Genomic DNA, 72089 nt, shown 5'->3' with positions numbered 1-72089 from the left:
TTGCAAATCAATCGCTTTCTTGGTTATATAAACATAAAATATAATTTCATGTTTTCGGTTGCTTTTCATTGATTTTGTAATATAGTTTCGCGTATATGTAAACAAAATGCAAATCATAAATTATTAATTTCGGAATCATCATTTATTTACAATCTGACCGTCGCACAGTCGTACATGTTAATCTCTCATAACAACAAATTCTCGTGCTGGTAAGACGTTTCGCGTTTTCGGAACTAGATTGCAAATCAATCGCTTTCTTGGTTATATAAACATAAAATATAATTTCATGTTTTCGGTTGCTTTTCATTGATTTTGTAATATAGTTTCGCGTATATGTAAACAAAATGCAAATCATAAATTATTAATTTCGGAATCATCATTTATTTACAATCTGACCGTCGCACAGTCGTACATGTTAATCTCTCATAACAACAAATTCTCGTGCTGGTAAGACGTTTCGCGTTTTCGGAACTAGATTGCAAATCAATCGCTTTCTTGGTTATATAAACATAAAATATAATTTCATGTTTTCGGTTGCTTTTCATTGATTTTGTAATATAGTTTCGCGTATATGTAAACAAAATGCAAATCATAAATTATTAATTTCGGAATCATCATTTATTTACAATCTGACCGTCGCACAGTCGTACATGTTAATCTCTCATAACAACAAATTCTCGTGCTGGTAAGACGTTTCGCGTTTTCGGAACTAGATTGCAAATCAATCGCTTTCTTGGTTATATAAACATAAAATATAATTTCATGTTTTCGGTTGCTTTTCATTGATTTTGTAATATAGTTTCGCGTATATGTAAACAAAATGCAAATCATAAATTATTAATTTCGGAATCATCATTTATTTACAATCTGACCGTCGCACAGTCGTACATGTTAATCTCTCATAACAACAAATTCTCGTGCTGGTAAGACGTTTCGCGTTTTCGGAACTAGATTGCAAATCAATCGCTTTCTTGGTTATATAAACATAAAATATAATTTCATGTTTTCGGTTGCTTTTCATTGATTTTGTAATATAGTTTCGCGTATATGTAAACAAAATGCAAATCATAAATTATTAATTTCGGAATCATCATTTATTTACAATCTGACCGTCGCACAGTCGTACATGTTAATCTCTCATAACAACAAATTCTCGTGCTGGTAAGACGTTTCGCGTTTTCGGAACTAGATTGCAAATCAATCGCTTTCTTGGTTATATAAACATAAAATATAATTTCATGTTTTCGGTTGCTTTTCATTGATTTTGTAATATAGTTTCGCGTATATGTAAACAAAATGCAAATCATAAATTATTAATTTCGGAATCATCATTTATTTACAATCTGACCGTCGCACAGTCGTACATGTTAATCTCTCATAACAACAAATTCTCGTGCTGGTAAGACGTTTCGCGTTTTCGGAACTAGATTGCAAATCAATCGCTTTCTTGGTTATATAAACATAAAATATAATTTCATGTTTTCGGTTGCTTTTCATTGATTTTGTAATATAGTTTCGCGTATATGTAAACAAAATGCAAATCATAAATTATTAATTTCGGAATCATCATTTATTTACAATCTGACCGTCGCACAGTCGTACATGTTAATCTCTGATAACAACAAATTCTCGTGCTGGTAAGACGTTTCGCGTTTTCGGAACTAGATTGCAAATCAATCGCTTTCTTGGTTATATAAACATAAAATATAATTTCATGTTTTCGGTTGCTTTTCATTGATTTTGTAATATAGTTTCGCGTATATGTAAACAAAATGCAAATCATAAATTATTAATTTCGGAATCATCATTTATTTACAATCTGACCGTCGCACAGTCGTACATGTTAATCTCTCATAACAACAAATTCTCGTGCTGGTAAGACGTTTCGCGTTTTCGGAACTAGATTGCAAATCAATCGCTTTCTTGGTTATATAAACATAAAATATAATTTCATGTTTTCGGTTGCTTTTCATTGATTTTGTAATATAGTTTCGCGTATATGTAAACAAAATGCAAATCATAAATTATTAATTTTGGAATCATCATTTATTTACAATCTGACCGTCGCACAGTCGTACATGTTAATCTCTCATAACAACAAATTCTCGTGCTGGTAAGACGTTTCGCGTTTTCGGAACTAGATTGCAAATCAATCGCTTTCTTGGTTATATAAACATAAAATATAATTTCATGTTTTCGGTTGCTTTTCATTGATTTTGTAATATAGTTTCGCGTATATGTAAACAAAATGCAAATCATAAATTATTAATTTCGGAATCATCATTTATTTACAATCTGACCGTCGCACAGTCGTACATGTTAATCTCTCATAACAACAAATTCTCGTGCTGGTAAGACGTTTCGCGTTTTCGGAACTAGATTGCAAATCAATCGCTTTCTTGGTTATATAAACATAAAATATAATTTCATGTTTTCGGTTGCTTTTCATTGATTTTGTAATATAGTTTCGCGTATATGTAAACAAAATGCAAATCATAAATTATTAATTTCGGAATCATCATTTATTTACAATCTGACCGTCGCACAGTCGTACATGTTAATCTCTGATAACAACAAATTCTCGTGCTGGTAAGACGTTTCGCGTTTTCGGAACTAGATTGCAAATCAATCGCTTTCTTGGTTATATAAACATAAAATATAATTTCATGTTTTCGGTTGCTTTTCATTGATTTTGTAATATAGTTTCGCGTATATGTAAACAAAATGCAAATCATAAATTATTAATTTCGGAATCATCATTTATTTACAATCTGACCGTCGCACAGTCGTACATGTTAATCTCTGATAACAACAAATTCTCGTGCTGGTAAGACGTTTCGCGTTTTCGGAACTAGATTGCAAATCAATCGCTTTCTTGGTTATATAAACATAAAATATAATTTCATGTTTTCGGTTGCTTTTCATTGATTTTGTAATATAGTTTCGCGTATATGTAAACAAAATGCAAATCATAAATTATTAATTTCGGAATCATCATTTATTTACAATCTGACCGTCGCACAGTCGTACATGTTAATCTCTCATAACAACAAATTCTCGTGCTGGTAAGACGTTTCGCGTTTTCGGAACTAGATTGCAAATCAATCGCTTTCTTGGTTATATAAACATAAAATATAATTTCATGTTTTCGGTTGCTTTTCATTGATTTTGTAATATAGTTTCGCGTATATGTAAACAAAATGCAAATCATAAATTATTAATTTCGGAATCATCATTTATTTACAATCTGACCGTCGCACAGTCGTACATGTTAATCTCTCATAACAACAAATTCTCGTGCTGGTAAGACGTTTCGCGTTTTCGGAACTAGATTGCAAATCAATCGCTTTCTTGGTTATATAAACATAAAATATAATTTCATGTTTTCGGTTGCTTTTCATTGATTTTGTAATATAGTTTCGCGTATATGTAAACAAAATGCAAATCATAAATTATTAATTTCGGAATCATCATTTATTTACAATCTGACCGTCGCACAGTCGTACATGTTAATCTCTCATAACAACAAATTCTCGTGCTGGTAAGACGTTTCGCGTTTTCGGAACTAGATTGCAAATCAATCGCTTTCTTGGTTATATAAACATAAAATATAATTTCATGTTTTCGGTTGCTTTTCATTGATTTTGTAATATAGTTTCGCGTATATGTAAACAAAATGCAAATCATAAATTATTAATTTCGGAATCATCATTTATTTACAATCTGACCGTCGCACAGTCGTACATGTTAATCTCTCATAACAACAAATTCTCGTGCTGGTAAGACGTTTCGCGTTTTCGGAACTAGATTGCAAATCAATCGCTTTCTTGGTTATATAAACATAAAATATAATTTCATGTTTTCGGTTGCTTTTCATTGATTTTGTAATATAGTTTCGCGTATATGTAAACAAAATGCAAATCATAAATTATTAATTTCGGAATCATCATTTATTTACAATCTGACCGTCGCACAGTCGTACATGTTAATCTCTGATAACAACAAATTCTCGTGCTGGTAAGACGTTTCGCGTTTTCGGAACTAGATTGCAAATCAATCGCTTTCTTGGTTATATAAACATAAAATATAATTTCATGTTTTCGGTTGCTTTTCATTGATTTTGTAATATAGTTTCGCGTATATGTAAACAAAATGCAAATCATAAATTATTAATTTCGGAATCATCATTTATTTACAATCTGACCGTCGCACAGTCGTACATGTTAATCTCTCATAACAACAAATTCTCGTGCTGGTAAGACGTTTCGCGTTTTCGGAACTAGATTGCAAATCAATCGCTTTCTTGGTTATATAAACATAAAATATAATTTCATGTTTTCGGTTGCTTTTCATTGATTTTGTAATATAGTTTCGCGTATATGTAAACAAAATGCAAATCATAAATTATTAATTTCGGAATCATCATTTATTTACAATCTGACCGTCGCACAGTCGTACATGTTAATCTCTGATAACAACAAATTCTCGTGCTGGTAAGACGTTTCGCGTTTTCGGAACTAGATTGCAAATCAATCGCTTTCTTGGTTATATAAACATAAAATATAATTTCATGTTTTCGGTTGCTTTTCATTGATTTTGTAATATAGTTTCGCGTATATGTAAACAAAATGCAAATCATAAATTATTAATTTCGGAATCATCATTTATTTACAATCTGACCGTCGCACAGTCGTACATGTTAATCTCTCATAACAACAAATTCTCGTGCTGGTAAGACGTTTCGCGTTTTCGGAACTAGATTGCAAATCAATCGCTTTCTTGGTTATATAAACATAAAATATAATTTCATGTTTTCGGTTGCTTTTCATTGATTTTGTAATATAGTTTCGCGTATATGTAAACAAAATGCAAATCATAAATTATTAATTTCGGAATCATCATTTATTTACAATCTGACCGTCGCACAGTCGTACATGTTAATCTCTCATAACAACAAATTCTCGTGCTGGTAAGACGTTTCGCGTTTTCGGAACTAGATTGCAAATCAATCGCTTTCTTGGTTATATAAACATAAAATATAATTTCATGTTTTCGGTTGCTTTTCATTGATTTTGTAATATAGTTTCGCGTATATGTAAACAAAATGCAAATCATAAATTATTAATTTCGGAATCATCATTTATTTACAATCTGACCGTCGCACAGTCGTACATGTTAATCTCTCATAACAACAAATTCTCGTGCTGGTAAGACGTTTCGCGTTTTCGGAACTAGATTGCAAATCAATCGCTTTCTTGGTTATATAAACATAAAATATAATTTCATGTTTTCGGTTGCTTTTCATTGATTTTGTAATATAGTTTCGCGTATATGTAAACAAAATGCAAATCATAAATTATTAATTTCGGAATCATCATTTATTTACAATCTGACCGTCGCACAGTCGTACATGTTAATCTCTGATAACAACAAATTCTCGTGCTGGTAAGACGTTTCGCGTTTTCGGAACTAGATTGCAAATCAATCGCTTTCTTGGTTATATAAACATAAAATATAATTTCATGTTTTCGGTTGCTTTTCATTGATTTTGTAATATAGTTTCGCGTATATGTAAACAAAATGCAAATCATAAATTATTAATTTCGGAATCATCATTTATTTACAATCTGACCGTCGCACAGTCGTACATGTTAATCTCTCATAACAACAAATTCTCGTGCTGGTAAGACGTTTCGCGTTTTCGGAACTAGATTGCAAATCAATCGCTTTCTTGGTTATATAAACATAAAATATAATTTCATGTTTTCGGTTGCTTTTCATTGATTTTGTAATATAGTTTCGCGTATATGTAAACAAAATGCAAATCATAAATTATTAATTTCGGAATCATCATTTATTTACAATCTGACCGTCGCACAGTCGTACATGTTAATCTCTCATAACAACAAATTCTCGTGCTGGTAAGACGTTTCGCGTTTTCGGAACTAGATTGCAAATCAATCGCTTTCTTGGTTATATAAACATAAAATATAATTTCATGTTTTCGGTTGCTTTTCATTGATTTTGTAATATAGTTTCGCGTATATGTAAACAAAATGCAAATCATAAATTATTAATTTCGGAATCATCATTTATTTACAATCTGACCGTCGCACAGTCGTACATGTTAATCTCTCATAACAACAAATTCTCGTGCTGGTAAGACGTTTCGCGTTTTCGGAACTAGATTGCAAATCAATCGCTTTCTTGGTTATATAAACATAAAATATAATTTCATGTTTTCGGTTGCTTTTCATTGATTTTGTAATATAGTTTCGCGTATATGTAAACAAAATGCAAATCATAAATTATTAATTTCGGAATCATCATTTATTTACAATCTGACCGTCGCACAGTCGTACATGTTAATCTCTGATAACAACAAATTCTCGTGCTGGTAAGACGTTTCGCGTTTTCGGAACTAGATTGCAAATCAATCGCTTTCTTGGTTATATAAACATAAAATATAATTTCATGTTTTCGGTTGCTTTTCATTGATTTTGTAATATAGTTTCGCGTATATGTAAACAAAATGCAAATCATAAATTATTAATTTCGGAATCATCATTTATTTACAATCTGACCGTCGCACAGTCGTACATGTTAATCTCTCATAACAACAAATTCTCGTGCTGGTAAGACGTTTCGCGTTTTCGGAACTAGATTGCAAATCAATCGCTTTCTTGGTTATATAAACATAAAATATAATTTCATGTTTTCGGTTGCTTTTCATTGATTTTGTAATATAGTTTCGCGTATATGTAAACAAAATGCAAATCATAAATTATTAATTTCGGAATCATCATTTATTTACAATCTGACCGTCGCACAGTCGTACATGTTAATCTCTCATAACAACAAATTCTCGTGCTGGTAAGACGTTTCGCGTTTTCGGAACTAGATTGCAAATCAATCGCTTTCTTGGTTATATAAACATAAAATATAATTTCATGTTTTCGGTTGCTTTTCATTGATTTTGTAATATAGTTTCGCGTATATGTAAACAAAATGCAAATCATAAATTATTAATTTCGGAATCATCATTTATTTACAATCTGACCGTCGCACAGTCGTACATGTTAATCTCTGATAACAACAAATTCTCGTGCTGGTAAGACGTTTCGCGTTTTCGGAACTAGATTGCAAATCAATCGCTTTCTTGGTTATATAAACATAAAATATAATTTCATGTTTTCGGTTGCTTTTCATTGATTTTGTAATATAGTTTCGCGTATATGTAAACAAAATGCAAATCATAAATTATTAATTTCGGAATCATCATTTATTTACAATCTGACCGTCGCACAGTCGTACATGTTAATCTCTCATAACAACAAATTCTCGTGCTGGTAAGACGTTTCGCGTTTTCGGAACTAGATTGCAAATCAATCGCTTTCTTGGTTATATAAACATAAAATATAATTTCATGTTTTCGGTTGCTTTTCATTGATTTTGTAATATAGTTTCGCGTATATGTAAACAAAATGCAAATCATAAATTATTAATTTCGGAATCATCATTTATTTACAATCTGACCGTCGCACAGTCGTACATGTTAATCTCTCATAACAACAAATTCTCGTGCTGGTAAGACGTTTCGCGTTTTCGGAACTAGATTGCAAATCAATCGCTTTCTTGGTTATATAAACATAAAATATAATTTCATGTTTTCGGTTGCTTTTCATTGATTTTGTAATATAGTTTCGCGTATATGTAAACAAAATGCAAATCATAAATTATTAATTTCGGAATCATCATTTATTTACAATCTGACCGTCGCACAGTCGTACATGTTAATCTCTGATAACAACAAATTCTCGTGCTGGTAAGACGTTTCGCGTTTTCGGAACTAGATTGCAAATCAATCGCTTTCTTGGTTATATAAACATAAAATATAATTTCATGTTTTCGGTTGCTTTTCATTGATTTTGTAATATAGTTTCGCGTATATGTAAACAAAATGCAAATCATAAATTATTAATTTCGGAATCATCATTTATTTACAATCTGACCGTCGCACAGTCGTACATGTTAATCTCTCATAACAACAAATTCTCGTGCTGGTAAGACGTTTCGCGTTTTCGGAACTAGATTGCAAATCAATCGCTTTCTTGGTTATATAAACATAAAATATAATTTCATGTTTTCGGTTGCTTTTCATTGATTTTGTAATATAGTTTCGCGTATATGTAAACAAAATGCAAATCATAAATTATTAATTTCGGAATCATCATTTATTTACAATCTGACCGTCGCACAGTCGTACATGTTAATCTCTGATAACAACAAATTCTCGTGCTGGTAAGACGTTTCGCGTTTTCGGAACTAGATTGCAAATCAATCGCTTTCTTGGTTATATAAACATAAAATATAATTTCATGTTTTCGGTTGCTTTTCATTGATTTTGTAATATAGTTTCGCGTATATGTAAACAAAATGCAAATCATAAATTATTAATTTCGGAATCATCATTTATTTACAATCTGACCGTCGCACAGTCGTACATGTTAATCTCTCATAACAACAAATTCTCGTGCTGGTAAGACGTTTCGCGTTTTCGGAACTAGATTGCAAATCAATCGCTTTCTTGGTTATATAAACATAAAATATAATTTCATGTTTTCGGTTGCTTTTCATTGATTTTGTAATATAGTTTCGCGTATATGTAAACAAAATGCAAATCATAAATTATTAATTTCGGAATCATCATTTATTTACAATCTGACCGTCGCACAGTCGTACATGTTAATCTCTCATAACAACAAATTCTCGTGCTGGTAAGACGTTTCGCGTTTTCGGAACTAGATTGCAAATCAATCGCTTTCTTGGTTATATAAACATAAAATATAATTTCATGTTTTCGGTTGCTTTTCATTGATTTTGTAATATAGTTTCGCGTATATGTAAACAAAATGCAAATCATAAATTATTAATTTCGGAATCATCATTTATTTACAATCTGACCGTCGCACAGTCGTACATGTTAATCTCTGATAACAACAAATTCTCGTGCTGGTAAGACGTTTCGCGTTTTCGGAACTAGATTGCAAATCAATCGCTTTCTTGGTTATATAAACATAAAATATAATTTCATGTTTTCGGTTGCTTTTCATTGATTTTGTAATATAGTTTCGCGTATATGTAAACAAAATGCAAATCATAAATTATTAATTTCGGAATCATCATTTATTTACAATCTGACCGTCGCACAGTCGTACATGTTAATCTCTGATAACAACAAATTCTCGTGCTGGTAAGACGTTTCGCGTTTTCGGAACTAGATTGCAAATCAATCGCTTTCTTGGTTATATAAACATAAAATATAATTTCATGTTTTCGGTTGCTTTTCATTGATTTTGTAATATAGTTTCGCGTATATGTAAACAAAATGCAAATCATAAATTATTAATTTCGGAATCATCATTTATTTACAATCTGACCGTCGCACAGTCGTACATGTTAATCTCTCATAACAACAAATTCTCGTGCTGGTAAGACGTTTCGCGTTTTCGGAACTAGATTGCAAATCAATCGCTTTCTTGGTTATATAAACATAAAATATAATTTCATGTTTTCGGTTGCTTTTCATTGATTTTGTAATATAGTTTCGCGTATATGTAAACAAAATGCAAATCATAAATTATTAATTTCGGAATCATCATTTATTTACAATCTGACCGTCGCACAGTCGTACATGTTAATCTCTCATAACAACAAATTCTCGTGCTGGTAAGACGTTTCGCGTTTTCGGAACTAGATTGCAAATCAATCGCTTTCTTGGTTATATAAACATAAAATATAATTTCATGTTTTCGGTTGCTTTTCATTGATTTTGTAATATAGTTTCGCGTATATGTAAACAAAATGCAAATCATAAATTATTAATTTCGGAATCATCATTTATTTACAATCTGACCGTCGCACAGTCGTACATGTTAATCTCTGATAACAACAAATTCTCGTGCTGGTAAGACGTTTCGCGTTTTCGGAACTAGATTGCAAATCAATCGCTTTCTTGGTTATATAAACATAAAATATAATTTCATGTTTTCGGTTGCTTTTCATTGATTTTGTAATATAGTTTCGCGTATATGTAAACAAAATGCAAATCATAAATTATTAATTTCGGAATCATCATTTATTTACAATCTGACCGTCGCACAGTCGTACATGTTAATCTCTGATAACAACAAATTCTCGTGCTGGTAAGACGTTTCGCGTTTTCGGAACTAGATTGCAAATCAATCGCTTTCTTGGTTATATAAACATAAAATATAATTTCATGTTTTCGGTTGCTTTTCATTGATTTTGTAATATAGTTTCGCGTATATGTAAACAAAATGCAAATCATAAATTATTAATTTCGGAATCATCATTTATTTACAATCTGACCGTCGCACAGTCGTACATGTTAATCTCTCATAACAACAAATTCTCGTGCTGGTAAGACGTTTCGCGTTTTCGGAACTAGATTGCAAATCAATCGCTTTCTTGGTTATATAAACATAAAATATAATTTCATGTTTTCGGTTGCTTTTCATTGATTTTGTAATATAGTTTCGCGTATATGTAAACAAAATGCAAATCATAAATTATTAATTTCGGAATCATCATTTATTTACAATCTGACCTTCGCACAGTCGTACATGTTAATCTCATAACAACAAATTCTCGTGCTGGTAAGACGTTTCGCGTTTTCGGAACTAGATTGCAAATCAATCGCTTTCTTGGTTATATAAACATAAAATATAATTTCATGTTTTCGGTTGCTTTTCATTGATTTTGTAATATAGTTTCGCGTATATGTAAACAAAATGCAAATCATAAATTATTAATTTCGGAATCATCATTTATTTACAATCTGACCGTCGCACAGTCGTACATGTTAATCTCTCATAACAACAAATTCTCGTGCTGGTAAGACGTTTCGCGTTTTCGGAACTAGATTGCAAATCAATCGCTTTCTTGGTTATATAAACATAAAATATAATTTCATGTTTTCGGTTGCTTTTCATTGATTTTGTAATATAGTTTCGCGTATATGTAAACAAAATGCAAATCATAAATTATTAATTTCGGAATCATCATTTATTTACAATCTGACCGTCGCACAGTCGTACATGTTAATCTCTCATAACAACAAATTCTCGTGCTGGTAAGACGTTTCGCGTTTTCGGAACTAGATTGCAAATCAATCGCTTTCTTGGTTATATAAACATAAAATATAATTTCATGTTTTCGGTTGCTTTTCATTGATTTTGTAATATAGTTTCGCGTATATGTAAACAAAATGCAAATCATAAATTATTAATTTCGGAATCATCATTTATTTACAATCTGACCGTCGCACAGTCGTACATGTTAATCTCTGATAACAACAAATTCTCGTGCTGGTAAGACGTTTCGCGTTTTCGGAACTAGATTGCAAATCAATCGCTTTCTTGGTTATATAAACATAAAATATAATTTCATGTTTTCGGTTGCTTTTCATTGATTTTGTAATATAGTTTCGCGTATATGTAAACAAAATGCAAATCATAAATTATTAATTTCGGAATCATCATTTATTTACAATCTGACCGTCGCACAGTCGTACATGTTAATCTCTCATAACAACAAATTCTCGTGCTGGTAAGACGTTTCGCGTTTTCGGAACTAGATTGCAAATCAATCGCTTTCTTGGTTATATAAACATAAAATATAATTTCATGTTTTCGGTTGCTTTTCATTGATTTTGTAATATAGTTTCGCGTATATGTAAACAAAATGCAAATCATAAATTATTAATTTCGGAATCATCATTTATTTACAATCTGACCGTCGCACAGTCGTACATGTTAATCTCTCATAACAACAAATTCTCGTGCTGGTAAGACGTTTCGCGTTTTCGGAACTAGATTGCAAATCAATCGCTTTCTTGGTTATATAAACATAAAATATAATTTCATGTTTTCGGTTGCTTTTCATTGATTTTGTAATATAGTTTCGCGTATATGTAAACAAAATGCAAATCATAAATTATTAATTTCGGAATCATCATTTATTTACAATCTGACCGTCGCACAGTCGTACATGTTAATCTCTCATAACAACAAATTCTCGTGCTGGTAAGACGTTTCGCGTTTTCGGAACTAGATTGCAAATCAATCGCTTTCTTGGTTATATAAACATAAAATATAATTTCATGTTTTCGGTTGCTTTTCATTGATTTTGTAATATAGTTTCGCGTATATGTAAACAAAATGCAAATCATAAATTATTAATTTCGGAATCATCATTTATTTACAATCTGACCGTCGCACAGTCGTACATGTTAATCTCTGATAACAACAAATTCTCGTGCTGGTAAGACGTTTCGCGTTTTCGGAACTAGATTGCAAATCAATCGCTTTCTTGGTTATATAAACATAAAATATAATTTCATGTTTTCGGTTGCTTTTCATTGATTTTGTAATATAGTTTCGCGTATATGTAAACAAAATGCAAATCATAAATTATTAATTTCGGAATCATCATTTATTTACAATCTGACCGTCGCACAGTCGTACATGTTAATCTCTGATAACAACAAATTCTCGTGCTGGTAAGACGTTTCGCGTTTTCGGAACTAGATTGCAAATCAATCGCTTTCTTGGTTATATAAACATAAAATATAATTTCATGTTTTCGGTTGCTTTTCATTGATTTTGTAATATAGTTTCGCGTATATGTAAACAAAATGCAAATCATAAATTATTAATTTCGGAATCATCATTTATTTACAATCTGACCGTCGCACAGTCGTACATGTTAATCTCTGATAACAACAAATTCTCGTGCTGGTAAGACGTTTCGCGTTTTCGGAACTAGATTGCAAATCAATCGCTTTCTTGGTTATATAAACATAAAATATAATTTCATGTTTTCGGTTGCTTTTCATTGATTTTGTAATATAGTTTCGCGTATATGTAAACAAAATGCAAATCATAAATTATTAATTTCGGAATCATCATTTATTTACAATCTGACCGTCGCACAGTCGTACATGTTAATCTCTCATAACAACAAATTCTCGTGCTGGTAAGACGTTTCGCGTTTTCGGAACTAGATTGCAAATCAATCGCTTTCTTGGTTATATAAACATAAAATATAATTTCATGTTTTCGGTTGCTTTTCATTGATTTTGTAATATAGTTTCGCGTATATGTAAACAAAATGCAAATCATAAATTATTAATTTCGGAATCATCATTTATTTACAATCTGACCGTCGCACAGTCGTACATGTTAATCTCTCATAACAACAAATTCTCGTGCTGGTAAGACGTTTCGCGTTTTCGGAACTAGATTGCAAATCAATCGCTTTCTTGGTTATATAAACATAAAATATAATTTCATGTTTTCGGTTGCTTTTCATTGATTTTGTAATATAGTTTCGCGTATATGTAAACAAAATGCAAATCATAAATTATTAATTTCGGAATCATCATTTATTTACAATCTGACCGTCGCACAGTCGTACATGTTAATCTCTCATAACAACAAATTCTCGTGCTGGTAAGACGTTTCGCGTTTTCGGAACTAGATTGCAAATCAATCGCTTTCTTGGTTATATAAACATAAAATATAATTTCATGTTTTCGGTTGCTTTTCATTGATTTTGTAATATAGTTTCGCGTATATGTAAACAAAATGCAAATCATAAATTATTAATTTCGGAATCATCATTTATTTACAATCTGACCGTCGCACAGTCGTACATGTTAATCTCTCATAACAACAAATTCTCGTGCTGGTAAGACGTTTCGCGTTTTCGGAACTAGATTGCAAATCAATCGCTTTCTTGGTTATATAAACATAAAATATAATTTCATGTTTTCGGTTGCTTTTCATTGATTTTGTAATATAGTTTCGCGTATATGTAAACAAAATGCAAATCATAAATTATTAATTTCGGAATCATCATTTATTTACAATCTGACCGTCGCACAGTCGTACATGTTAATCTCTCATAACAACAAATTCTCGTGCTGGTAAGACGTTTCGCGTTTTCGGAACTAGATTGCAAATCAATCGCTTTCTTGGTTATATAAACATAAAATATAATTTCATGTTTTCGGTTGCTTTTCATTGATTTTGTAATATAGTTTCGCGTATATGTAAACAAAATGCAAATCATAAATTATTAATTTCGGAATCATCATTTATTTACAATCTGACCGTCGCACAGTCGTACATGTTAATCTCTGATAACAACAAATTCTCGTGCTGGTAAGACGTTTCGCGTTTTCGGAACTAGATTGCAAATCAATCGCTTTCTTGGTTATATAAACATAAAATATAATTTCATGTTTTCGGTTGCTTTTCATTGATTTTGTAATATAGTTTCGCGTATATGTAAACAAAATGCAAATCATAAATTATTAATTTCGGAATCATCATTTATTTACAATCTGACCTTCGCACAGTCGTACATGTTAATCTCATAACAACAAATTCTCGTGCTGGTAAGACGTTTCGCGTTTTCGGAACTAGATTGCAAATCAATCGCTTTCTTGGTTATATAAACATAAAATATAATTTCATGTTTTCGGTTGCTTTTCATTGATTTTGTAATATAGTTTCGCGTATATGTAAACAAAATGCAAATCATAAATTATTAATTTCGGAATCATCATTTATTTACAATCTGACCGTCGCACAGTCGTACATGTTAATCTCTCATAACAACAAATTCTCGTGCTGGTAAGACGTTTCGCGTTTTCGGAACTAGATTGCAAATCAATCGCTTTCTTGGTTATATAAACATAAAATATAATTTCATGTTTTCGGTTGCTTTTCATTGATTTTGTAATATAGTTTCGCGTATATGTAAACAAAATGCAAATCATAAATTATTAATTTCGGAATCATCATTTATTTACAATCTGACCGTCGCACAGTCGTACATGTTAATCTCTCATAACAACAAATTCTCGTGCTGGTAAGACGTTTCGCGTTTTCGGAACTAGATTGCAAATCAATCGCTTTCTTGGTTATATAAACATAAAATATAATTTCATGTTTTCGGTTGCTTTTCATTGATTTTGTAATATAGTTTCGCGTATATGTAAACAAAATGCAAATCATAAATTATTAATTTCGGAATCATCATTTATTTACAATCTGACCGTCGCACAGTCGTACATGTTAATCTCTGATAACAACAAATTCTCGTGCTGGTAAGACGTTTCGCGTTTTCGGAACTAGATTGCAAATCAATCGCTTTCTTGGTTATATAAACATAAAATATAATTTCATGTTTTCGGTTGCTTTTCATTGATTTTGTAATATAGTTTCGCGTATATGTAAACAAAATGCAAATCATAAATTATTAATTTCGGAATCATCATTTATTTACAATCTGACCTTCGCACAGTCGTACATGTTAATCTCATAACAACAAATTCTCGTGCTGGTAAGACGTTTCGCGTTTTCGGAACTAGATTGCAAATCAATCGCTTTCTTGGTTATATAAACATAAAATATAATTTCATGTTTTCGGTTGCTTTTCATTGATTTTGTAATATAGTTTCGCGTATATGTAAACAAAATGCAAATCATAAATTATTAATTTCGGAATCATCATTTATTTACAATCTGACCGTCGCACAGTCGTACATGTTAATCTCTGATAACAACAAATTCTCGTGCTGGTAAGACGTTTCGCGTTTTCGGAACTAGATTGCAAATCAATCGCTTTCTTGGTTATATAAACATAAAATATAATTTCATGTTTTCGGTTGCTTTTCATTGATTTTGTAATATAGTTTCGCGTATATGTAAACAAAATGCAAATCATAAATTATTAATTTCGGAATCATCATTTATTTACAATCTGACCGTCGCACAGTCGTACATGTTAATCTCTCATAACAACAAATTCTCGTGCTGGTAAGACGTTTCGCGTTTTCGGAACTAGATTGCAAATCAATCGCTTTCTTGGTTATATAAACATAAAATATAATTTCATGTTTTCGGTTGCTTTTCATTGATTTTGTAATATAGTTTCGCGTATATGTAAACAAAATGCAAATCATAAATTATTAATTTCGGAATCATCATTTATTTACAATCTGACCGTCGCACAGTCGTACATGTTAATCTCTGATAACAACAAATTCTCGTGCTGGTAAGACGTTTCGCGTTTTCGGAACTAGATTGCAAATCAATCGCTTTCTTGGTTATATAAACATAAAATATAATTTCATGTTTTCGGTTGCTTTTCATTGATTTTGTAATATAGTTTCGCGTATATGTAAACAAAATGCAAATCATAAATTATTAATTTCGGAATCATCATTTATTTACAATCTGACCGTCGCACAGTCGTACATGTTAATCTCTGATAACAACAAATTCTCGTGCTGGTAAGACGTTTCGCGTTTTCGGAACTAGATTGCAAATCAATCGCTTTCTTGGTTATATAAACATAAAATATAATTTCATGTTTTCGGTTGCTTTTCATTGATTTTGTAATATAGTTTCGCGTATATGTAAACAAAATGCAAATCATAAATTATTAATTTCGGAATCATCATTTATTTACAATCTGACCGTCGCACAGTCGTACATGTTAATCTCTGATAACAACAAATTCTCGTGCTGGTAAGACGTTTCGCGTTTTCGGAACTAGATTGCAAATCAATCGCTTTCTTGGTTATATAAACATAAAATATAATTTCATGTTTTCGGTTGCTTTTCATTGATTTTGTAATATAGTTTCGCGTATATGTAAACAAAATGCAAATCATAAATTATTAATTTTGGAATCATCATTTATTTACAATCTGACCGTCGCACAGTCGTACATGTTAATCTCTGATAACAACAAATTCTCGTGCTGGTAAGACGTTTCGCGTTTTCGGAACTAGATTGCAAATCAATCGCTTTCTTGGTTATATAAACATAAAATATAATTTCATGTTTTCGGTTGCTTTTCATTGATTTTGTAATATAGTTTCGCGTATATGTAAACAAAATGCAAATCATAAATTATTAATTTTGGAATCATCATTTATTTACAATCTGACCGTCGCACAGTCGTACATGTTAATCTCTCATAACAACAAATTCTCGTGCTGGTAAGACGTTTCGCGTTTTCGGAACTAGATTGCAAATCAATCGCTTTCTTGGTTATATAAACATAAAATATAATTTCATGTTTTCGGTTGCTTTTCATTGATTTTGTAATATAGTTTCGCGTATATGTAAACAAAATGCAAATCATAAATTATTAATTTCGGAATCATCATTTATTTACAATCTGACCGTCGCACAGTCGTACATGTTAATCTCTGATAACAACAAATTCTCGTGCTGGTAAGACGTTTCGCGTTTTCGGAACTAGATTGCAAATCAATCGCTTTCTTGGTTATATAAACATAAAATATAATTTCATGTTTTCGGTTGCTTTTCATTGATTTTGTAATATAGTTTCGCGTATATGTAAACAAAATGCAAATCATAAATTATTAATTTCGGAATCATCATTTATTTACAATCTGACCGTCGCACAGTCGTACATGTTAATCTCTGATAACAACAAATTCTCGTGCTGGTAAGACGTTTCGCGTTTTCGGAACTAGATTGCAAATCAATCGCTTTCTTGGTTATATAAACATAAAATATAATTTCATGTTTTCGGTTGCTTTTCATTGATTTTGTAATATAGTTTCGCGTATATGTAAACAAAATGCAAATCATAAATTATTAATTTTGGAATCATCATTTATTTACAATCTGACCGTCGCACAGTCGTACATGTTAATCTCATAACAACAAATTCTCGTGCTGGTAAGACGTTTCGCGTTTTCGGAACTAGATTGCAAATCAATCGCTTTCTTGGTTATATAAACATAAAATATAATTTCATGTTTTCGGTTGCTTTTCATTGATTTTGTAATATAGTTTCGCGTATATGTAAACAAAATGCAAATCATAAATTATTAATTTCGGAATCATCATTTATTTACAATCTGACCGTCGCACAGTCGTACATGTTAATCTCTGATAACAACAAATTCTCGTGCTGGTAAGACGTTTCGCGTTTTCGGAACTAGATTGCAAATCAATCGCTTTCTTGGTTATATAAACATAAAATATAATTTCATGTTTTCGGTTGCTTTTCATTGATTTTGTAATATAGTTTCGCGTATATGTAAACAAAATGCAAATCATAAATTATTAATTTCGGAATCATCATTTATTTACAATCTGACCGTCGCACAGTCGTACATGTTAATCTCTGATAACAACAAATTCTCGTGCTGGTAAGACGTTTCGCGTTTTCGGAACTAGATTGCAAATCAATCGCTTTCTTGGTTATATAAACATAAAATATAATTTCATGTTTTCGGTTGCTTTTCATTGATTTTGTAATATAGTTTCGCGTATATGTAAACAAAATGCAAATCATAAATTATTAATTTCGGAATCATCATTTATTTACAATCTGACCGTCGCACAGTCGTACATGTTAATCTCTGATAACAACAAATTCTCGTGCTGGTAAGACGTTTCGCGTTTTCGGAACTAGATTGCAAATCAATCGCTTTCTTGGTTATATAAACATAAAATATAATTTCATGTTTTCGGTTGCTTTTCATTGATTTTGTAATATAGTTTCGCGTATATGTAAACAAAATGCAAATCATAAATTATTAATTTTGGAATCATCATTTATTTACAATCTGACCGTCGCACAGTCGTACATGTTAATCTCTCATAACAACAAATTCTCGTGCTGGTAAGACGTTTCGCGTTTTCGGAACTAGATTGCAAATCAATCGCTTTCTTGGTTATATAAACATAAAATATAATTTCATGTTTTCGGTTGCTTTTCATTGATTTTGTAATATAGTTTCGCGTATATGTAAACAAAATGCAAATCATAAATTATTAATTTTGGAATCATCATTTATTTACAATCTGACCGTCGCACAGTCGTACATGTTAATCTCTGATAACAACAAATTCTCGTGCTGGTAAGACGTTTCGCGTTTTCGGAACTAGATTGCAAATCAATCGCTTTCTTGGTTATATAAACATAAAATATAATTTCATGTTTTCGGTTGCTTTTTCATGATTTTGTAATATAGTTTCGCGTATATGTAAACAAAATGCAAATCATAAATTATTAATTTGGAATCATCATTTATTTACAATCTGACCGTCGCACAGTCGTACATGTTAATCTCATAACAACAAATTCTCGTGCTGGTAAGACGTTTCGCGTTTTCGGAACTAGATTGCAAATCAATCGCTTTCTTGGTTATATAAACATAAAATATAATTTCATGTTTTCGGTTGCTTTTCATTGATTTTGTAATATAGTTTCGCGTATATGTAAACAAAATGCAAATCATAAATTATTAATTTCGGAATCATCATTTATTTACAATCTGACCGTCGCACAGTCGTACATGTTAATCTCTGATAACAACAAATTCTCGTGCTGGTAAGACGTTTCGCGTTTTCGGAACTAGATTGCAAATCAATCGCTTTCTTGGTTATATAAACATAAAATATAATTTCATGTTTTCGGTTGCTTTTCATTGATTTTGTAATATAGTTTCGCGTATATGTAAACAAAATGCAAATCATAAATTATTAATTTCGGAATCATCATTTATTTACAATCTGACCGTCGCACAGTCGTACATGTTAATCTCTGATAACAACAAATTACCGTGCTGGTAAGACGTTTCGCGTTTTCGGAACTAGATTGCAAATCAATCGCTTTCTTGGTTATATAAACATAAAATATAATTTCATGTTTTCGGTTGCTTTTTCATGATTTTGTAATATAGTTTCGCGTATATGTAAACAAAATGCAAATCATAAATTATTAATTTTGGAATCATCATTTATTTACAATCTGACCGTCGCACAGTCGTACATGTTAATCTCTGATAACAACAAATTCTCGTGCTGGTAAGACGTTTCGCGTTTTCGGAACTAGATTGCAAATCAATCGCTTTCTTGGTTATATAAACATAAAATATAATTTCATGTTTTCGGTTGCTTTTCATTGATTTTGTAATATAGTTTCGCGTATATGTAAACAAAATGCAAATCATAAATTATTAATTTTGGAATCATCATTTATTTACAATCTGACCGTCGCACAGTCGTACATGTTAATCTCTCATAACAACAAATTCTCGTGCTGGTAAGACGTTTCGCGTTTTCGGAACTAGATTGCAAATCAATCGCTTTCTTGGTTATATAAACATAAAATATAATTTCATGTTTTCGGTTGCTTTTCATTGATTTTGTAATATAGTTTCGCGTATATGTAAACAAAATGCAAATCATAAATTATTAATTTCGGAATCATCATTTATTTACAATCTGACCGTCGCACAGTCGTACATGTTAATCTCTGATAACAACAAATTCTCGTGCTGGTAAGACGTTTCGCGTTTTCGGAACTAGATTGCAAATCAATCGCTTTCTTGGTTATATAAACATAAAATATAATTTCATGTTTTCGGTTGCTTTTCATTGATTTTGTAATATAGTTTCGCGTATATGTAAACAAAATGCAAATCATAAATTATTAATTTCGGAATCATCATTTATTTACAATCTGACCGTCGCACAGTCGTACATGTTAATCTCTGATAACAACAAATTCTCGTGCTGGTAAGACGTTTCGCGTTTTCGGAACTAGATTGCAAATCAATCGCTTTCTTGGTTATATAAACATAAAATATAATTTCATGTTTTCGGTTGCTTTTTCATGATTTTGTAATATAGTTTCGCGTATATGTAAACAAAATGCAAATCATAAATTATTAATTTTGGAATCATCATTTATTTACAATCTGACCGTCGCACAGTCGTACATGTTAATCTCTGATAACAACAAATTCTCGTGCTGGTAAGACGTTTCGCGTTTTCGGAACTAGATTGCAAATCAATCGCTTTCTTGGTTATATAAACATAAAATATAATTTCATGTTTTCGGTTGCTTTTTCATGATTTTGTAATATAGTTTCGCGTATATGTAAACAAAATGCAAATCATAAATTATTAATTTTGGAATCATCATTTATTTACAATCTGACCGTCGCACAGTCGTACATGTTAATCTCTGATAACAACAAATTCCCGTGCTGGTAAGACGTTTCGCGTTTTCGGAACTAGATTGCAAATCAATCGCTTTCTTGGTTATATAAACATAAAATATAATTTCATGTTTTCGGTTGCTTTTCATTGATTTTGTAATATAGTTTCGCGTATATGTAAACAAAATGCAAATCATAAATTATTAATTTTGGAATCATCATTTATTTACAATCTGACCGTCGCACAGTCGTACATGTTAATCTCTCATAACAACAAATTCCCGTGCTGGTAAGACGTTTCGCGTTTTCGGAACTAGATTGCAAATCAATCGCTTTCTTGGTTATATAAACATAAAATATAATTTCATGTTTTCGGTTGCTTTTCATTGATTTTGTAATATAGTTTCGCGTATATGTAAACAAAATGCAAATCATAAATTATTAATTTCGGAATCATCATTTATTTACAATCTGACCGTCGCACAGTCGTACATGTTAATCTCTGATAACAACAAATTCTCGTGCTGGTAAGACGTTTCGCGTTTTCGGAACTAGATTGCAAATCAATCGCTTTCTTGGTTATATAAACATAAAATATAATTTCATGTTTTCGGTTGCTTTTCATTGATTTTGTAATATAGTTTCGCGTATATGTAAACAAAATGCAAATCATAAATTATTAATTTCGGAATCATCATTTATTTACAATCTGACCGTCGCACAGTCGTACATGTTAATCTCTGATAACAACAAATTCCCGTGCTGGTAAGACGTTTCGCGTTTTCGGAACTAGATTGCAAATCAATCGCTTTCTTGGTTATATAAACATAAAATATAATTTCATGTTTTCGGTTGCTTTTCATTGATTTTGTAATATAGTTTCGCGTATATGTAAACAAAATGCAAATCATAAATTATTAATTTCGGAATCATCATTTATTTACAATCTGACCGTCGCACAGTCGTACATGTTAATCTCTGATAACAACAAATTCCCGTGCTGGTAAGACGTTTCGCGTTTTCGGAACTAGATTGCAAATCAATCGCTTTCTTGGTTATATAAACATAAAATATAATTTCATGTTTTCGGTTGCTTTTCATTGATTTTGTAATATAGTTTCAAGTATATGTAAACAAAATGCAAATTATAAATTATTAATTTTGGAATCATCATTTATTTACAATCTGACCGTCGCACAGTCGTACATGTTAATCTCTCATAACAACAAATTCTCGTGCTGGTAAGACGTTTCGCGTTTTCGGAACTAGATTGCAAATCAATCGCTTTCTTGGTTATATAAACATAAAATATAATTTCATGTTTTCGGTTGCTTTTTCATGATTTTGTAATATAGTTTCAAGTATATGTAAACAAAATGCAAATCATAAATTATTAATTTTGGAATCATCATTTATTTACAATCTGACCGTCGCACAGTCGTACATGTTAATCTCTGATAACAACAAATTCTCGTGCTGGTAAGACGTTTCGCGTTTTCGGAACTAGATTGCAAATCAATCGCTTTCTTGGTTATATAAACATAAAATATAATTTCATGTTTTCGGTTGCTTTTCATTGATTTTGTAATATAGTTTCGCGTATATGTAAACAAAATGCAAATCATAAATTATTAATTTCGGAATCATCATTTATTTACAATCTGACCGTCGCACAGTCGTACATGTTAATCTCTCATAACAACAAATTCTCGTGCTGGTAAGACGTTTCGCGTTTTCGGAACTAGATTGCAAATCAATCGCTTTCTTGGTTATATAAACATAAAATATAATTTCATGTTTTCGGTTGCTTTTTCATGATTTTGTAATATAGTTTCGCGTATATGTAAACAAAATGCAAATCATAAATTATTAATTTCGGAATCATCATTTATTTACAATCTGACCGTCGCACAGTCGTACATGTTAATCTCTCATAACAACAAATTCTCGTGCTGGTAAGACGTTTCGCGTTTTCGGAACTAGATTGCAAATCAATCGCTTTCTTGGTTATACAGGGTGTCCCGGACCAACGTCACTTTTTTTTAACAGTAGGTAGAACTCGCCAAGACAAAACAAAATGTCCTTTACCGTTTTAAAAAATTCGTAATAGTTTTCGAGAAAATAAATATTTTATTTATGCGCGAGTGCGACAAGGAAACGCGGAGTGAGCGAACGCGCGATAGACGACGGCGAGTATCGCGTAAAGAGAATAGGCGGAGTCAGTATGTCGCGAGCGAGACGAGGAAACGCGTGAACAAGACAATGCGACGATACGAGGCGATGCGACGACGCGAGCTAGACGAGGAAACAACGCGCGAACGAGGCGATGCGACAATACGCGAGCGAAATGAAACGACGACGCGCGAGCAAGGCGAGGTGACCACACGTGAGCGAAGAAAACGATTACACGCGAACAAGATCAACTTGCGAGTTCACAGCTATCGTTTCCGCACTACCTTTTGAGGTAGATAGCTCAGTGCGTTTTTTTTAATGTGGTATCCCCAGTAGGCCTATTCCACTGTAAAAAATTCAACGCAGCAATTGTTCAAAGTGCCGCTCCTGTGTTTGTAAGCACAGTTCAGCTTTTTGAACAATTTGCTGCGTCGCTCTTTGTGTCATTTGCGGGGTAATTGCACCGAAGGCCGCGATGATCGCGTCGCGAACTTCATTGACGTTACGTTCCCGCATGTGCTCCACCTGCGCTTTTACGTGGCCCCAGATGAAATAGTCTAACACATTCATGTCGGGCGAACGTGCTGGCCACGTAATTGGACCCCCTCGCCCCATCCATCTCTCCGCAAAAACGTTATCTAAAACGTTCCGCGCGCGACGAGAAAATGAGGGGGGGCACCGTCTTGCTGCAAAATGAGATCGACGCGCATTTGCAGCGGCAAATTTTCTAACAGAACGGGGAGCTCGTTCTGTAAAAATTTGCATAAATTTCCCGTTTAATCGAGCGGGAAAGAAATACGGCCCAATCTGTAAATTTATAAAAATATTACAATTTTTTTCAATATTTCTTAAACGACGTATAAAAAAATACTTACAACTCGATCTGCAATGACCCCTGCTCATACGTTTAACGCCCACCGGTACTGAAACGCACCTTGACGCACGGCCCGCGGATTATCATGAGCCTATAATATAAAATTTTTTGAATTAAATATGCCATTCGGCGTAAAAAGGGCCTCATCTGTCCACAAGATTCGAGCGGGGAAATTTGGATTCCGCCGGCATTGGGCAAGGAAGCTTACAAGTGTTTATTCCTAATTATTTTTTGCTGAAAGTAAATTAAATAAATTTTTTTAATCCAAATATGCATACCTTCGCAAAAAATAGCACGGTCTCTTTCGTCCCGCTCAAGAACATGCTGCACCCGCTGATAGTGGAACGGATGCAGTCCATTTTCCTTGATAACTCGGTGCACGAAGGATCGTGACACACCGAAGGTACGCGCTATACGCCGTATACTATTAGCGGGGTTCTCCTCTAACGCCTCTAATATTTCCTCTTCAGCGTGTGCGTTTCGACGTACACCATAATCATAATGAAGAGGATTTCTTCGGTCTACGCCGAGATATCCTGATTCCCTTGCACGTCGAAGGCATCTAAAAATTTTTTCGATAATAATAATTAGCAATTCACTACTCGCAATTACTTCTATTAATCGATATGAAATAACATATTGAATAAATAATTTACCTGGATACAGTTTTTACTGTCGGACGCGGTCGATTCGGAAATCTTTCTGCGTATACACGCACTGCTCTCGCTGTGCTTTCGCCAGCAATACCGTAACATATTAACATGTCGGTATATTCAGTGGCCGTATAATTCACCATTTTGCAATACGTATCTAACAATAAGCTAGCTATCACCGTGCGTCGACTAGCCGACTAGCCGAAAGCAAGCACATGGAACTCCAGAAAAAACAATTGCAAATCGAGAACTTTGTCTCTCTTGCTCGGCAACAAAGATGTTCTTGCTTCGGCTAGTCGACGCACGGTGATAGCTTTTTGTTACATACGCATTGCAAAATAAATTATACGTCGATCGAATATACCGACATGTTAATATGTTACGGTATTGCTGGAGAAAGCGCAGCTCGAGCAGTACGTGTATACGCAGAAAGATTCCCAAATTTAATTTGTTTTTTAATGTTATTCAATATGTTATTTAATTTCGATAAATAGAAGTAATTGCGAGTAGTTAATTACTAATAATTGTTACCGAAAAAAATTTTTAGGCGTCTTTGACGTGCGAGAGAATTGGAATATCTCGGCGTATACCGAAGAAATCCACTACATTACGATTATAATGTACATCGAAACGTACGTACTGAGAAAGAGATTGTATTCGCGCCTCTTCCTCAAGATCAAAATGTAGTACCCTCTGCCATGTTCCGATGTGACCACAAATTTTAAAATTTAAAAACGCCGTCAGGTGGCGGATTCCAAGCCTGCACGGTGTTCGTAACTGATAACTCATTCTTCTTCTTTGTGCCGATGTCATCGCACACTAGATTAAGTTACTAAAATAATGGGGAAGAAACGTCGTTATTCGGAAAAGGAGAACGACCATCGCCTTCTAAAACGGATTAAGAAGTTAGAGCGAAAATTGGCAGATCGTGAATTAGTTTCACGAGGTAAGCTAGTAAACGTTTCATCACTCGTTTTGATGTTTTATCTCTTTCTTAACCTTTTCGAGTTGGTTAGCTACCAACGGCGATTGCTAGGTGGAAAGATTGATACATCCAGCCAAATTTAGTGCTGGTAGAGAGAATATTTATTTCTAATAAAGAAATTGGTCTCCTTCCTAACCTTTTTCGTGTTGGTCAGCAACCAACTACGTATGCCAGGTAGAAGGATCGATGACCTCTCTCGCTTAATATCAAATAGAAATGTTTCGATGCTAACATTAACACAATTATTCAGATTCATCGTGTATCATAATTCCATTGTTTATTTCGATTCAGACAGGGAAAGAGGTTATTTTGGTGAAGATTCTCCAGAGAACGAAAGACATCATCGTCGCTATGATTCTTCTAGTCAAGAATCTGTTCATGATGCCTCTCCTAGAAGAGATGATAAATCAAGATCGGTTTCTGTACAATCGGATCGAACGATTCCTTTAATCCAGGATGTATTTAATTCACCAAACGATACTATAACAGACCAATCAGCTCCCCAAGGACAAGAGGCTGCACAACCATCTTCCTCTGCACAAGATAATCCTCTAGATGCAAAGATTCTAGAAATTCTCAGTGCCCGACTAGAACCGGAGAAAATTTTTGCATCTGCTGTTCACGAGGACTTGGCGATTCGTATTTCTGAAATCAGTCGGAGAGGATTACCGCAGGAAGAAAAGAAATCTTTACTGAAAAAATTTCTTCTACCAAGTAATTGTGCAACTTTAGATTCTCCAAAACTAAATCCGGAGATAAAAGTTTGTCTGCAGGAAGCTATCATTAAAAGAGATGATCGTATTGCAGAAAAGCAACAAAGTATTGCGGCTGCTCTAGCAGCAGTTATTGAAGTTTTAACAAAGATTTTTCACTTGGAGTTTTCAGAAAAGTTTGAATTATTGGGAAGCCTAAATGGCGCAGTACGGTTGATTTCGGATCTTCAATATAATGAGTCCATTATCCGGAGGAGTTTAATTCTAAAAAATTTAGACGCATCCGTAAGAGATATTTTATCATCCACGGTAACAGATGAATGGCTATTTAGCAAAGATTTGGAAAATAGAGTCAAAGCAGCAAAAACTTTGGAATCGTCCAGCAAAACGCTGAAACAAAAATCACGAAGTTTTTCAAACTCGGGTTCAAAAAACTTGAGACGCCCGCTCCGGCGTTCAACCAATTGTCAGAACAAGACGTCTTCGAGCGGGCAGAAACCGTCATCGTCCCGTCGCTCGACTTATCATCCACGGGGGACATCGAAGAGCCAATACAAAGTCCAGCGCCATTACAGATCTCGGAACTAGAATCTGTAAGTGTTATAGGAGGTAGGCTCAGCTCCTTTGTTTCGAAATGGTTTTCGATTACCTCGGACAAGACAATCCTTCAGTGGATTAACGGTTATGAAATACCATTTATAAACTCACCTCGTCAATACTCTCGGCCAGTGGAACCACAGTGGTCTACTCAAGAGTCTATCACAATTAAAAACTTAATCTCGCAACTTTTAGAAAAAGGTGCTGTGATATTTCCCCGTAGTAATGCGTATCTCTTTAGATTAGTTTCTTAGTCATTTCGTAATGTATCTCCGACTAGAACTTTGATACGTCCTTCATCATTTAGAATGATAAAACACGCGTGCATCTCTCAGCTGCGTTTCCAACAAATTGATACCTGATATCAATATACAGACAACGAAGGATGTGTCAACGGGATCGCTGCCTTGGACTTGTAACGGTCCAGAGCAGTCAGTCGCTCTCAAATAAAGCCACCGCATAGACAACGCTCCAATCTCTTTCTTTTTATTCAAACCGCCTGCCATAATATCCCATAAAATTACAATACTGGCGACGAGGATGGGATTGTGCATTTTCCCTCTTGGGTGTGAGGTCTTTTGTACTTAATGCGGAAAGCCGGTAAAGACCAAGAGCAGAAAGTGACCGTTAAAATTGAACCACAGACTTCACCTTTACAACCATACGTTACGACTGGAGCAGGTACGAGTACGGAGTCTATGGAAACTATCGAGCCTTTCAACATGACTGAGATTCCCGGCTCGTTTAAAATTGAAATTTTCGACGCCACTAAACACCGGTGGACCACGTGGTTACAGCGACTACAAGGAGCCTTCGAGGCTTTTGGCATTACCACCGAGGCAAAGAAACGTACTTATCTCTTACAATACATTGGCATGGATACTTACACCAAGCTGGAGAGTACTATGGATAATACCAATCCCTACACCGCTCTTTGGGCTACGTTAATTGACAAATTGAAGGCGATACTGGAGCCGGAACCTCTCGAAGCAGCAGAAATTTTTGTTTTTCATAAAAGAAAGCAACAGGAAAACGAGTCGGTGCGCGATTTTGTCAATGATTTACATAAACTCAGTGCGAAGTGCAATTTTGGGGCTTATTTGAAGACAGCCTTACGTACGCAATTGATAGCCGGCCTCCGCAATCCAAATATTCAGGCAAGACTTCTGGAAACCCAAAATCTGACTTTCGATTCTGCAATTTCTACAGCCATTACCATGGAACTTGCTGAAAGCAGTACCACGCAATTGCGCAACCCTTCGCAAACAGCCGAAAGTATACAATACGTGAATTCGGAAACCAATCGGTACAAAGGAAACTCGCAGAAAAAAGGTCAACAAAAACGGAATGTGAAATCATCATCCGTTAACTACAAGAAGAATTTCAGAAGCCCCACGCATTCGAAACCGGACCGGAAATTTGAGAACGTGCCATCATCAATTAAAAATGTGAAGTGTTTTCGGTGCGGAAAAGAGCATTACGCAAATGAGTGTACACTTCCCAAAAATGTGGAATGCAGCTTCTGCCAGAAAAAAGGGCACCTAGCACGGGTGTGCTTTAGGAAAAGGAAGGAATCTGCCAATACTGTCGAGGAAGTCTGCACCATCGACACTGCCAATGCAAGGAGCAAATTCATCATGCCGCTTCAAGTCGAGCAACATCAGATGACTTTCGAAGTGGACACGGGAGCCGCCGTGAGTCTTATTAGTGCGGAAGACGCGAAGAAATTCTTTCCGTCGCATCGTGTTTTTCCGCCGAATGTAAGATTACAATCTTTTAATAAAGATCCGATTAATACAATCGGTTACATTCAAGTGCGAGTTAAATCGGATAAGCGTAGCTTAAATTTAAATTTATACATTGTTAAAATTCATTGTAAACCTCTTTTGGGCAGAGAATGGTTTCACGAACTAGTAAATACTAAAGAAATAAACGGTTTATATACCGATGACGAAATCACGACGCCATACATACATACAATTAATGAAAATTCAATAATAAAAAAATTATTACAAAAATACGATATTGTTACGGAACGCAAGGGAGCAATCAAATCTTACGTGGGTAAATTTACACTATTAGATAACGCGAAACCAGTTTTTATTAAGCATCGAACCGTCCCTTTCAAGATGCAAGACAAAATTAAAACTGAACTTGATAAATTAACCGCGAAAGGGATTCTATTACCCGTTAAATCATCCGAATGGGCCACGCCCATTGTCCCGGCACTAAAAAAAGATGGTTCAGTACGAATCTGCCGAGATTACAGTGTGACACTTAATAAGCAGTTGCTTATTGATGAATATCCTCTGCCCAAATTAGAGGAACTATTTTCGTGCATGTCAGGAATGACTATATTTTCTAAAATAGATTTAAAAAAAGCGTATTTACAATTACGTATAGACGAAAAACAACAAAAACTACTCACTCTCTCCACACATTGCGGACTGTATCAACCTACGCGTCTTATGTTCGGTGTAGCTTCTGCCCCCGCGATTTGGCAACGTACGATCGAAGAAATCTTTCACGATATTAGCGGGGTCAAAATTTTTCTGGACGATATTCGAATCGCTAGCGCAACAAAAGAAGAACATATTAAGAAATTAGAAATTATTTTCCGTAGATTACAGGAATTTAATATACAAATAAATTTAGAGAAAAGCGAATTCTTTAAAGATAGTATACACTTTTGCGGATACATAATAGATAAAAATGGAATTAATAAAGACCCGGCAAAATACGCGGCAATTAAAAAAATGCCTAGACCTACAAATAAAACAGAGGTACGCGCTTTTCTAGGTTTCGTTAACTATTATGCGCGTTTTATTAAAAATCTCTCGGAAATTTTACATCCACTTCATAACTTATTACGAGATAATGTCCAATTTAAATGGAATAATTCTTGCGAATACGCATTCGACAAAGCTAAACAAGCATTTAGTGAAAATAAAATACTTGCACATTACGATCCCGAATTACCTTTAATTTTAGCAGTGGATGCAAGTAATTACGGAATTGGCGCAGTACTTTCTCACGTGTACCCCGATAAATCGGAAAGAATCATTCAATGCGCATCTCAGAAATTAAACCCTACACAGCAAAAATACACGAACATTGATAAAGAAGCGTATGCCATTATTTTTGGCATTAAAAAATTTCATCAATTTCTTTTCGGTACCAAATTCACTCTTGTTACGGATAATCAAGCGTTAACACGAATCTTCTCACCGGATAAAAACTTACCAACATTTTCAGCATTACGTATGCAACATTATGCATTATTTTTACGTGCCTACAATTATGATATTCAATATAAGAAATCCGAACTTAATGCAAACGCGGACGGCCTTTCTAGATTGCCTTTGGAAAACGAAAATGACACACATGAAGTAATTGATATTTTTCATTTAGAAACAATTAACTTCCTACCACTTACAGCAGAAGAAATTGCAAATTGTACAAAAACGGATACAGAATTACAAAAAATTTACAAAGAAATTACAACACATAATTACACATCTAATCGCAAGAAACAAAACATTAACATAGAAGAATTCTCAATTTGTAACGGAGTTATATTACGTTCCGATCGGGTTGTTATCCCAGAAAAACTAAAACATAAAATTCTTCTTGAATTACATTGGGGACATTTCGGAATTTCAAAAATGAAAAATTTGGCCCGCAAGATAGTTTGGTGGCCATCATTAAACAAAGATATAGAAAATCTTGTTAAAAATTGTACAATTTGCAACCTGCACAAAGATAATCCACCAAAAGTGGACGTACATTTCTGGGAAGATTCTACAAAGGTTTTTGATCGTGTGCACATTGATTTCGCGGGACCTTTTATGGGAAAACTTTTCCTTATCCTAATCGATGCATATTCAAAATTTCCCATCGTTAAAATCGTCAACTCAATGTCAGCTGAATCTACTATAGCAACATGTCGAGAAATTTTCAGTGAATACGGTTGTCCAAAAGTGATAGTAACAGATAACGGGAGAACATTTATTTCTTCTGAATTCAAAACTTTTATGCAAGAAATTAACTGCACATTAAAGTATACTGCCCCATACAATCCATCTACGAACGGACAGGCTGAAAACATGGTCAAAACAATTAAAAATGGATTAAAAAAAATGTGTGCAGAAAACAAATCCATACACTACAATTTATGCAAATTACTCTTACAATATAGAACTTGCGAACATTCACAAACAAAACAAATTCCTGCAGACTTATTTTTCGGAAGAAAAGTTAATTCACCGTTAGATTTTATTCATCCTACTTACAAATTACAAACACCGTATAAAAATACAAATATTTGTAAAAAAATTTTTCAAGCGAGGGAAAGAGTGAGTGCGCGTAATTATACTGGTACAACTAAATGGCTCCTCGGTAGAATTAAGTCTCGAATTGGCGCTTTACATTATGAAATAAGTTTAGATAATGGCATTATCGTTCGGCGTCATGTAAATCAACTTCGTAAAATTGGGGATAAGACCCCGGCAGTCGTTTCGGATACGATCCGTTCTTATGCTCCACCACCTGGACTTGAAAAGAGAAACAGTACCCCGCGGAGACTTCCAAGTAGCGCGAATTTACAATCCGCTGCCGAGAATACGCTTGCGAATGTTCCACCCGCAGAAGATTCCGAAATAACGAGAACACCCGTAGTTTTTCGTAGGGGACCAATACGCGAACGTAAACCACCTACCCGGTTACAGTACGATAAATTCTAGAAAGCCTTTTGCAAGTTTCTCTTTTCTTTTCTACGAGGGGGAGTGTGATATTTCCCCGTAGTAATGCGTATCTCTTTAGATTAGTTTCTTAGTCATTTCGTAATGTATCTCCGACTAGAACTTTGATACGTCCTTCATCATTTAGAATGATAAAACACGCGTGCATCTCTCAGCTGCGTTTCCAACAAATTGATACCTGATATCAATATACAGACAACGAAGGATGTGTCAACGGGATCGCTGCCTTGGACTTGTAACGGTCCAGAGCAGTCAGTCGCTCTCAAATAAAGCCACCGCATAGACAACGCTCCAGTCTCTTTCTTTTTATTCAAACCGCCTGCCATAATATCCCATAAAATTACAATAGGTGCTATAAGTCAAGTTTCTCGAGTGAAAGATCAATTCATTTCGAACATTTTTTTAATTGAAAAACCAGATGGTTCACACAGGTTAATATTAAATCTAAAGAAATTAAATAATTTTGTTCCTAAATTTTATTTTAAGTTAGAAGATGCAAAGATTGTTCGTCGCTTAATCTCTCGCAATTGTTTTATGGCCACAATCGATTTAAAAGATGCGTATTATTTAGTTGCGATAAAGAGTTCTTCAAGGAAATTTATTAGATTTAAATTCGAAGGCCAATTTTATGAATTTTGCTGCCTTCCCTTTGGTCTCAGTTCTGCACCGTATGTTTTCACAAAATTAATGAAGCCAGTTGTGGCATGGCTACGTCAATTAGGTTTTATGTCCTGTATTTATTTATTTAGATGATATTTTAATTTTTGGAAATTCTTTTAATTCTTGTAAGAAAAATGTACAGGCAACCTGCCAACTATTACAGAGACTTGGCTTCATTATTAATTACAAAAAGAGCAAATTAATTCCATCCACCAAAGTAAAATTTTTAGGTTTAATTTATGACTCTGTCCATATGACAGTAGAATTACCAGTTGACAAAAAATCAAAGATTAAAAAACTTCTTTACAAATTTAAGAAAATCAAAAGATGTAGTATTCGAAATTTTGCAAAATTTGTGGGCTCTCTTGAATCGTGCTGTCCAACTCTAAAATATGGGAGAGTCCACATGAGGAGTCTGGAACGAGAGAGATATGTTGCTCTCACGAATAATAATGAAAATTATAACGCGATAATGACGTTATCGAATGAGGTTTCAAATGATTTACAGTGGTGGATTGACCATATCAACTTTGCTCGTGATTCTATTCTAGTTAGGAATCCTGATTTAGAAATTTTTACAGATGCCTCTCTTTCTGGTTGGGGAGCATTTTGTAATGGTAGACGAATTCATGGACACTGGAATGCTGAGGAAAAGAATTGGAGTATTAATAGATTAGAATTAAAAGCAGTTTCTTTCGGGTTAAAATGTTTAACGGATAATGTCTCTAATAGTAATATTTTATTACGTGTTGATAACACAACGGCATTAGCTTACATAAATAGAAAAGGTGGAACTCGATATCCTGATCTTCACACAATAGCGAAAGAAATTTGGGACTGGTGTAAAAAGAATAATAATTGGATTTTTGCATCCTACATTTGTTCAGCTGATAACGCTGAAGCAGATTTTGAATCCCGTCGTTTAGAACCTGAAACGGAATATTCTCTTGCACAATCAGCCTTTGAAAAAATTATTGATAAATTTGGTGTTCCAGATATGGATTTATTCGCTTCAAGAACAAACTCAAAATGTGAGAAGTTTGTGTCTTGGAAAAAAGATCCAGAGGCATTCGCAATTGATGCCTTTACCTTAAACTGGAACTCAGATTTCTTTTATGCTTTTCCGCCGTTCATTTTAATTCCTAGAGTTTTAGAGAAAATTAAACAAGATAAATGTAATGGTATTATAGTGGTTCCTCAATGGCCAGCTCAGCCCTGGTATCCAATGTTCATGAATTTACTACAATCAGATTTTATAAAATTCGAGCCAGATATCAATTTGTTATCTTCTTTGGACAGGCTTCCTCATCCCTTGTGGAAAAGACTTACCCTGGTTGCCGGGATTTTATCTGGGCAACCTTCACGGAAAAACTAGTTCCAGCGGAAGCCATTGATGTGATGATTTCTTCGATAAGCGAGTCATCATTAAAGCAGTATGAGGGCTGTTTTAAAAAATGGTGGACCTTTTGTCAGCAAAAAGGTTTTGAAACGCAAGCATTTTCTATTCCGAACATTTTACTCTTTCTTTCTGAAGAATTTAATAAGGGCGCATCATACGAAACAATTAATAGTCTTCGTTCTGCGCTTGCATTTCTTGCTGGTCCTGAGTTAGCTCATAACCAGCAAATTAAAAGATTTATCAGAGGGACCGCGAAACTTCGCCCTTCTCGCCCGAAATACGATATAACTTGGGATCCTAGTATTGTTCTAAATCTATTAGCGTCATGGGGTCCTAACTCTTCGCTCTCTTTAGAAAAATTATCCTTAAAATTAATTACATTAATGGCACTAGTAACAGGCCATCGCTTGCAAACATTTTCCTTGATAGATATAAGAAATATTAAGTGTCTCAATGGTTCTTTTGAAATAAAAATATCAGATAGAATAAAAACTTCGGGGGAAGGACGAAATCAACCGGTCTTAATGTTACCGTTTTATTTCAATAATATATTAATTTGTCCTGCTAAGGTTCTAGAATATTATTTACAACAAACTAGTATGTTAAGAAAATCTAGTTATTCGTTATTTTTGTCTTATAAAAAACCTCATGGCAGCGTCTCTTCTCAAACGCTTAGTAGATGGATTAAAAGAGTCCTAGATTATGCAGGTATTGACACTAGTTATTTTGGTGCTTATAGCACCTGTCATGCTTCGACTTCTTGCGCTTTTAGAGGAGGTATTAATATTGATTTGATTAGAAGAACAGCAGGATGGTCTAAGGACTCGAATACATTCGCAAAATTTTATAATCGTTCGATTACACAAAATAGAAATGACTTTAGTAATGCGATATTAAAAACAATAAATAAATAATGTTCTTCTAAATGTATTCTTAAATCCAAAAAATATATACGTTAAAATTTTTTCTATCTTAATCTAGTTTATCCATAATTGCCGCAACAGCTTTAAACAGCTACATTTTGATCTTGAGGAAGAGGCGCGAAATACAATTGTATGATTAAACGAACTTACCTGTAAGTGAAGTTCTATCATAATTGTATGAGCGCCTCTTCCGAAAAGATCAGTCCCTCCCTGATTAATCCCCCTCTTTTTTCCCTAAAATGTTACGGCAATACTTTCAAAGAATGAGTTATCAGTTACGAACACCGTGCAGGCTTGGAATCCGCCACCTGACGGCGTTTTTAAACTTTAAAATTTGTGGTCACATCGGAACATGGCAGAGGGTACTACATTTTGATCTTTTCGGAAGAGGCGCTCATACAATTATGATAGAACTTTACTTACAGGTAAGTTCGTTTAATCATACAATTTTAGAGGCGTTCAAAGAGAACGTCTCGAATAGTATAAACCGTATAGCGCATACCCTCGATGTACCACGATCTTTCGTGCACCGCGTTATCGAGAAAGATGGGTTGCACCCGTTCCGTGAAACGAAAGAGACCGTGTAATTTTTTGCAAAGGTATACATATTTGGATTTTTTAAATTTATTTTTCAACAAAAAATAATCACAAGTTGAACACTTGTAGGTTTCCTTGCGCAATGCCGGCGGAATTCACAATTTCCTAATAGAATCTTGTGGACAGACGAAACTGTTTAAAAAATTTTGTACTGTGGGCTCATATGAACCCACGAGGCGTGCGCCAAAGTGCTTTTCAATACCGAAGGGCGCTTAACGTATGGGCAGGAATCATTAAAGATTAAGTTGTAAGTATTTCTTTTTTATACGTGATAACTCATTTAAGAAATACTAAAAAAAAAATTGTAATATTTTTATTGACAAATTTCAGATTGGGCTGTATTACTTTTCTGCTTGGTTAAATGGAGATCTACGCAAATTTTTTGTAAAACGAGATATCTGCGCTATCTACTTCACAAAGTGTTGCGGAAACGATAGCTGTGAACTCGCAAGTTGATCTTGTTCGCGTGTAATCGTTTTCTTCGCTCGCGTGTGGTCACCTCGCCTTGCTTGCGCGTCGTCGTTTCATTTCGCTCGCGTATCGTCGCATCGCCTCGTTTGCACGTTGTTTTCTCGTCTCGCTCGCGACATACTGACTCCGCCTATTCTCTTTACGCGATACTCGCCGTCGTCTATCGCGCGTTCGCTCACTCCGCGTTTCCTTGTCGTACTCGCGCATAAATAAAATATTTATTTTCTCGAAAACTATTACGAATTTTTTAAAACGATAAAGGACATTTCGTTTTGTCTTGGCGAGTTCTACCTACTGTTAAAAAAAAGTGACGTTGGTCCGGGACACCCTGTATAAACATAAAATATAATTTCATGTTTTCGGTTGCTTTTCATTGATTTTGTAATATAGTTTCGCGTATATGTAAACAAAATGCAAATCATAAATTATTAATTTTGGAATCATCATTTATTTACAATCTGACCGTCGCACAGTCGTACATGTTAATCTCTCATAACAACAAATTCCCGTGCTGGTAAGACGTTTCGCGTTTTCGGAACTAGATTGCAAATCAATCGCTTTCTTGGTTATATAAACATAAAATATAATTTCATGTTTTCGGTTGCTTTTCATTGATTTTGTAATATAGTTTCGCGTATATGTAAACAAAATGCAAATCATAAATTATTAATTTTGGAATCATCATTTATTTACAATCTGACCGTCGCACAGTCGTACATGTTAATCTCTCATAACAACAAATTCCCGTGCTGGTAAGACGTTTCGCGTTTTCGGAACTAGATTGCAAATCAATCGCTTTCTTGGTTATATAAAAATAAAATATAATTTCATGTTTTTGGAGTGATCGTTTTCTTGGTATTAATTTTTTTAATTTTTGTTTTTTTAATAATATATTATACATATCGCACTTTTCCACGGATTTTAAAGATTGAAATATCATTTCGCGTTTTCGGATATATATTGCAAATTAATCGCTCTATCGGTTATATAAAAATAAAATATAGTTTCATGTTTTCGGTTGCTTTTCATTGATTTTGTAATATAGTTTCGCGTATATGTAAACAAAATGCAAATCATAAATTATCAATTTTGGAATCATCATTTATTTACAATCTGACCGTCGCACAGTCGTACATGTTAATCTCTCATAACAACAAATTCCCGTGCTGGTAAGACGTGTCTAAACCGCATGCGACACGGTGATAGATATTTTAAAGAGATTGATTTACATTACGCCGGATGGTGCAGTATTGAAATGATGATTTGCTATATGATGATAAATTACGATTATTAACACAATGAATATCAATCGCTCTCTTGGTTTTACAAGAATATAATATATATTTTCGCATTTTTATAAACAAAATGTATATCGATCGCCGTCTCTATTTTTAAAATATAAATGTTTTTCGATCGCCCTCTCAGTTTTATTATATAATAATATGATAATGTATATCAATCTGTTTTTTATTTTTATATGAAAAAATGTGATATTGCATTTCTTGTTTTGTATAATATTGGGTACTGAATGCTTATCCGCATCGAAAGTTAGTATCAAAAAAATAAAATAATAATAATAATAAGTCTTAATCTTTCTCTATTAATAATTTGTAATATATATATATTTTTCATGTTTAAATTTTTTTTTGATTTCGCGCGATTCGATTCGATATATTCGATTTGTTTTGTTGTCATGGAAATGTTAAATTTCTTTTTTTTAAATATAATAATTTGTTTAATCATTCAATCGACAGTTTGATGTGAAGAGAAATATATTGTAATTTAAAAGAAAGGAAAATAAGGAAAAAAAGGAAAGAAAGAAAAGCAGGATAAAGAAAAGTTCGGAAAAAGAGGAAAAAGAAAGAAGGAGTAAAAGAAAGAAAGCGGTAGAATTATTAAATAAAGAGAATAAATCAGAATAAAGGTAACTTTTAAAAAATATTTATACTATTAAATATAACAGTGATCGTTTTCTTGGTATTAATTTTTTTAATTTTTGTTTTTTATAATAAGGATATTATACATATCGCACTTTTCCACGGATTTTAAAGATTGAAATATCATTTCGTGTTTTCGGAAATATATTGCAAATCAATCGCTCTCTCGGTTATATAAAAATAAAATATAATTTCATTTTTAAGGTTGCTTTTTCATGATTTTGTAATATAGTTTCGCGTATATGTAAACAAAATGCAAATCATAAATTATCAATTTTGGAATCATCATTTATTTACAATCTGATCGTCGCACAGTCGTACATGTTAATCTCTCATAACAACAAATTCTCGTGCTGGTAAGACGTTTCGCGTTTTCGGAACTAGATTGCAAATCAATCGCTTTCTTGGTTATATAAAAATAAAATATAATTTCATGTTTTTGGAGTGATCGTTTTCTTGGTATTAATTTTTTTAATTTTTGTTTTTTTAATAATATATTATATATATCGCACTTTTCCACGGATTTTAAAGATTGAAATATCATTTCGATAGTTTTCTGCAATATCCGACGATTGAGTTTTATTGTTTGTCGCAAGGCTACGAACATAATATTAGGGACGCATTAATAGCCATTAATCTCTCATAAATCTCCCATTAATCTCTCTTAAATAAAAAGAGATTTATTCAGAATAAAGATAACTTTTAAAAATTATTTATACTATTAAATATAACAGTGATCGAATAAACTTTGGGTGGGAAAAAAAAGAACGCTTGCATATTAAATGTTTTCTTGGTTTTACATGAACAAAATATAGTTTCGCGTTTTCTAAAACAGAATGCATATCGATCACTCTCTCGGTTAAGAATGAAATGTGAGTGTGTAGTTTAATAAATGAAATAGGTAGGATTCTTCTACTTGGTAGTATTGCCTGAAGAAGTCATATTTTTTCTATGGCCTATTAATTAGTACATGAAAAGGTATGCCTTCAGGTAGGAATATTATTCAAGGAAAGATGCGACGTCTTAGCTAGAGCGGGACATGTCGCATCTGAGAAGAACTTTAGTTGTAAGAATGTTAGACATTTACTCTGACCATAGATGTATCATCAGAAAACAATGATGATACAAGGTAGAGTACAATGTTTTTGAATGTCTATTGAATGTATTGTTCTTGAATAATATATATACTTGAAAAATCAGAACACAATATATAATTAATTAATTAAGTAATAACGTGCTCAAATATTTTAATAGATATATAATTAAGCAATTAATTAAATTATTAATTAAATAACTTAATAAATAAATAAGTATATATATAAATAAATAAATTAATTAATTAATAAGAAATTTAATTAATTATATACTAAAAAAACAAAAGTAATAAACAAATAATCAGAAAGTAAATAATAATAAAAGATAATCAGATACAAATAACAAATAATTAGATAGTGAGAAAATTATTTAATTAAAAAATAAAAAATAAAAATAATAAATAGGTCTTTTTTTTCTTTTTTTTTGAAAGAAAATAAATAAATAAATAACTTTAATTATTAACTAAATATTTTAATAGATATATAATTAAGCAATTAATTAAATTAATAAATAAAAAAAAATAATTAAATAAATATATATATATATATATAAATAAATTAATTAATTAATTAAATAATTAATAATAAAATTAATTAAATATATACAAAAAAAAAGTAATAAAAAAAAACAGAAAGTAAATAATAATAAAAAATAATCAGATACAAAAAACAAATAATCAGTTAGTAATAAAGATTTTTTTTATTAATAACTACCTAAATAAATAAATTATTATCCAAAACTATTTAATAATAATTTTTTAACAATTTTTAATTATTTTTTTTTTTTTAATACAAAATTTGTTTAACAAAATTTGTTTAAATATTGCTATTTTGTGTTAAATTACATTATCAATTAATTTCTTTTAATTAAAATTAGATAATGCAGAGTTTAGAAAAATTTGAAGACGAATTATTAAAAATGAATACAGAGATAACTTCAAATAATAGGTAATAAATAGTATTAAATTAATTGGTAATTTTTAAAAGGTTTTTTAATCTTTTTTTTATTTCATTTTGGTTTAATTTTTCTATTATTTTTTTCAATTTATTTTTTATTTAAATTCACATTTTGTTTTCAAGTGCAATGAGTTTAGAAAATTTAGAGGACGAATTAATTAAAACAAATCCAGAAGAAATGCTGTCCACTAATGAACTAATTGACAGTATTCAATTGTATGATGCAACCGTGTAAGTCAATGTAATTAAGTTATATTATTTTAATTAATTTTAATATACTACAAATTAATTCTTTTTTAATAGAGAAATTATTGGTTTTGTGGACGGCATCGATTCACCAAAAATTGTTGGTAGTAATCAGCAATTTAAAATATTTAAATTTTACATTAGTAACGGAATGGGAAGAAGAGTTCAAGTCGTTTGTTGGAACGATGAAATAGAAAAAATTTCAGAAAAAATTTTACCAAATTGTGTAGGTTTTAAAAAATTAAGTAAAACTTAATTTAAACTTAACTTTAATTGAACTTAATTTAACTTTTTTAAAAAAATTTTTTTTTGAATTATTTTTACTATCTTTTTTATGGTTTGTTTAATCTTTCTTTTTAAATAACTTATATTTAAAATTTAAATATTTTGTCTTTCTTTTTTTTTGTTTTTTTTATCTTTTTTTTTAAATAACTTATATTTAAAAAATATTTAGATTATTCATCTGGATGGTGTTCAAGCGCGAGTACCAAAAATTGCTGCATTTAATAATGGAAATGTACCATTTGAATTATTAATACGCAGTAATTCAATTATTACAAACTTAGGGAAATATGAGCCTACAACAAATTTTATAGAGAATCCAATAACCATTAAATTTACTGAAATATTTAACACAACACAGCGAATTAGTATGTAGTAAAAAATTTTATTAAAAATTAATTAAAATTTACAAATACTATATTAAATTTTTTATAATAATTAAAAAGGTTTAGATGGTTACATTAAAACAAATTTTGCGGAGATACATGACCCCAAATTAAATAAAAAAATTGGATGTGGGGCAATAACGGACGGGATGTATAAATTAGAAGTACACATTTTAGAATTTTCTAAAATTGAATACATAAAGTTAAATATCAATAAAGGAAACAAAGTCCAAATTATTGGATTAATTCAATCATCTGGTAAAAAAAAATTATATTTATATTAATAATACTTTTTAATTAATAACAAATAATAATAATACAGTACAGAAGGTGTTTTATTCCCTTGCGGGGTACACCGGACCTCCGCTCCGTTTACAATTATTTCTTTCCCAATGCTTAAACTATTATACAACTATCCTCCATATACCAAAATACTAATTCTAACATTAGAGAGAGAGAGCCACATTTCACCCATACTTCCATTCCTCTCACACATGCTACGGGACCTTCGCTTCCGGCGCATTCTTTTTAATCTTCCCATTCACCTCATTCACACTTCTAACCTTCATTTTCCTCTTTTCTTCTTCTAAAAACATCTTTATCTACCATCTTTTTCTACTACCTTTTAATCTCATTTTCCTATACTAACTCTTACAATCTTTTCCCTATCTCACTTAATCCAAACCTCTTTCTCTTTACCTCATTCTCTTTTATTACCTGTTCTTCCCACCTTTCCTTTCTCATGCCTTTCCATTCCCTCAGTTCTTCTCTTACCTCATCCCACACCCATACTTTATTCTCTATCCACAATTTCATATAACCCTCGAGAAAAGTGTATCGGCTAGGGGGGAAACATAGTAAGGTCTGAAGACAGGTCTTCTTCTGTATGTATTGTGGATTTGTGAAAGGAGAGGAATCAGCGGATGGGAACAGAAGGAGAGAATTTTTGAAATAAAGTTAAATCCGAGATATCTAAACCTGAGATGTAAGGGAGGCTCTTTGGCTTCAGTTAAAAGAATGGGGATAGAGGTACAGCGTTGGAGGCCCAGAGCTGCGCGAAGAGCTTGGAATTGCAGTTGCTCTAGCTGTCGAATAAGGTATTTAGGAAGGTTACACCATACGTATGCGCAATATTCGATTCGAGCTCGCACAATTGCCTTATATATATTAAGCAGAAGGCTTGGATTACAACCGAACTATGTATTTCTTAAATATTGAATAATTTTAAGCGCATTTTGGCAAGATCCTTTGACAGATTGAACGTGAGCATTCCACCTGAGATCATTTTGAAAAAGAATGCCTAGAAACTTTACCGATTTTTGTGTATGAATCAAAGATTTCTGAATGGATATGCTGTAGAGTGAATTCCTAATTTTAATATTCTTACTAAAAACGCATAGAGTGCTTTTCTGGGGGGCGAGTGACAGGCCTACGGAATCAAACCAATTTGCTGCATGATTGGCCTCCTCCTCCAAGTAGTCGAGGGCTGTATCGACGTCGAGGCTTTTAGAAAAGATACAAACATCATCCGCGAATTGGAGAATATTTACAAAAGGAATTAACTTAATAGAATGGTCTAACTTTGATACGTATAAAGAATAAAGTATAGGACTTAATACACATCCTTGAGGAAGGCCTTTATATATTGTGAGGACCTCGTTAAATGAACCAAAATTAACGTTGACTATTCTTTTGTTTATTAAATTAAACATAAATTGCAGTATTAAAGGTGGAATACTCAGCTGTTTCAATCTGTGTACAAGAAAGTCGCATAAAACATTATCATACGCCCCCTGAATATCTAGGAATAATGCGGCTGTAGCTTTTGAATTCTCAGACCCGTTGGAAATTTCTGAGTGAAGGATGGATACGTTATCCGCGCAAGATTTTTTATTCCGAAAGCCGAACTGGGAAGCCGGGATTTTGTCGAATCTCTCCGCCCTCCAATTCAACCGATTAGCCAGCATTTTCTCCGTTAGTTTGAGGCTACATTGAGCAAGGGTTATCGGTCGGAGTTTTGATGAGTCTTTCTTTGTAATAAAAAATATGTTGAAGGTTTTCCAAGAACAAGGGAACGAACCCGAAGAAAAAATTTCATTGATTATAGTTAGGAGCACAAATCTGGCTTTTTGGTTTAACTGGCTGTATACACGGTACCCCAGTCTGTCTGTTCCAGGACTGGAATTCATGCGGGCTTGGTTTATAACGGAGTTGAATTCTTCAAGAAAGAATGGAGTTTCTAAATAGTGATCCGCGTTAGGATTGACAAAGGATGGATGAGGATTTTCCACCCACGGAGGGCTAAGTTTATCGATCGTTTCCCTGACATTTGCATATAAATCCGTTTTATATTCGTTGGATCTGTATTGTCAATTTAAGTTTTTAGACATTGAACTGATCGTGCTCTAAACGTATTTAAGATTTGTGTTCTTATCGAGTGATTCACAGAAATTTTTAAAAACTTCTTGTTTAATTCTTTTTAATTCTTTTTTGGATAGAACTACTGATTTTTGATAATTTAGAAAGTTTTCCAACGTGTAGTGATACTTAAGTTATTGATATGCTGCCTTTTTCAGTCTGATTATCTTGTTGCAATCCTGATTCCACCAGTGGTTTTTATTGATATGATGAGAATTTCTAAAGTGATTAATTTTTTCATTTTCAAAGCAGCCTGTCGAGTGTAATTTGCCTTTTGCATTTTTGGAGACTTTATAATCGATGTCGTGGAAACAATCGGTAACAACTGCGATAAAAGTAGAGTATTTAGATTCTACATCTAGATTTGTATTTTGAGCTATTTCTAAAAGATCCTCCGAGGGGGTATCAAGCCTTTCTTTGATTTTACTCCAATTTGTTCTATGTCCATAGAGACAAGGAGCTTTGTAGAATGTTGAATGATTTTCTATCGCGTCGTTTAAAATGATTTCAATAGCATAATGGTCGCTGCTCCATGGGTGGTTTAAGACATTCCAATGCAACACTTTTGAGAGTACGAAGTTAGAGAAGGATATATCTATTGCTGAACTGTAATTGGAGCGGGCTGAAAAGAATGTAGGTTGGCCATTGTTAAGTATTGTAGATCCGGAAGCCAGCAAAGCATCAAAGAGTTTATTACCGTCAGAGCTGTTTGTCGTCCCTCCCCAAGAAATGTGATGAGCATTTAGGTCTCCACATACAATATAGTTGTCTCCAATTTGTTTAATGAACTTTTCCCACTCCTCTGTGGAAATGCGAACGTCGGATGGCCTATAACAAGAAGACAAAATTATAGAAAAGTTGTTAGTGAAAATTTTTATTGCGCATACTTCTAATTTTCCGCTACATCGTTCTTTTAAGTCAATAGCCTGATATTTAATGCCATTTCTTATAAATATGGAGGTACCGCCCCCTTTTTTATCTGTAGATCTGTCTGCCCTGATAATGTCAAATGAGCGTATCATGATTCTAGTTGCAGGTTTTAACCAAGTTTCTGATATCAATAAGATATCGTATTTTTGAGCGTGGAATTCGATTTCTGGAATTTTGTTCTTTATGTCTTGGCAATTCCATTGTAGTATTTTAATCATTTTAGTTGATCGTTTACTGTTAGGAAGAAGAGAGAAAAATAAAGATAAAAAGAAAAGATAATAGAGATTTGTGAAAACAAAGAAGTAATTTAAATCTATTCAATAAAGACGGGGTAAAGCTTTGCGTATAATGTAATAGTTCTCAAGATACTTTTTTAGTCACAGATTTCGAATTCAGCGCATGTAAATCTATATAACGGGCAATTCTACCAATGATTTCCGATTTGTTTTTACTATCTAATATATACTTTATCACTTTTGACCAGAAAAGTGTGTCGTTGGAGTTTAAAGCGTCAATTGATAATCCGATCCTTTGTTGCACTGTGTCGAAAGAGCTGGGTGGTGACCTGAGTCTGGGTACGTCCTGTAGAGATTGGGCGTAGGTTCTTGTTGTTTGTTGAGGTTGTGCGTGTTGGCCGGGCGAAGCTTCTATTGTGTCGTTTGAGTTAATTAAAGGAAAGTTTCCAGGAGACAGATTGTTTAATTGATTGTTTGTCCTGTTTTCATAAATTCTTTTAGCAGTAAAAAAATCGATTCCTTTCAGAGCCATTAATTTTGCAATATCTGTTCTTTTAGATAGTTCCGGACATAAGCGGTCCAAGCTTTTGTGCGCGCCTCTACAATTTTGGCATTTAGAGGGAAGTTGGCAACTTAATTCCGGTTCTTCGTGAGCTTTGTCGCCGCAATTGAGACAGCAGGGGTGGCTTCGGCAGAATTTGGTTGTATGGCCCAGCCTGCCGCAGGAGGTACACTGTCTTACTCTTGGTACGAACACGTCTGCGTGATTGATCGTGTTCCAGAGCTTTATGACCATAGGGATTTTGCGTGTGCGTATTGTGATCTTAAATGATTTGGAGTCTATTAAAGAATATGTGTCTTCAATTAATTGTCTCCTTTTGAGACGTTCTACTTTTGTAGGTCGGAGATACGGGTTCCTATCCGATACTTCCTGGAGCATTTCCTGCTCCGAGATGTCCGTGGGGATCCCTCTTACCACGATACAGCGCGTGATTATCCACTCAGGTAAGTGTAGCTTATAAATTGATTTTTTAATATATTCGTTCTCCAGCGAACAGTTGGCTTCGTGGTATGAATCAAATATAATTTTCCAGCTATATCTTGACAGTCTTACTATTTCTGAGAATTTAATGCCACATTTAAATAGGAGTCTACCTACTTCCACTGGGGAAGGAGATGTTTGATTTAACTCACGGTCTAATGTCAGCAGTGTTGTAAAAGGCCCTTCGTCTTTACTGTTGTATTTCAAATTAGGTCTTGGACTGGCGTTAGCTATCTTTGTAGGAGGAGATTGGTCTTCATGGGATTTTTTAGGAGATTCCATCCGACTTTTCTTATTCTTTTTATTCGTCGTATTTCCGCTAGTCACCGCTGATGAATACGAGTGGTCATTACTGGTTTCTTGTGACGTATCTATGAAATCGTGCGAAATATTAGCCGGAATATTGTCTACTTTCATGTCTGGTTGGATTGTTGAGTCATGCGGCCGATAGTTAGAGTTAAATTGAGAGATGTGAACTGGTTGACCATCGCCCGTCACGTGGCGGGCGAGGTTAGGATTCTTGTGAATCTTTCTATATACTTTCTTTTAGGCCCGGAATTCAAGAAAGAACAATGCAGAGCTCTTTTTGGAGCTGTTATGACTTACAGAGTTGTTCAAGAGAAGTTTAGACCAAGAAAATTACACAATTTCGTAATTTGCCTTCCTCGCGATCTTACTCTCACGATGATTCGCAGGCGAATCGTACACAACCTGACTCCGTTTCATTTTTGTTGTTATTTCTCGTCATTCGACAGATCGCGCAAAGTTCACATTTACTTTCAATTTCATAATCAGTTACTCGAATTGAAGCACGAACAAAAAAGATTTATATTAAAGATGAATTATTGCACACAAAGTTTTACAATGTTGAATATTTAAAGATTCTCTAACTTTTTTTTATGGAAATCTTATTATTATTATTGAGCGTATTACCCTGATTACATTTTTGTTTTTATAATGAGAAGCTTTACGCATATAGAGTAACAAATAAATTAAAAATTTTTTAGTTGGGGCTCAAAAATAATTCTTACGGAAATAAAGTATTTTCATATGTAGAGGTTTTTCACTTTCTTCCATACAACTCGGAAACTATTGAAGATATCAAAAAAAGTTTTATACAAAAGTTTTATGGTAGGAACACCTCCGTTTAACTGCAATAATAGAATTAAAAGAAAAATTTTTTTTTGTAATTTTATAAACAATTTTGTTAAAAAATTTTTTTATCTAATTCTGTTACTGCAGTAAAATATAGTTGTTTTTACTATAAAACTTTTGTATAAAACTTTTTTTGATATCTTAAATAATTTTTGAGTTATATCGAAAAAAGCAAATAACCCTTCTATTTGTAAGGGGTGGTTTCACCCCTTTAAAGTGAAATTTAGCACAAACAAAAAATAGTTTTGTGTTACGGATGAACTACTCTACATGCACACAAAGTTTCATATATTTTTGAATTTTCGGGTTGCCTAACCTTCCTTGTTAGTTGTAAGAAATATATTAAATAAAATATATGTTGAAAAACCTTTAAAGAGCCGCTGATCTTATCATAATAACCCTTATTAAAATTAATAAAAACGATAACTAAGTGTTGCAAAAAAGCATTTAAATCACTAGGTTTTTTATAACCAAAATATGCACCAAGTAAATATACTGACTTATTAATTGTATTAGAACATAAAATAGTCCATAAAGATGCTTGTAAGAATTTGGATATTGGTAAACCATCAATGTAAATTATTAAATTTAAAACTTTGTTATCTTTAATTTTTTTATTATTTTTAGTTAATATTTTTTAAATAATATTATCTAAACCAAAGTAAAAAAATTTCCTTTCGCACAGTTTTGATACGTTTATTTGTCTAGGAGTTTGTAAGTAACGTTCTTGTGCCTACTGGTATCTTGTATGATGTATAACAATTAAAAATTTTTAATAGTGCATTAGATGCATTATAAGGAATATTGTAAGAGAGGGTCTACGTAGTTATCGCGTCTTTAAAATTGTTTTTATTATTATTATTTAAATTATTATTTATATCATCTTCTTCGGTTTAAATAGGTAATGTTGCATCATTTTTATATATGTCACAATCACTTTCGAGACTACAATGAATACTACTAATATGAACACGATTTGTATCATGGTCCTCATCTAATAACGTAGTGTCACTATTATAAATATGTACGGGTGTATTTATTTGCATTATCATCAACAATAATTTCATTAACCGCGACGATGTCATTTATACAATGTTCTGAACGAATTGTAAGTATTGTAATTATTAGAAGAAAAATTGGAAGAAGTTTTATCTAAATTTAAACAACCCACTAAACTTATTTCGGTACTGTTAGCAATAATTCGCCTACTATGACGCTTGGAAACAAATTTTTGTGCGTTATACATATTTATTTATTACTTACAAATCAGCCTCGTTTTGCAGGCTCATGCAGGGTTGTCCTGCAGCAAAGGTTTTATTACTCAAATAATTAGCTCCAATTGTAGATGTAATAATAAATATACAAGGTGTCCCACAGTAAAGTATCATAATTGCAGGAGTAGGTAGGGCTTGTCAAGACGAATAGAAAAGTCTGATACCATTTTTTAAAATTCTCAACCGTTATTGAGAAAAAAATTAATTTGTCTAGCGCAAGAGCGACAAGAAAGCCACGCGTGAGTGAGCGCGACAGGCGAGTAGCTAAAAATGGTGCCGTCGCTTGTCGCGCTCATTCACGCGTAGCTTTTTTGTCGCTCTTGCGCTAGACAAATTAATTTTTTTCTCAATAACGGTTGAGAATTTTACAAAATGGTATCAAACTTTTCTATTCGTCTTGACAAGCCCTACCTACTCTTGCAATTACGATACTTTACTATGGGACATTTTGTATAAATATACAGGGTGTATCATTTAATGTGTCACACCGAGAAGGAATAAGTGAGTCTTGGTGAGAAAAATAAAAGTCTTATGCCATTTTGCAAAATTCTCAATGGTTATTGAGAAAATAATTAATTTCTCTAGCGCAAGAGCGACAAGGAAACCGCGCGCGAGCGAAGCGACGCGACAATGCGAAAGGCGGAGCGAACGGCGACGCGCGAGCAAGACGTTGCGACAATCCACGAGTGAGACGAGCCGATCGATATGCGAGCAACGTGAAACGATACCGCGCGAGCGAGACGATGCAAAAACCTGCGAGTGAGGCGAACCGACCGATAGCAAGCGAGGTGAAACGATACCGCGCAAGCGAGAACAATTAATATCTTTGGAAACTCTATCGTTTCCACACTACCTTTTGAGGTAGATAGCTCAGTGCGTTTTTTTATAGTGGTATCCCCAGTAAGCCTAATCCACTGTAAAAAATTAACGCAACATATGTTCGAAGTGCCGACCTTGTGCTTGTACGCACAGTTCGGCCCTCCGTACAATATGTTGCGTTACTCGTTCCGTCATGCAAGGCGGGATAGAATTAAACGCCGCTATAATGGCCTTGCGAACTTCATCTACTGCAAGATCCCTCATAGACTCGACTAATGATTTTACGTGGCTCCAAACAAAATAGTCAAGCACGATCAAGTCTGGTAAACTAAAACGTTGCGCGCGACGCGATAAGTGCGGCGAGACATCGTTCCTCTTCCGGTTCAAACGAGGAAGTAGAAAGTATGATCCAATCTGAAAGTGATAATAACAATATTATAAGTTTTTTAACTTGCAATGTAATGAATTTTGCTATATAGGTGGTAAATTATGTTGCTATTCGATTCGCGATGATAACTATATAATGTCGCCAAATAAACATAAACAAAAATTTTGAGTTTTGAAATATATATCAAAATAAATTAAGGTTTGTAATAAAGGCATTATTAACAAAACTGATTTAATACTTATTTTATAATATTGCTGCAACATTGTTAATGCAATATTAAAACTCATTGTTTTGGTAATAATTTTGCAATGTTACATTGCAATGTGCAATGTTGCAACGTTACAGCAATATTACTGTAAGAGTTTGTGCTGTGGGAAAACACTCGTAATATCTTGCATATTTGCGTATATTCACTCTTGCACAATTTAATGTATTCTATAACTGAGTTGTAGTAAGTAACGCTTGTAACGTGCACAAACATGTCCCGCAGCGGAATGATACCGAGTTGCTAGGAGCCCGGCTCTTTGAACGTTCCAAAACAAAAGTCTTTCGCTTTTGTCTAAAAAGTAGTATATGAATTGGTTTTTGCAACAAATCATCCAGTGGCCACGCGTTAGGCCAGCTGCACATCAGCGCGTTCGACAAATATGTAATGTCAAATAAAACTTCTATTTTTAAAAGAAAGTAAAGCTTTGCTTTCTCTTACTCATAATCTGTCTTATAATTTGTGTACTCTCTGTTGTTCATAACACAACAGGGCAACATTACAGTAATATATCTTTAAAAATGTACTAAATACGAATTTTTGAATAGAAAGATCAAACATTTTTATTTTAAAAGAATGTCGTTGCTAAATACAATTAATATATTTTCTAAAAATAATATGTAATTAAATTTTTTATTTAAAAACAAATAATTTGTAAATAAAAAATCTTCTTATAAAATTTCATAAATTTGTTTATTAAGAATAAAGCTTTATTTTCTTTTTTTTTATATATTTTTTTTGTTTAAGTAAACGTTTTCTCAAATGTAGTAAATAATTTGACAAAATTTATTTATCTATTATAAGTGATCTATTTATTATTTTTATGACTTTGACATTGTGAATTAAAATAAATATTTATTAAAATGCTAGTTTTAAAATTAAAAAACTTGAATTCAGTATTAAAAAATTTCCTTTACTAGATTTTAACAATTATTAAATTGAAACGTAAAAAATTCGAATTAAAAATAAATAAATGTTTTAATAAAAAATTATTTTCTAATTTTAATGTTTTGGTATAGTATTTAAAGAAAAAAATTTTTATTCCTTAAACATTATTTATTTTGATCGAGTAAATCCATTTATTTTACGTATATTTACTAAAATTTAGGAAATTGTTTTCTCAGTATGCTTTATAGTTTAGAAGATATTCGCTAAAAATGAAAATATCCATTATTTTCGAGGGATGCTTCAAGCCTTAAACGTCAAAATAAGCAGATAAAAATTTATGGGTAATATTTATCGATGTTTTACAACATATCCAAAGTTCATTAAAATTGATGAGAAACAGCTGCGTCAGTTCCCTTGTAAGATGTTTAGATGATAAAGCACGCACATCTGTTTGATATAAATTTACTCATAACTAAATAACACTAATTTTTTTTTAAAGCAAATTAATTATTTTTTGAATTACATCATTGTTTTCCTTGATCAATACTAAATGTATTAGATTGGTTTACTTATGCATGTAAACAACATAACCTACATATTAAACGAATGAGGTGAATAATTGAATATGAACAGTTTCATGCGAACCGCGCAACAGTTTACAAGTGCGTCACATCAAAGCAATACAAATTTTTCTCAAACATTATGTTCGTTTAAAAGTACGATACATTTTATTAAATAATGTAATGATTGTTAAGAAATATTAAGAGAAATAAGATTGTTTTCCTGAAAACATGTGCATATTAAAAAAACACGTATTAAAACGCGTACACGTTTCGAAGCGAGATGTTAATAAAAGCTGCGTAGAACGCACAAAGCCGTTTTTATTATTGTTTAAATTGGGCGGATTGTTTCCTAATAATATCATGGGGAACAGAGTGGAGTGTTGTTCTTGGTCTACTTACAGTATTTGCGTTTTTTGGATTGGCATTTTCTTCTCATACGTATGTTATGTAATTTTTGTTTATGCAACATCACCGGAGTTCACATTAAGACGCACAATGTATACCATAAAATACTGTATAACATATTCAAGTGTCAGTATTGATGTCATTACTGCTTACCTATCGCAAAAACACTTTAACAAGGTAAGAAAAGTGAAATAAGAATCGATTTCCACCGTGAAATCACAAATGATTTTCTCTCTTTCTATTTTTTGCCTTTTGTCTCTAATATTTATTATTCCTTCCGCAGTTTTTCAACCGATTACAAAATTATGATGACAAAGCCGCACAAATAATAGACAAAAGAAGCGATAGTTTATGGATACCTTGGATTATTGCATTTTTAGTAACCCTCGTTTCTCTGTTGATTATGGTTATACATATATATAGATTATATAAGATGGATGACTTGTCCCTTTTTACATTAATTACTTCTTATTATTTTATGAATCACTTTCCGATAATTGTGCAAATGTATAGTTTTCTAGAAAAGTTTATTTTGTTGTATCTCTTATTGGAACGGTTTAAACGTCTAAACGAAGATATCGTGTCAAATGTGTCATGGGACGAAGATCGTTACAGATTCAACGTAATAAAAATATCGGATGTAAAATTTATGCATTTGATGCTTTACCAGGGTCATGAAGCCTTCAATGATATTTACAGAAATACTTTATTAGTATCGTTCATGTCTCTTATGATGTGTATTGTTGCGAACCTATATCTTTTTCGGGAAAAAGATACGTTAATAGGTACCTCTTTGGTTGGTCCTCCGTTAATGCTGATGCTATTTATGTGTACAATTTGTCATCTAACAATGGAAAAGGTGTGAAGTCTTTCTTCTTTTCATCTAAAAAATTAAGAAAAAAAAAAAAATTTGTTTATTATGTTATAAAATTATATTATATTTTAAAAATTATATATATGATATATAAATATATATATATATATATATATATATATATATATATATATATATATATATATTTACATATTATATACATATATGTGTACATATAATTCTTTTTCAGGCAAATAATATTGCGTTCATGTTAAACAAAAGTATGACTACGCTTGTCAATTCAGGAAAAACTTTAGTAATTATCTAAAAAATGTAATTATTTGCAAGTATAAAAAACTGTATAATTTTATTTAGTTTTATGTTTTAGACAAAAATTAGTGTGTCAACATTTTTCTTACATAACTACGTATCTTTTGATGCGGCAGGATTTTTCACAATTGATTTACCTTTATTTCAATCTGTAAGTATAACTTCTTATCTTAAACCGAAATCATTAAATTAACATCACTTATTAAAAAAAAAACTTTTACAAAATAAATAATCGTTACATTTTTACTGAATTTTTCATGCTAGATTGTTTTCAGGTAATCGCGTCAATAATTACTTATTTCATAATAATAGTATAAATTTTTTGCTAACTTATTTGTTGTATCTATATTTGCATATTTCAATAAAAAATATATAAATTGTTAAAAAAGTTATAGCGTATCGACGTATGCAACAAATATACGAATATATATAACATATTTAATCATTTAATCATTCTTCTGCAATATAATAACCGACGAATTGATGATATCTCGTTGACATAGATTTCGTATAAGCTTGATACATATTTGTGTAACAAACTCATAATTTTTTATTGACTTTGTCAAGTTTGATATGAGCGTCGCGTGATTCAATGTAGAACAGAAACCGTAACACGCGACACATGTTCTCTAGACGACAAATTTCACTATCATAGTTTACGTGCCACAAATAGATATGCAATGTTGTACACGCGATACATTATACGATTCAGCGATTGGTATTAACACTGTGTTGTAATTTGTATCGGTGTTTTGTCACACTTAATCTCAGTTTTTTATCGGACTGATTGCATCGAAAAATATACACGTTTATATTGGTAAAACATTTTAGTGAAGGAAAAAAGGATTAAGAAGGAAATAAAAATCGGAGTCGTTAATGCCTACATAAAATTTAATTGTATATCCTCGAGGCAAAAAACTGTTTCCTATAAATACTCAAAAAATTTTGGGTTGACAAGGAAATAATTTCGGTTTTTTAGTATGAAATAAAACTCAATTTTTACTGTAATTTTCAATGGTTGTGTGATACATTTAACTGTTTTACAATATCTCGCACAGTTATAAAACGATCCAATTCAATTACGGCTTTCAATTTGTTTTCATCAACTTCAGAAGGTTGACCAGAACGTTGTTTACCTTTCAGTGAAAAATCTCCAGAACGAAATTTTTTAAATCAGTTTTGACATGTACGTTCTGTTATACAGTCAACATTATAAATGTCACATATCTCTTTGTAAGTCTCAGCCGCATCTTACCTTTAAAAACTGAAAAAGTAAAATGTGTCGAAAATGCTCACTTTTAGTGATGAACGACAAGACAAGAATTTCAAGATTTTGTCTTGAATTTTCTTGATTTTTTTAGACAAGAACACCAAATTCTTGTACTTGATAAAATCGACACAAGACAAGACTTTTTGCTTCAAGATCAAGAAAAATCAATCAAAATTTTTTATTTTTGGAAACAGAAATCACAATTATATTGATTTCACTGAAAACTAAACTTTTTTTCTATACTTTTGAATGTGGAAGGAAATCTTTGTTTGATAAAAATAATTTTAGTATTATATGCATGAACCCAGATAGCCGAATCTGACACAGCATGCTTTTCAATCTACGTGCCGCACATTATGTTGACTAAATGCTGGAAGTATTGTAGAAAAATATGCCATATTAGTTAATGTCGTCAGAAACGCTGCAGATATTGAGCATGATGTGCGTCACGATGTCAGGTCGGTAATCCGACACCGAGACCGCGAGATAACGTAATTTTACGTTACACTATGTTACAGGAAATGGTAGCTCTTATTTTTAATTAATGACGAGTTAAAGAAAAAAACAAATAAAGAATTAAAAAATGATGCAATATCAGCCATAAAATAGCTGCTAAATGTTTGGTGTAACGTGTACTTTATCAGGAAAAAATAATAAAGGATTTAAAAATACTGAAACTGAAAATGATATTGAAACTCTTGCAATAATAATAATAGTGTTTATTTTTCCTTTTGGAGTACACCTGACTTTTCGTTTCCTTTACATATATTTACATTTTTCTACTTCTACATCTACTACTACTTTACTTTACTACATTTTACTTTTACAATAGCTACTTTCACACTCATACATCCTGTTACGTCAAGAGGATTATATTTTTATTAAATGATTATTTGGAGGGAATCCTCAGGAAAGGCATTCGTGGGTAAGGTAGGGAATTGACGCACCACCGAATTTTGCGTGGGATTCGAGATTCGAAACCACGCTATATTACGCGCAGATTAAATATTCAATAATTTCAGATTTAGATTGAGCGCTTAGTTGGTTCTTTTTTAGAGAAAGGAGGTGAATCCTTATTCTCTGGGATAGAACCAGGCGTGATTATTTGCTTATGGAGGATAATGAGGGTAATTATAAAATGATTAACTCAGAATTTCAAAACAAAATTAACATATTTAATACTAATCATTACGTTTAAAATTATTAAAAAATTGATCGTTTTGGCAGGCAGAATTAACGATTTTAATATTAGTTGCTTCCTTTAAAATATAAAAATAAAATCAACGTTCTGGCAGAAAAAATTAAGAAATAAGAAAATGGTTTTAATCTAATTAATCAGTATAAGTTTAACATTGTAATAAGAACTGAGTGTATTTACAGAAATGTCTATGTGTGTGTGTATGTGTATATGTATAAATGTCTTTTAACCAAATATGACGGAGAATCAATCCAGCGTGATCTCCTCGATTTCCATCACCCTCGCTGTGGTCCTCGGGAAAACAAGATCGACTAGGCGCATCGGGGCAAAGAAAGGAAATTCCACCCCGGGGTAATGAATAAAAAAATGAGAATCAGGAGCAGAACGTGCCGCCTGTCTCCTGATCTCCTCGGGTTCAATATGGTCGGGGCCGATGGAGTAGGCCCTTTTCGGAACAGGATCTGTCCACGGAGTACAGACCCTGCGAAGGAGCTCCAGGAGAGGGTCTCTAACCTCTCTTAGTTCCGGATTCTCCTCAATACTCGGGACGAGAGATGGAGGTTGATCAGGGAAGTCTACTTCTGGGAGAGAGATGGATTCATCTTCGCCCAGAGAGTTGGCTTCCGCGGGTTCAAACGGAAAAGAAGGCGGTGAGAGAGGAGAGGAACAGGCGCGAGGTTCACCTCCGGGAAACCGTGGTTCGGAGATGAGGGATGAATCGGGGGTATAAGATGGAGTCGTGGGGCGAAATTGTTCCGATCCCGGCTCCGTGGACTGTCTCGAGAAGTTCAAGGTGTTGTCAGGATTATGAATATTTTCTACGAAATCGGCGGAGGATTCCTCTGGAGGAGAATAGTCAAATAACGGCTCCGGGTCTCCATAAATGGGCGACGGTGGCGGAGCGCCCGGACGTGGGGACCACGGTCTCTCTTCGTTACGCGCAAGAGACACAAATTCGTCCTCGCTTGGCGCCGCTGCGAGCAAATACTGGATGAAGAACCGGCGAACTAACTCTCTTAGATTCCGGATTTGTTTATTCCTTCGCGCCCGGCTCTTCTTTAAAGTTTTTTATTATTGGATTCCACTAAAATTTACAATTTAATTTTAATTTCATTTGAATAGAATTTCACGAGATTAACAAAGAAAGGGTCGAAGGAAACTCGTCACCGACGATTTTCAAAGCCTTTAACTCGTCCATGAATGAATCTCCGTAGTTCATCTCTGGCGAGAATCGCTTGCCGATTCCTTAGCCCTGGATAGTCGCCAAACTTCCAGCAATATTTCGCGGCGTGAACCACAGTAAGTTGCTGGTTATTCGACGGCGTATCTTAGCCGATATTCGGAAGCAGTTTTTCTCACATATTTGATTTACCACGGAATCCAACGGACAGAATCAAAACTCCGGAATTCCGACTCGGACATTCCCTTCTTTCTTTGATTGAAACTAAAGAACACTTGATTTAAACAATACATTTAGTGGAATCAATTTTCGCGACAATACATAATTAATCGTTGAGACTTACTTTTAGGAGATCTTCTCGATGCTTTTTCTTAATGCGTGTTCTGCGGTCTTGCACTGAATGGCACTCGCGATAGTTTAGAGAACGTTTTCGCTGTTATCTGGGATGCAAAAGAGCGTGCTCCGCCAAAACACAAGATTTTTTAAGCTCGGAAAAGGGGAGGACTATTCCCGAATTTTCACCTTTCTGAAATTCAAATCTTTCATTTGCTGAGTTTGTTCCTCCACTTTTTCTATCTTACAATTATTGGGCATTTGCACCCCATCCCTTCTCTATTTTCTTAGACTTTTAAGTTTTCGCCCTTAGTTTCTAGATTTTGGTGAGGAGTTCCCGAGATCCATTGGTTTTTAGGAATAAGATGTCTACAAAATACGACGCATTGTGTTACCTGTTTTTATTGTTTTTGTCTGCACCACATACTCTGGTAATCACGGGCCTCTCGCGCCCTTGGTTTTTCTAAGGCTCAGGATCTATGCGCAATTACATTTTTAAGAAAAAGTTATTTTGTCTTTTCCTATGATGGACAGGCTATCAGAGTTGAAATATTTATGAGCCTTTAGGTTTTGATTTTTTTGTTATGTCTAGACAAATTCCTTTTGTCTGGTTTTCGTTGACGCAGTGAAGAGATTCTCAAAAAGCATTAAATCATTTTTCAGCGTTTCGAAATCACTGAAACGCATATTAAATTGATTTATTGTGCTTTCAATAATAGATATTGATTTTTTGAAATCACATTTTGTGCCGTGTTCTTTGAAGAGAATCTGGCAAAAGGGAAAAAAGTAAAATATGTTCTTTTCTAATTGTTCTTTAAATAATAACAATTTTTTGCAAAAAGGATCAATATGACTAACTAATTGTGATATGGTCTAATCGGTCTTTTGCAACTTTAGGTTTAACTTATTTAAATGACCTGTTAGGTCGGTTATTAAAGCTAGCTCGCAAAGCGAGTCTAAATCTTCCAAAAATATTTTAAACTTTTCTAATTTGGGAGATTCTTGCAAGAAAAGAAAAATTTCCTTTCTTATTGCAAAGAATGTTTCTAAACATTTTCCGGCACTGAGCCACCGAGTTTCACAATACAGAGGTACATCTGAATAAACTGCATTATGCTCTTGGAGAAAGAGTTGAAATTTTCGATGAGAAAGAAACTTTTGGCCACCTTTAATGGTATTGATGATTTTAGTTACCATTTGCATTGCGGTGGATAATTTAATAGCTTTCCCACATAATGCTTCTTGATGAATGATACAATGAATTACAGGCAATTTTAAACCTCGTTGCTTTATTTGACCAGAAAACTCTTTTTTTGACCCTATTATTGCTTTCGCGCTATCAGTTATGACGGCTGAACATTTTGAAAAATCAATTTCAAATTTATTTAAAGTTTGATTTACTGCTTCGAAGATATCAATACCCGTTGTCGTGTTATGTAAAGGGACAAAATCTAAGAGCTCCTCGACATGCGAAAAATCATTTTGCACAATTTGAGCAAGAATGCTTAATTGGCTCACATGCCGATTATCGGTACTCTCGTCTAGACATAGCGAAAAATACGCACAGGATTTTAATAAAGATTTTACTTTATTTTCTAACGAAAAAGAAATGTTATCTATTCAAGATTTAATTGTCTTGTCGCTTAAAGGAATACTAACAGCTTCTTCAAAAGTTAATGAACTTCCAAAAGAGTTAACTGCTGCTAAAAGGCATTCCTTGATAAATGTCCCTTCACTAAACGGCTTAAAATTTTGCGCAATAAGGTGCGATATTGCATATGATGCTGTTAAAGCTTTCCTTGAAGGTGTAGCATTATCGATAGAAGAATTCGAACTACAACCTTCCTGATAAACAAGTTTAAGGCTTTCTATTAAATTAGATTTTTCTACGCCTTGATATTTAACATATTCACTGAGATGCTTTTGATGATAATGTCTAAGAATGACAAATTTTTTTACTACTGAAGGCTGATAACCACAAAGAAGACAAGTGGTTTTGTCCGAAATATAAGCAAAAAAAATCTTCCCACGCTTTATTAAAAAACTGACTATAGTTTTGATTACTCATGATAAAAAATTAAACGTGTTACCTATTGTTGTCACGATCTCCAAATTATTGCAGCTACACACACAAACACAAACTATTGCACTACACACAGACACTTTTAAAAATACTTTTAAAGTACAAAGCAATACACACAAGGATAAGTTTGGATCTTTAACTATTAAATGTACACTTCTGCACGAGGCCTGCAGACGTACGTCGCGAAAAGGCGCTCAAACAGTTAACACTCGACTGTTAATAACAAATAAAATAAAAAAATTTCACACTAGTGCACGCCTTTTCGCGACGTACGTCTGCAGACCTCGTGCAAAAATGTACATTTAATAATTGGTGTTTGTGTGTGTGTAACTGCAACAATTTGAGGATCGTGACAACAATAGGAGTAGTAAGTGGGCAGCACCGGGGCGACAGTAGTGACGTCACACTTTCCGACTGGCGCCAGAGGCGTGTCTGGTGGGCGTGGCCACCCCGAGTTAGTAGGGTTCTGATTGGATACCCCGTAACTGACCGTTCCGTGATTGGAGGGAAGTTTTGGGGCCTTATTTAAAAAGGGGAGAGTTAAGAAGGGTAGAAAATGGCGGAGATTGAATTTGGAAGTCTGTTTTTGCTGTGACTGCGTCAGGTAGAGACCCCCCTTGGGGTAAAGCGGTTGCTTTCTTATAAGTAGCGCGAAGAAAGAGTAAGAAATTGGGCGTTGGCGTAAGGTTAAAATCGTTCTTGGGAAAAACAAAGATATAAATATTGAGAAGTAACGCAATGTTTTAAAATATTATTTTTATTTTAACATGATATAATTTGGAACTACAACAATAAGGAAAAATAAAACTACAAGTATTTTAGCCTATTTACAATATTTCTTATTTTAAAGCGGAAAACTCGCAACGTTGTTTTAAATATAAGATTTAGCTATTTGGTCACGTAACCGTAGGGAAAAGAAAAATTTTTATTGATAAATCTACGTTTTAGTAATAAGGGGGCGCAGGCTTTCGTTTCGGCTCGAGTCATGACGTCGTAAAATACTATGCGACGTTAGCGTTAAAGCGTAGATTTATCGCAGTCGGATTTTCTTTCTCGCTTCGCTTGTTTTCCCTTTGTAATATTAAAGATTTAATAGATTTGAAATTAACTATTAAAGAATTGCTGTAATTTAGCGTGATTCTTTTATCTTGCAGACTTCATGCGTGCGCCCATCCGGTGTACGAACGACATACGAGTAAAATTTCGGGCCCCCGGAGACAAACGACGTGATATAGCTCCCGCAACCATAGCTTTCGAGCTCGTCGGTCATATCGCCTAGAAAATTTCCCATAGTTGGTTCGTACTCGTTTGGAGCGCCGGTACTTAGATATACAGAGTGTCCCAGATCAGTGGACGATGCCGTAAATAATAGGTAGATTTAATCGAATTAAAACGAAAAGTCCTTTACCATTTTGAAAAATTCTCAATAGTTTTCGAGAAAAAAATTAAAATATATAAAATTTATAAGCGTAAGAGCGACAAGAAAGCTGCGCGTGAGTGAGCGCGACAGGCGAATGACTGGAAATGGCACCGTCGTCTGTCGCGCTCACTCAGCCCACGCTTCCTCGTCGCTCTTACGCGTACATAAATTAATTTTTTTCTTGAAAACTATTGAGAATTTTTCAAAATGGTACAGGACTTTTCGTTTTAATTCGATTAAATCTACCTATCATTTTCGGCATCGTCCACTGATCTGGGACACCCTGTATACAGGAATCGGTGTCGTAATATAATACACGCTGGTCGTGTAGTTCGAGATACTCGTATAATTTGAGTCTCGCTTGGGCTGTTGTGTACGCGGCAATTACCACGTTTGTCATTGGGGAGGCGGCGATTGCCTCTTCCCGTAGCTGTCACGAGACGTAAAGCACTTCATCGTTGACGGGTAGCAACGATGTTACTTTGTGTTCGCTGCTTGCGAGTAAAGACGCGAGCTGTTGATAGGTATTTATAATCTCGGTTTTCGGAAGATTACTTCGCTGCCCGAATTTTCCCCAAAACAAGTTTAAGCATAATTTCGCAACCGACCGTAAGCCTGGGTTTCGCGCGATATTATTTTTATCGAGGGTGATACCTTCGGTATTTTCGTACTCGCGTAGATAACGCTCTTTAGACTTGTCGTCTACGCATTCGCTCGGCCATCCGCTGGCTTCTTGTTTGAGCTGAAGGAAGCAGTTTATGTAATCGGTGAATAAACCGCCTTGGCGCGTGGTGGGGTCGTAACGAGTAACATTGTACTGCCAAATTTCGCTTACAGCTCTTACAAGATAGCCTTTCTCAATGACTTTGCGCAATTCACAAGCAACCCAGGTACTTTCAAACTCACGATCGGCACTACGATCGTGCGTGCACTCTGTTTCAGCGAATGTTTCGCAACAGCTACGACATAAGGCAAACATGAGTTTACCGTGCACTCGATACGGAAGCACAGGGTGAAAAAGGTCGCGTGAGGGGAGTACTCGGCACCGAACGAGTCCTTCTACAGCGTCGAAATTATATCGATCGGGTAAGCCGATTAGCTCAGTGCATTTCTTGCCGATATATATATTCGAATGACCGATCGGAAAAACTCCGGTTTTTAATATAAAAAAATAAAGCGAGCATACGTCCACGTAGCGAATTTTCTCGTTATCTTTAATTTCACACAGCGTCGCGATATTACCCGTACGGCCGCCGAAGAATGCGTCGCGAGATTCGAGAGGTGGGTGTTTTAACATCAAGTGATTTTTGAAAAATTCTTGCATTTCAGGATTTTCTCGCATTTTGTTGTTAAAAACGTATTCCCATTTTTCCTCGACAAAATAACCTAATTTTCGAAGGCTGTTCGACCATGTGATGGTGTGATTGTAGCGGGTTTCGAGAGTACAACCGCTATCACGGTTTACCAATTTTTGATCGCGATTTTCACGGTATCACATCGGGTATCCGTGCCAGAAGCAGCCGTGAAATTGCAACACGTGTCGCTTTGTCGTGTTACTCGATTGCGTCTCGTAATACCCGTCAACGGGTACGCCTTCGATCCTATACTCGCAATCGCGACCCGCGTGGATTATGCGTCGACCGAGTTCGCGTTCCCTCCAAACCAGCCATTGAAGCGCTTTACGCGAATCAGGGTTTCTATAGCCCCCGGTCGGTACGATTCCTATTTGGTATTCGCGTAAGAAATTTTTGTGAAAAACTCGTATGCAAGTGGAGGCGATAGTTGTACACTCCTCGAAGGGACACACGTTACCACGTTCTAAAAATATACGTCTAAACGCCATACATGCGCGTCGGAGGATGTCGACGTCGTTGCAACAATATTTGATTATTTCCTGTTGGAAATGAAATACGGTATGTTTTTCCAGCATTTCAGCGTGCCATGTTAAAAATCGTTTGCGCTCTTCGTCCTTCATTTGATCTGGAGAATAATAGTGCACAGCAGGTAGCGGACCGACGTAGTTTTGGTTTTCTTTCTTGTTAAATAAATGTGGAAAAGTACCTTTGACTACGACCCCCTGCAGTCCGAAAGCTTTAGGCAACTCGGCTAAAGCTATAGGCATGTAATTGACGCTGTCAACAAATTTTGTTTGTCCGAGGGTCATTACTATTATTTTCGAACCGTTCAAAATTAAATCCGGCTTTTGCCGAGTATCCTGCGTTTCTACAAGGTGCTTCAAAATGAACTGTGCATCGAATGCTTTAGCATTGTGAGCGATGCAGATAAATTTTTTTAAATATTTTTTTTTACGTGTGGCAAAATCGACAAGCTGCTTTACAGGATCGTGATGAAATGTTGAAACTTTTGTTTAGGGATGAATTAAAAGGAAGGAATGTAATTAAAAAAGTATTTTAATGAATGATTAAAAGTACATAACAAGGGGAGATATATGCGTGTCAGTTGCCAAGGCGAGACTAACTACCTGCTAATAGAGCGTACGCGAATAAAGTCTGTGCCAATAAAACGGGACAGTCCCTTGTAGAATATATGATGCTAAGCGATTATTTCAAGGCCCTTGGCGTCTGATTACAGAGAAAAATACTACTAGGAAACGCTCGATAAAATATATATAAAATACTATCGTAATTTTATTATTTCAACATGAAATACAAATTTGCGTGTACAGTGACCGGCAATAATGGCCTGTCGTAAAATTAAATTATACGTAATGTAAAAATATATATTTAAAATATAAGTAACATGAGTATTTACTTTCGATTGTTAAAAGTCGCGAAATGTCTTAAAGTATACGAGTAGATATATATAGGCCGGTTCTGGACCAATTCGTGTTAGTGTGTCCGTGTGACCTAGGGCGAGGGGTAATGACGTCACGCGGGGAGGGATGTTTTTCCAGGAATCGCTCCTTTGTCTGCGATTCTCGGAACAGAATGTTTATAAATATAACAATAACATAAAAGTTATGAAATTTGATATTTTAATTACGTAATTTGATATTTTTTAAAATAGATAAGTGCGTTATCTCGCTGCGGTATTTTCCTGCTGCATCGCGAATTTCAAAGGGTTGGAATTTTTTCAAAAGGGGAAAGGGGGGTGTCTTATTTTTTACAGGGAGTAAAGGGGGGGGGTGTTGGGGGTGATCACGCGAGTCTTAGTCATGGCGTCGGCGGCGAGCGGCGGGGCGGCGGCGGATCGCAAAGGATCGCGCGCCCATCGTTCCCTCTCGCTCGCACCCGTTCGCGCCGCCTATCGTTTCCTCTCGCTCGCTCTCGTTCACGCGTTCGTCACCATCGACTACGACTCGCTCGCACCCGTTCGCGCCGCCTATCGTTTCCTCTTGCTCTCGTTCACGCGTTCGTCACCATCGACTACGACTCGCTCGCACCCGTTCGCGCCGCCTATTGTTTATCAACAATTTAGTACACGCTCATACGATTCGAATGCGGGTGACGCTGCACGTACACCCCCGGCTAATCACTCCTCCTTATTATCTTATTTCTCTCTCACTCAGATACGTATGTTGCATACGAACGAGGCGGACTCACAATTATAATAAAATGAAGGATGGAATAGAAGCGATTAAAAATAATACGTGCCGATTACAAAAGTATATATTTATTTTATGAATATGCGTTACAATATATTACACATTTTTATACATTTATTACAAGCGCAAGTAGTTCGCAATCTACAATTTGTTGTTCGTTGAAGGAATCGCTGCTGCGTATAGCGCTCACTGCCTCGGTGCGATTCCTCGATGCGGAAGCGATTTTGCAAAATCGCTCGTATTTGTCGTCGATCTTCGGTAGGACTTTGTTAAGTACGTTGAACGTCAAAGAGACGCAATTATCAAAATCCAGCATTCGCGTGAACGTAGTTTCGGTCATGGCCATACGTGTGTCGATCGATTCGAGTCGTACAAGTTTCATTTCGTTCATGCGGCAAATTCGTACTGTGAGCGAACCTATGTTCGCAACGTCGTACGGTTGCTTCGGTCGATTGTGAAACATATTCAGAATTGTCCATCGATGCTAGCACAGTTCTTTCCAGGTGTCGAGCGACATGGTTAATTCATCTCCTCGATTATCACCTATGATGATTTCCGCAAAACAACGCGTACCAACGTTCACGCCGATCTCGAGATATTTGTATCCCGTTTGAGTCAGTGGGTATCGCCGGCAGAGTAAGCGCGTCACGTATCGTTTTGGCGAGATGCTGGAAATTAAATAAACGCAATTATGAATATAAATATATTAATTGGAAGTAATTAATTTTATAAGAATGAAAAAAACTTACTCGTTAAATTTTTTCTTGCTAGATGAGGCTTCAACACCGCAATCATTTCGACGCAGTTCGTAACAGTTTCTCTCGTTGTAATACATCGTCGTATTCGCAGTCGTAGTCGTAGAAGAAGTCGTTGTGCGTTGTGTGTAGTCGTTGCTGCGGCCAAAGCGAAGAATGTACTGATCGCACGATCTGAGGGTACCTCGAGTCGAGGACGGTTGCGAAAAATCCCCTCTTTCATTAATTAAAATTTGCATAGAGTGGGGAAATATAAAACGCAGTTAGAAAAATTTTTGGAGAGGGTAATTAAGAGAGGGGGTGATTGGGGAGAGGGTAAAATAATCGAAAGACGTACATGTATAGGTATGTGATACAAAAAAAAGTTTTATTCAAAATTATACGTCATCATTTTGATGGTTACGCCACCAATTGTACAATTTAAATACATTTTGTACGGCGCAATTTTTGCAATGTCTTCTACAGCGGAAAGTATTCGAATCGTTCAAATCGTTGAGCGATTCAATGTTTTCAAAATCCTCTTCGATGTTTCTGACGATCAGATTGTCTATGTAGAATTTGATATCATCATAGTCGTCGCCGTAGTAATCCTCTTCGAGCATATCTTGTAGCCAATCGCGTTTTTCTAGTCCTTTAACGTATACGATGGCGTAATCGTAGCAGTCCTCCTCATTCTGTAGGGCTCTGATGATCAGGCGTTTAGCCCGACTGTATGGAACGTCCCCATCTTCCCACGCTATACCGTGATGATTTCGTACCAGCCAGATAACGAGACGTCTGTCATCTCGGGATACTGCACCCCACGACATAGGAGTCGTAAAGACGTAATGCGCGAGAACGGCACCACCTCGCAGCACCGCCGCTTCCTTCACGACGAAACGTCGTCCAATGGGATAACCTTGCAGATCGACGAACGTTGGTGTGGACATGATGATGATGATGATGACGTTTGACGATGCGACTCAATCGAAGGAAGTTACAATACTGAATACGCGCGAGCAAATTCATTGGTCTTGTTAATTTTTCCCTCCTTTCCAAATCGCATTACTTTTTTAAATGCTTCGAGACAAAATCCGTCACGCGTTCCTGAAGTCGTTCGGTTCGCGACTTTTTATCCGTTTGCGTGAATGCATCAACCACTGTGTTTCCCGAGGGTGTCACTCGATACGTCATTCCTCTGTTCAATAAGTGATCCGTCGATCTAGGATCCGTTTGCGTAGCTTTATCTTCCTTCATGCGACTCGCGTTCTCGCACCAACAAGACGGTTGATACTTTGATGGTTTCATGACGACGATGACAATCTTTCTCTCTCTATCGACGTTACGCATACGACGGAATGGAAGTGAATACGCAACGTTCGTCGATTCACCGCTTTACATACACACGTCGAAGATCATTTCTACGTGATCTTACGTACAACGTTGGTCAACGGATTGTATTGAACCAAACGATCGTGTATGATGAGACAGTAAGCCGTGGTATTTGGCGCTACATTGTTCTTGCATTCAAACTCCAATCTCACGTCCACGGTAGCGGTTTTAACCGACTCGTTTTGACGCGAGCAGTCGATGATGACGAACGGACCGTTGAGCAGAAACGACGTGACGGTGAGATTCGGTTCGAGATACTCGTAGCCGTAATACTCTTTGCAGAAACGCGCGTACGCGTCGTAGAGAATCACGTATCTACGTTTGCTAAAGTCGAGGTTCATATCGTCGTACGGGTAGCACTCGGAGTTGAGATAGAGCTTCACGTTGGTCAGTTTGCAGTCGTCGAAACGACTGTTGTCCTCAGACATGATGTTCTTTCGACCCGTCTGCAGAGCGAAGATGACGTATCGAGGTTTCTCGAGTTGCGTGGCGGTCTTGATGGCCCACGAGTGCTTGGTCGTGAGTTGCAGTAGCGGAAACTCATACAGATCCCATGAGCGAAATCCCATACTGACGAATCGACCGCTCTCCAAGGTGCGCAACATCGCCAATTTCTTTACCTCGTTTAAAAGTACGTGAGGCATACGCCATTGTATTTTCAGCAAGTCAACCTTAGGCTCGACCGCGGAACTGCCCACCAGACAATTGTTGTCGTTGCGCGCTCGTATGAGAATCAATTCGTGACGAGCGTTGATCACGACGCGTCTATAGTCCTCGCAAAATCCCAGCAGCATGTTGAGCGGTACGCAGAAATTGAAGTAACCGTTTGCATTGATCGTGGGACTGAGCCATCCCGCGTTCCGCAGAATCACGCTCCTGTTGGACGAAACAGTCGCGTAATTTTTCAGCGTGCTGGTTATGCCGACATTTCGGTTACGATCGATCTCCACACCGTCGAGCTCGTATCGTATCTCGTCGAACATGAAGGCGATGCAGTTGTCTCCGAGAGTCACGTCAGCTCCCGCAACCACCTTGCCCTTCGTTAATTTTCCCTCGACGTAGAGAAAACTCTCGTGCGGTAGCGTGTACAGATCTTGCTGCTGTATCGGTATTCTTATCTCATCGCTGTGTTCGAACGTCGTATTGGCGAACGGATTGTAAGCGTGAGTCTCGATCTTGACGATTCGATCGTCGAAGACCGGTTCGTCTCGGATATTCAGAATGTCGGACATCGTTCAGATAAAGTTATTTCGCACAGCGAATCCGAGCGATCTCAGAAATTCAACGTTTGTTTCGGTTAGTCTTTTTTTTCTTCTTCCTATCCTTTCGACGCTATTTACAGCGAAATGTTGTTGTTGCGGTTCAGGCTGTTGGATCGTCCCAGCACCGAAACTGATCGTTGTAACGCGACTCGTTTTGTTCGGTATTAACATACCACGTTATCGTTGTGGCCGTCGTTGTTAAAGTCGCACGTGCAATCTGACGGTGATCTCCTCTCCGCGAAAGTCGAGCGGTCGACCGTTCTGGTTGGTGACGCGTATCGTGAGATCCGTAACGTATCGCACGATGATCGGCAGGTAAATGACTTGCGTGGGCGTTTCCGTGATCTTATATCCTGGTGGCACTTTCGGTGAAAACTCGTGAATCGTGTGCACGCGTTCGCCGTTGCAGTACGCTCCCGCGGTTACGTTACATTCGATGCGGATAATATTCAGGTTGATTATATTGATCGGTAAGTCGGACTCGTGCCATTTTCGCGGCTGCAGTACGCGGTGTGGCGAGAATCCGAGAAGCGGTCCCAACGAGTTTGGTTTCGAAAAGTTTACCGTGTACGCTGATTTGATCTCGCTTCTCATAGTGTTGAAGTTTGCGCGAATCGTTATCGAGAAATCATCGTTCTTCTCGCTCTTCTCATTACGATTACCATCGACGGTGTCGCGTTGTCGCGGCATCGCATGTTTCAAAAATTTGTCTATTGCCTGTATCTCATACGATCCCTCGGGAATCGTAATTTCCTTGCCGTCCGTGCCGTAGTAGAATTTATTGTTTGTAGAATCGACGTTCGGTATGGTGTTGTAAGTCGCAAAGTCCGTGAGACCGAGCTCGTAATCACCGTCGCTGAAATCCAACGCCGGTGAGTAGCTCGAATGGAGAACGCTGCTCCTACCGGTTAACGTGAGCGTGATCGACATGTTCGAAGCGATACTGAGGCGAAGTATGTCGCGACGTCAGTTTTTAAACGTAATCGCGTCGATCGTACTTAAAAATCGCAGACACAGCTGTCCACAGATACTCTGATCGTACGTTTGATAGGATCGTCGATTGTATTCTATCGACGAGACGTCGACTCCGAGATATCTCACCAATTCTATGGGCGGTCGGAGATTACCGAAGCCGTCAAAGTACGCGACGCGATCTCCTCTTTTGGCGTACGCTACCCAGTGAGTCCCCGGACCCGTCACGTTGTCCAGGTTCACGATACCGCTCTCGTTTGTACGCGCACCACTCATAGGTAGGGTGTCGCGCATAAAGACGCCTCTGAAATAAGGAACGCGCATACGTCTGGCCAGATGATTCAACTGCACGTTTGTAGTCGCACCCAAAGGCATTTTTAACGTCTGCTCGACGTTTTTTTTTTTTCTTCCTCTCTTCGCAACAGTCGTACCTCTGCCGTACCTGTACGGCTTGAGGGAGAGACCCCCTCCACCGTTGTACGGGGCCAGATGTACGCCGGATCCACCGGCTGCCGTGCGCGCAGCTTTTCTCTCGTTTACGGCTCTCGCTATACTCGCGGCTCCACCGACAAGTGATCCGACTGCGCCGAGAATCGGAATGATCGGCAGCATGCCACCGCGCTTTGCTGTTGGAAGCATGCGTTTTTTGCAAATCGTACTTCTTCTTCTCCTCTTCGTAATCGTTCTGTTTCTCACAGTCCTCAACCTGTTCTTTCTAGTCGACATACCCATCCCAATTTTCGTTTTAGCTTTCATCGCAGCCCACAAGGCTGCTGCGGCGGCTCTCTCGCGTAAGCCTGAATCTTTCGCTATAACGCGTTTTCCCGCTCTCTTGGCGAGTTCTTTGTCCGCTGCGTGTCAATCTGTGAGATCGTTGCTTCGCGCGTACGCCAAGTCGTGCTCGCGACACGCTTCGTCCAACGGATTAACGCCTCGATCGCCTCTCGCTATGCGTTCCTTCAGTCGAGTTCCCGGCCCGCAAAATTGATAACCGGGGATGTGCAGTTCGAAGGGGAGGGCGTTTATCGCGCGATTCAACAAACCTTTGCCGCAGCACTTTACTTCCGATGAAGCGGTAGACGACGTTGACACTCGCCGCACTCTCGGATTAACGGAGCAGGTCCGTCGATGTGCGTTTCTTGCCAGGGTTGATTGTAATGCTCGAGGCACCTGCGGTAGGTTCGAACCTCCGGATCTTCCGTCAAGTGCACGGGAAGTTTGTCCCACACGTGATGAACGTAATCGCCGCAGACGTGCAGCAAAACGGCTTTTGGTACGATGCTCAACTGTTCCGCGGTCAAATTCAACACGTCAAAGGGATGTTTCAGCGCGAGATACATGTCGATTAATGAGCTATTCGCGGGGTCGCGCGACTATAAATAGGCGCGCGAGTGATCGTCTCCGTACAGCGGGTACGAGATGCGGTTCGTGCGACAACCGCAGACGATACGCGTCGCGAATTGCGACGACAGATTACGACTGATGGACAGTCTCGAGAGGGAGAAAAAACGCAGACATGGTGAGATGCTGCCAAACACCGTGCGCGCGATCGTGTGCGGCCCATCGAACTGCGGCAAAACGAACGTTCTGATCAGTCTGTTGGAGAGTCCGCACGGTTTGCGTTTCGAGAACGTGTACGTGTACTCGAAGTCGCTGCAGCAGCCCAAGTATCAGTACTTGGAAAGTCTGCTGACGCCGATCGACGAGATCGGCTATTTCACGTTCTCCAACAACAGCGACGTCGTTCCGCCGAGCGAGGCGCTTCCGCATTCGATCTTCGTCTTTGACGATATCGCGTGCGACAAGCAAGACGCCGTGAGAGAATACTTCGCGATGGGTCGTCACTCGAACGTAGACTGCTTCTATCTGTGTCAGTCGTACGCGAGGATACCGAAGCATCTGATACGCGACAACGCGAATCTGCTGATCCTGTTCAAACAGGACGGAACCAATCTGAAACACGTGTACAACGATCACGTCAACACCGACATGTCGTACGACAAGTTCAGTGCGTTGTGTCGCGAAAGCTGGCAACGTGATCACGGTTTCGCGGTAATCGACAAGGACAGTCCGCTCGACAACGGGCGATACAGGCGAAGATTCGACGTGTTTGCGGTACCGTCGAGTTGATTTTTTAACAGATTGATGATATCGCGTGACGATCAGTCGTCGAAGACGCTTCGTCGAGAACGGATCGCGCGATACGATCGATATGACGGGGAGAAACGACAACCATGACGCGCGCGAGCATGAAAAGATTACGCGGGAGATCGAGAAGACGAGCGAGGCGATTCGCAGGAAGCATCGAGCCATAAAGACCGACACGATCGACGCCGACATCGCGTCGGAGAAGCGCCTCAAGCCCATCGTCGAACCTCTAAAGCGGATGGTCGAGACAGTCGAGGAATCCGGTATCGCGGTACCGAAGTTGGAGTCGAAATCGGAGCGTTTGACACCGAAACTGGAGCGACGATTGTGGTCGACACCAAAACCCGAACGGCGTTTAAACGTCACGTTTGACGATTCGTTGTCGTCGGCAACGTTAGGCGATACGATCGTAGCTAATCCGTCATTGAGTGATACGACCGTCGATTCGTACGTTACGACCGAAAACGTCGAACTTCCGTCGACGCCACGGCCCCGCACATCGACGCCGCGGTTCGGCGTATCGACGCCGCGATCGACGCCGCGATCTGGCGTATCGACGCCGCGGCCCAGCGTATCGATGGCAACGATGTATCTGGAAGCGGCGAGCGGTGACAGAAGAATAAATATCGATGACGTTTTCGGTATATACTTTGACACGAACAAAGTAATGCTCGGGAACAAGCATGTCGAATTCGACCATAAAAACGACGATATAATCGTCGCTGGTAAGAGATATCCCGGTACGGAAGGTCTGTACGAGTTGATTTTCAAGAAGGAACCCGACGAAACCGCTTACACCAAGGCGGATAAACGTCACTACAAGAGCATACTCGAAGCGACGAACGCGCATAAGAAAGATTTCAGCGACAGCGGTCGCGTCATGGGTAACAGAGGCTCAAAGTACGTGAAGGTGATTGCACCGCTGCTGTCAGGCGATTCGGCCAGGAAATCGAGAAAAAAAAGCTCCGGTAAAGGATTACCTCGCCTCATGACGTTAAACGATCACGCGATCGACTACGTGCACTGGGACGATCCTAACGAGCTCGTGGATCGTCTTCGATTGCTGGATGTTTCGCGTCGAGCCGGTCACGACAACGAAATTCTGTCGATTGTCGAGGAACTGCGCGAGGCGGGTTTGATTATAAATTGATCGACCGGGAGGAATCGAGCGACAGAATCGATCATGTCTAGATCGCGCAAGTCGAGCGACGCAGGTCCCGAGAGGAGGCGACTCGTTGACGAGTTGCACGCCCCGGCGAGAAGAAACTTTCCGCGAAGACGCGTCGTGGTCAAGGGATATGACGATCTGTGGCAGGCTGATATCGTCGAGATGCAACCGTACGCGCGTTTCAACCGAGGCTACCGCTATATTCTTACCGTCATCGACGTACTCGGCAAGTACGCGTGGGCGATACCGCTCAAGAACAAAGGCGGCAGCGAGACGGCTGACGCTTTAGCGGAGTTGATGCGAAAGAGCGGGCGATGCCCGAAAAATCTGCAAACCGACATGGGAAAGGAGTTTTACAACGCCGACGTGCAACGACTTTTCGCGAAACGCGGCGTCAATCATTACTCGACATACTCGGTAATGAAGGCGTCGATAGTCGAACGATTCAATCGCACGCTCAAAAACGCCATGTGGAAGATGTTTACACTCAACGGTAATTATGAGTGGTTCGACGCGCTACCGCGTCTCGTAGACGAGTACAATAGGCGCAAGCATCGAACGATCGGCATGCGGCCCGTTGACGTGACACCTGATATCGCCAAAAAACTCCTCGACACCGTGTACAGCGCTATAAAGATAGCCGCTCCGGCCAAATTCAGGGTCGGTGATAAAGTACGCGTGAGCAAGTTTAAAATGATTTTTGAAAAGGGATACACTCCGAATTGGACCACCGAGGTTTTCACGATCGTTAAGGTGCAGCAAACTAATCCAGCTACCTATCTACTGGAGGATTATCGCGGTGAGGCGATATCCGGAGCGTTCTACGAGTACGAGTTGCACCGCGCGACGCATCCGGACGTGTATCTGGTGGAGAAGGTTCTGCGCCAAAAGGGTGACAAGGTCTACGTAAAATGGTTGGGATTCGACGGATCGCACAATTCGTGGATCGACAAAAACAGCATCGTTTAATAAATTTTTTTATTTCACACATGTGTATGTGTGATTCGATACAAAAAATGAGAAAAATATATAACGTACGC

The 72089-nt window shown here is 35.6% G+C and overlaps 5 protein-coding genes across 5 annotated transcripts; 3 read left to right on the top strand and 2 right to left on the bottom strand.

The window, feature by feature from the left end:
• The first annotated feature begins 32758 nt into the window (after window positions 1–32758).
• On the top strand, window positions 32759–33880 carry LOC139106687 (uncharacterized). The gene has a single exon (XM_070663625.1). The coding sequence runs from the start codon at window positions 32759–32761 to the stop codon at window positions 33878–33880; it is 1122 nt and encodes a 373-aa protein (XP_070519726.1).
• Window positions 33881–35090: 1210 nt separating this feature from the next.
• On the top strand, window positions 35091–41191 carry LOC139106686 (uncharacterized). Its single transcript, XM_070663624.1, has 5 exons — window positions 35091–35252; window positions 39804–39874; window positions 40007–40114; window positions 40187–40355; window positions 40584–41191. The coding sequence occupies exons 1-5, from the start codon at window positions 35091–35093 to the stop codon at window positions 40785–40787; spliced, it is 714 nt and encodes a 237-aa protein (XP_070519725.1). The 3' UTR covers window positions 40788–41191.
• Window positions 41192–50562: 9371 nt separating this feature from the next.
• Window positions 50563–53822, top strand: LOC139106685 (uncharacterized). The gene is made up of 7 exons (XM_070663623.1): window positions 50563–51357; window positions 51464–52039; window positions 52245–52310; window positions 52383–52475; window positions 52589–52599; window positions 53529–53557; window positions 53686–53822. Exons 1-7 carry the CDS (start codon window positions 51004–51006, stop codon window positions 53820–53822), a joined length of 1266 nt encoding a protein of 421 aa, XP_070519724.1. The 5' UTR covers window positions 50563–51003.
• A 3356-nt stretch (window positions 53823–57178) lies between these two features.
• LOC139106684 (general transcription factor II-I repeat domain-containing protein 2A-like) lies at window positions 57179–59679 on the bottom strand. The gene is made up of 3 exons (XM_070663621.1): window positions 59582–59679; window positions 57961–58241; window positions 57179–57846 (listed from the first exon to the last, which is right to left on the bottom strand). Exons 1-3 carry the CDS (start codon window positions 59677–59679, stop codon window positions 57179–57181), a joined length of 1047 nt encoding a protein of 348 aa, XP_070519722.1.
• Window positions 59680–60241: 562 nt separating this feature from the next.
• LOC139106584 (uncharacterized) lies at window positions 60242–61630 on the bottom strand. The gene has a single exon (XM_070663472.1). It carries the CDS (start codon window positions 61148–61150, stop codon window positions 60242–60244), a length of 909 nt encoding a protein of 302 aa, XP_070519573.1. The 5' UTR covers window positions 61151–61630.
• Window positions 61631–72089: the final 10459 nt, after the last annotated feature.

This window comes from Cardiocondyla obscurior, linkage group LG11, assembly GCF_019399895.1.
Source record: "Cardiocondyla obscurior isolate alpha-2009 linkage group LG11, Cobs3.1, whole genome shotgun sequence".
In the NCBI taxonomy this organism is placed as follows: Eukaryota; Metazoa; Arthropoda; class Insecta; order Hymenoptera; family Formicidae; genus Cardiocondyla; species Cardiocondyla obscurior.
The sequence above is the reverse complement of the archived record's forward strand: the minus strand, read 5'-3'. Positions and strand labels throughout refer to the sequence as shown.

Bases quoted from the DNA above. Each gene is read 5' to 3' on its own strand.
- LOC139106687 (XM_070663625.1), top strand. From the start codon at position 32,759: ATGACAGTAGAATTACCAGTTGACAAAAAATCAAAGATTAAAAAACTT.
- LOC139106686 (XM_070663624.1), top strand. From the start codon at position 35,091: ATGAGTTATCAGTTACGAACACCGTGCAGGCTTGGAATCCGCCACCTG. The intron at 39,875-40,006 runs GTAATAAATAGT...TTTGTTTTCAAG, and splicing joins GAGATAACTTCAAATAATAG to TGCAATGAGTTTAGAAAATT. The intron at 40,115-40,186 runs GTAAGTCAATGT...CTTTTTTAATAG, and splicing joins CAATTGTATGATGCAACCGT to AGAAATTATTGGTTTTGTGG.
- LOC139106685 (XM_070663623.1), top strand. From the start codon at position 51,004: ATGTGCATATTAAAAAAACACGTATTAAAACGCGTACACGTTTCGAAG. The intron at 52,040-52,244 runs GTGTGAAGTCTT...ATTCTTTTTCAG, and splicing joins GTCATCTAACAATGGAAAAG to GCAAATAATATTGCGTTCAT. The intron at 52,311-52,382 runs GTAATTATCTAA...TTTATGTTTTAG, and splicing joins TCAATTCAGGAAAAACTTTA to ACAAAAATTAGTGTGTCAAC.
- LOC139106684 (XM_070663621.1), bottom strand. From the start codon at position 59,679: ATGGGAAATTTTCTAGGCGATATGACCGACGAGCTCGAAAGCTATGGT. The intron at 58,242-59,581 runs GTATGTCGTTCG...TGTCATTCTTAG, and splicing joins GGGGGCCCGAAATTTTACTC to ACATTATCATCAAAAGCATC. The intron at 57,847-57,960 runs GTATTCCTTTAA...CGCTATGTCTAG, and splicing joins AACTTTTGAAGAAGCTGTTA to ACGAGAGTACCGATAATCGG.
- LOC139106584 (XM_070663472.1), bottom strand. From the start codon at position 61,150: ATGCGAGAAAATCCTGAAATGCAAGAATTTTTCAAAAATCACTTGATG.